General features: G+C 41.5%; 1 protein-coding gene across 2 annotated transcripts; it reads left to right on the top strand.

The window, feature by feature from the left end:
- The first annotated feature begins 27,941 nt into the window (after positions 1-27,941).
- On the top strand, positions 27,942-56,360 carry LOC111155137 (claudin 18). 2 transcript variants are annotated; one of them, XM_022515211.1, is made up of 5 exons: positions 27,942-28,161; positions 48,020-48,184; positions 48,811-48,928; positions 53,146-53,256; positions 54,180-54,593. In XM_022515211.1, the coding sequence occupies exons 1-5, from the start codon at positions 27,942-27,944 to the stop codon at positions 54,349-54,351; spliced, it is 786 nt and encodes a 261-aa protein (XP_022370919.1). In that variant the 3' UTR covers positions 54,352-54,593. The 2 variants fall into 2 exon arrangements, with proteins under 2 accessions (XP_022370919.1, XP_022370918.1); XM_022515210.1 differs by lacking the exon at positions 27,942-28,161 and adding an exon at positions 36,859-37,275 and having other exon boundaries at positions 54,180-56,360.
- Positions 56,361-61,607: the final 5,247 nt, after the last annotated feature.

The following is a 61,607-nucleotide window of genomic DNA, read 5'->3' on the forward strand; positions in this document are numbered from 1 at the left end:
TCCACGTCAGGAGAAGAGGAACCCTGCCAAGGTGTGTATCCCCAAGTGGGAGATGGTACGGGTGGCTTGCTCTCCTGCCCACTAGGCTTGCTCCCCTGCCCACCCACTAGGTGCTTGGGTACAATACCTGTGGCTCAGTTTAGGGCCTGACTTGGAGTTGGCTTTCAGAGAGTATCCCTGGAAATGAGACTAATAACCGTATCTTCCCTTGAAATCACCGTGCTGAGCACTTTGCATTACTTCATTTAATTCTCACTACACTTGGCATGGTCATCTTCCAGATATAAAAACTGAGCTTCTGAAAGGTTCAGTAACTTGTCCAAAATCAAACAGCTAGTGAGTGGGAAAGTGATTCTAAACTGATGTCCTTAATCATAGCATCTGAAATTGAGCCTGTGCTGAAAATTCCCCCTAGTTATGGTCTAGAAAAGAAATTGTCTTTCCCCAGACAGATGCCAGAAAGCCTTGAAAGTCTCAAAAGAATATCCTTACCTTACAGAGATGCATTCAGAGCATATTTCAGTAGAGATGTTTGGGAAATGAGTAAGTAGAAGATGAGGAAGTGTTTCTCTCTAGTTTCATGACTGAGAGCTCTGGTATGGAACTCAGAAATAATAGTCACAGAAGTAGGTGGTAGGAGTTAACATTGAGGACCTACTACATGCCAGGCATTTGCCTAAGATAATGAAATTAACTCCAGTATATTGGGAATCACAATACATGTAAACAAATTATATCATTACATTTACCAATTAATTGATGGAGACTATAAAATTTTCTTAAGACCAAAACAAAGTGAAACCACAAGAAAAATGAAAAATAAAGGAATCAAAAAAGATATAGCATGAAAATATTACCAAAAAGAAAACAAAGGCAAGCAATTTTAATTGCATCAAAAAATTTTTAAGATGAACAAAAGTAAGGAGGAGCAATATAATAATAAAAGAAACAGTCAAACAAAAAATATGTGATAATAAAGGCAGCAAATATGCACCTAATAAGATGGGCTCTGAGGCAGATTTTCCAAAGCTGGCTGCAAAAATACCTCCCATCCTACATGTTCTTTTGCAGTATGACCCTGCCACTCCTTATCAAGAGGTAGAGGCTGATTTTCCTGCCCTTAAATCTGAATTGGCTTTAGTCACTGAGTTGAAACCAGTAAGACCCAACAGAAGTGACTCTATGAGACTTTTGAGGGTCAGAGGAATCCTTGCAGCTTTCATCTTGGCCTCTTGGAATGTTTGCTCTTCAAAAACTCCCCCTTGGGGAACTCCCTCTCAGAACCCAACTGAAGCCCATGCTATGAGAAGGCCATGCTCCTAGAGGGGCCATGTGTAGGTGCCCAGACATTACCCACAGCCTTTGAGTCACCACCACTCAGACCCTAGACATTCAAGTCTCCAGGTGATTCCAGTACTCGGCCACTGGAGTCAACCCCGCCCCTTTGTGTCCTCACTACTGGAGCTCCACAGGTTGTGAGCAGGGACAACCCATCCCCAATGTTCCCCCTTCAGATTCCAGACACAGAACCCATGAGCATAATAAAAATGGTTCTTAATGTTATGCCACTAAGCATGCTCTGTTTTATAGTGATTGATAACCAGAATAAGCTCAAAGAACAAATCAAGTAAAAATGAACATAGCCTCAATATGTCTAAAGTAAAAAGTTATAAAATTACAAAGAAAACTAAAGAATTTATAATCACAGTAGGAAATGTTAACATGACTCTATCAAAAAACAATAGATCAAGCAAATTTTAAAAATTGTAAAAATAAAAAACAACCCAATTAGCAAGTTGCTCTAATAGATAAAAGGAAAATTCTGAATCCACAAAAGAAATAATACATTCTCTTTACAAATCCAAATGCAACATTTATTTTTAAATAATTTTTTAAAAATTGACCTTGACCTTATATTAGGTTACAAGAGAAGTCTCAAATAATCTCAAAGAATAAAACATATATAAAAGGCAACATTTCTTGATATAACACAATTAAATTAGGAATAAATAATAACAAGATGATGAAATATAAAATAAGTATTATATCTATAAAACTCATATATATACATATATATATCTGTAATTAATTCATTGTTTAAATTGTAATGGAAACTGGGAACTGTTTAGAACTAAAAACAATGAAAGTGCTACCTGGAAAACTAGTAGGAAGAAGCTGAAGTACTACTTGACAGCAAATTTAAAGTTTGAGACTTTCTTTTTCATAATGGAAAAATTAAAACACAAATAAGAGGAGTATAATGAATCCCTACTATCCAACTTTATCCATTATCCAACTTTAACCATTATTCACATTTAACAATCGAGATTATTTTGAAGCAAAATATATCATCTCATTCCATCCATAAATCCTTCAGTCTGAATCTCTAAAAGCATCTCTTCCTTTAAGCAAACCACAATTCCATCATCACACTGAAAACTAATAATTCCTTAATAATCTTTAATATTATTATATATTATATAATTAGTTAGCTAGTTAGTTCGAAACACGATTCTAAGCAAGGTCTTTATATTTTGTCCATATGTTATATTACATTTATGTGTCTCGTAGGTATCTTAATCTATAAATTCAGCTCTCTCTCTCTTGCTAACCATTTCTCAGTGAAGCCTCGTGTTTTTTATGCAGAATTTCACACAGTCTGGATTTTGATTCTTTCTCCATGGCGTCATTTACCATGTTCTTTGGTTGCCTGTCCTGCCTATAAACCATAAAATAGTTACATGTTGAGCTCTAATTCAACTGAAGTTTGGATTTGGGGCAAAAACACATCATAGATGGATATGTGTGCTCCCAGCACTTCAATTCAGGATACTCTAGAAGCCACTCAGCGTATTTGCCCTCCTCTATTTGATCATTAAGATCTGGAAAATGGTCATCTCCTTGAGATTATGTCACTCTTTATTAACTAAAATTATTCTAAAAAGAGCTTTCCTTCATCAACTATTTAGTTACACTGAGGAATAGTTTGTATAGGAAAGGCAGGATAAATACTGATACCTTCCCTTTTTAAAGGGTTTTCAGAATAATGAGTTGATATCCTAATATCAAAGATTACCATGGAAGATATTTTTAACATCATTATGAGTTCAGGGATTTTAATATACATGATGTATTTCAATCCACTGCCAATATTTTTCTTTTTGATAGCATATTGTCCCATCTTTGGCCAGTAGGAATGAACCCCTTTAATTAAGCTTCAGGGTCCTATTGTTATGACCCTGGTAGTCTTTGATAGTGTCTTTGTTATCTATTGTGACAGATGTTCCAGGCTAATTTTGTACATTTTCTGCCCCAGATCTGGACTCAGCCATTCTTCAAGAAGCCCTGATTCTTTTCAGAGGGAATGATATTTAGAGAAATGCATTTTTAATGGATGGATTAGAAATAAATTAGTTATGTGGTTATTTCAAGAAGCTAGAAGCAAAAACTGCTTTAGAAAGAAATGGGAGAAAATAGTAAAGTTAAGGGCAGAAATTAGGAATTAAAAGATGGCTCCTTGCAAAAACTTATCAAATTAGTTTAATAATACTAAAATAGATAACACTTTTAACCAGAACCTTAACCAGACTGAGCAAGAATGAAAAGGCAGAAATAAGCTGTATTGCAGAGGGGGAAAAAAGACAAATTTACATCTACAATCAGCTAAAAATTATAATTTAATATTATAAATAATTCAATTCAATATATGGGTAAACAGATATATTAGAAATTTCCTAGGAAGAATCTAAAAAGAAAAAAATTGAAGAATAGGAAGCAAGAATAGACCAAAACCCATGAAAGAAATTGAACTGGAAGATGAAAGGCTTCTCCCTACTCCCAAAGACCCAGAGCCAGAGGCATGTGGTCCAAATGTTAAGGAATGTGTGAAGCGAGACTTTAACTTGTCTGTTACCATGTCCCTAGGACTAGAAGAGGGCCTGGCATATAGTGAGTATTCAAAAATATGTACTGTGTAAACAATATTCCTCAGAAATAAACTGTCTCAGAGAATGGAAAAAAACATAGAACGATGGAAATTAAATTATGAAGCAGTGTAAGAATACTCTCAGTATGAAGGAAGGGAGGAGATTATAGATCAGTCTCATTTATAAAACCAGATGGAAAATTCTTAGGCAAAATAGCATTAAATTGAATACAACACTATATTATGATAAGATAGGGTATACCCTAGGAATGCAAGGAAATCTGTTAATACGATATACATACCCCAATACCAGATTCATGAAAAACTATGCAATCATCTCAGTAAATGCAAAAAATATTTGAAGGCACGCAATACTTATTCAGTTCTAAAAATAACTTCTAATAAAATAGAAACAGAAAATAATTCCTTTAATCTGAGACAAAGCATTTATCAAAACCTTAAAAAAAATGATATTCTTAACAGTGAAACATTAGAGGTTGTCCCTTTAAAATCAAGAACAAGGCATGAACAGTTACATCATTGAACATACCCACATTGTATTGAATATAAGTAATTCAATTCTAACATAAGCGTAAGAATTGAGATGAAGAAGCAAAGCTGTCTTGTGATGCCTGGGTGGTTCAGTTGGTTAAGCATCTGCCTTTGGCGCAGGTCAAGGTCCCAGGGTCTTAGGATTGAGCCCCACAACGGGCTCCTTGCTCAGTGGGGGTCCTCTTCTCCCTCTGCCTGCCACTCCCCCTGCTTGTGCTCTCTCTCTCTCTCTCTGACAAATAAATAAATAAAATCTTTTTTTAAAAAAAGAAACAAAACTGTCTTTATTTGCAAATAAGAGAATTCAGCAAGCTTGCTAGAGACAAGATTTATATACAAAAATCAATTGAAATCCATACAATTGTAATAATCAAATAGAAGAGATAATAGAAAAAGGTTCCATTCATGATACCAAAATATTAAACTCTGTAAGGAATCTTGGAATAAGTAGATGTACTTTATGAAAAAACAATTATAAAATATTATTGAAGTAAATGAAAGGAGGCCTGAATAAACAGAGATACTCCACATTCATAGATAGGAAGACTTAATCTCATAAAGATGTCAAATCTTCCCCAAAGTAATCTATAAATTTAATGTAATTCCAATCAATATCCCAATAGGGGCTTTATTTATGGAATGTGACAAGTCCATCCTTAAATTCACTTGGAAGAGTAAAGAGCCAAGAAAATCAATGACTCTTTTGAAGAAGAGGAGCAAGGTGTGTGGGTGGGGAGAGGGTGGGACTGTGGGCTGGTAAAGGGGCAAAAGAGTCAGGTCCTTGCCTTACCAGAGATCAGATTTTCCATAAGGCCATTATAACTAAGAAAGAATGGTACTAATGCCAAGATGGACTAGTAAATCCAACTCTGTCACTTATTAGCTGTGTGACCAGGAGCAAAATTTTTAGCCTCTCTGAACAACTTCTTTAATCTCATCTGGAAATTTAGTTTTATAACATCTACATCATAGGTATGTTATATAAACTATATATATTTTTTAAAGATTTTATTTATTTATTTGTCAGAGAGAGAGAGCACAACCAGGGAGAGTGGCAGGCAGACAGAGAAGTAGTCTCCCCACAGAACAAGGAGCTAGATGCGGGACTTAGTCCCAGGACTTTGGGATCATGACCTGAGTGGAAGACAGATACTTAACTGACTGAGGCACTCAGGCATCCCATATATATAAACTATATAAATAACTGACATGAAGTGGTCAGTTCAGTAGGAAACTGTAGGGACATATTAAAGGGTATTTAGATAAACATCTAAAACCCAAAAATAGAATTCAGCTGTAACAAAACATTAATTGGGAAAATTATACTTCCAAATCTTCTGGCTTCACCTAGTCTTCATAGTCCCTCTTTGCTCTACTGTTAACCCGTGTTAAAAAAAATAATAATAATCTTGAAGTTCCTGAGCCAGCCACTCACTTGCTATAAGGTCTTGACCACCATTTTGTTTCTGATGCTGGTCTGCACCAACCACAACTCCTCGTTCTCCCCTGAATCAAGAAGTTCTCAAAGGTTCCTTTGCCTTGGGCTCAAAAGCAGAGGGTTCAGTAAATTCCTTGTTCCTATCCCAGGACCCCAAAGATAAAGCCTTCACAGAGGGGGATCACACAGCCCATCCTCCCTGCAGCTATGGACCAATAAAATGTTCATAGGGATATTGCCATCTAACTTTAACTAGCAATAACTTTTGTAACACTAGGAAATATTGCATGAAACTCTTAACAATGGTTAGAGGTAATTTGATTTGATATGATTTTTTTTTGCCTGTATGTTTCCCAAATCTTCTATTTGTTACAATTAACATATTATTTTATAAACTTTGGAGGTATCAACAATACCAGATGATATCTTTTCAAAGGGAAAAAATATATTGCAATAGTGTGTCTCTTCCTTGCAGGAAGGGACAATCAGTTTTGTCTGAGATTCGTGGGCAGGGTCTGGTCCACAGCCCAGGCCCCAGATTTCATTACTGTTGTTGCCTTCCATTTCTTGAGACATAATTTATCTCCTCACCAGAGTCAGAATTAGGTCAGAGAAACCAAGACTTTATTACTAAGGAACAAGAATTATAAATGGTTTCTTTTAATTGTGTGAGTTGAAAACTTCTTGCATGGGGCATGCGTGCCTTTAAGAACACAGAATAAAACTGAAGTTATTAACTCAGAATATCCAATTAAAACTGGGCAACAACTAACCCTTTCCACTGCCTCTCTGGAGCCAAAAATTGCTTTTTAGAGCTCTGGTTCTCACTAAAGGTGATAAGCAGGGCTCTACCAAACCGTCTGGGTTGGAACCTCTAGACCCCAGAGGTCCTGAACCCTTTTTTCCACCACCACACACACAAGGGTCATATGCCAAGAATATGCTCTGATTCCATAATCAGAAGCAGCAGCAAGATAAAATAGGCTGAGGTTTATAGGTAATTCCTAGCAATTCCTTCTTCTCCCCCTCAAAAAAAAAAAAAAAAAAAAAGCACATTAAAGGGAAATAAGATAGGTTTTAAAGGGAAAACATTGAAACTGCTCTAATTTTTAAATGAATTAAATTGCTCAAAATGTTGCAGTTTTCTTGAAGTAATCACGACCGTCCTATGAGCAAAGGTGAGGGCTAATCTAAATTGATGGCCCCAGAAGTCACCTCTTCTAGGAATGCCACCTTCCACTGGCCAGAGCAACACTTCTCTTCCTAGCACTCCCAAATTTCCAGGAGCCTTCTCTCTCCCCCTACCCCCCTGGTCCTGCTGGCCACTGCCAGTGGGCACCACACATTTTTGTGTTGCTTGGTAACCCTCAACACGATGTCTAAATTTCACAAAACCATTCCTGAAGTCTGGAAATCAAAATCCTGTCTGGGTTGTTTAGGGTTTCCTGGTAAAAGAGGAAACAGGAATCTTTTGGTTCGGTGGCACTTTTAAAAAGAAGTTTAATTGAAGTCTGAAATGTTGCATAAATGGAAGATACAAGTTTTAATTGAAAAATAATTATAACCACTTAATCATTTTTAAATGAGGGCTGTAATTGCAGTCAGAGCACAATAGCCACATACAGACATTGAGATTTCCGCAATAAAGCAGGGATGGTACAGCTTGATTTGCTAATAGCACTTCCACTTCTCCTCCCTTTTGTCTCAAAGATTAATTCAGGCAAGGGCTATTAGTGCTGTTAATTGGTTCTGCAATTTAGACCTTGTGCCTGTGAATGAATGACTGATATGGCCGCTCAACCAATAAATGCGAGCACTTCGTCAATGCTCCCCATTGTCCGGCAGGGCGTCCGGCAGGGCACCTCCGGGCGGCCCAGCCCCCCTCCCACTAGTCCTTGGGGACAAAAGGCCCAACGCCTGCTTCTTCTAGGTCACAGCTTCGGCAGGACCAGAGATGGGTAGACAAGATGCCTTTGAAATGAGGCTGACTCACTGAAGCTAATGGATATTCAATGAGCACTCTTCCCAGCTCACCAGAAGGAAGATGGTCTGAACCCTGCTCTCACTGTGAGGCGGTGAAGGAATAGGAGGCCCAGTTGTTCTGAAGCTTGGCGAAAGAAAGCACCAACCGTACCATTAGCTTGAAGATAAATATACCCCAGAGCTCAGGGAGAAAACCTTCTTTAATTGCTGCAGCACCTTCTTGGCATGGGTACCACATCCCCAGGGAGGCTTTGGAGCGTTATCGGCCCAATGAGGGACCACACTAACTGTGCCTCCCCCTGAGGACTTCGGAGATAATTGCAAGTTGAAACACCACAGAGGAGGCATCCTAATTGACGATTCACTCAGCAGGGGTCATTTGCAAAGCCACACTGGATTTCACTATTCAGAAGAATTTCCGTGCCCTCCAAAAGAACCCCTACTCCACAGCAGCAGGCCTTCCCTCGCTGTCACAGATATTCAGATCAGTGCTTTTCAGGTAGGCAGTGGCCTACCTGCCCCTTCAGCCTCCTAGAATAATAGTCTAAGGCCAGAAGTGCCAAAGCAGATGAGAGCGTCGAACGCGTTGAATAGGGAGAGGAAAAGTGAGGATGAAAGGGTCCTCCAAGACACTTGCCATTGAGCATGGACGTCCCTTAAACTCCAGCAGGTTGTACACTGAGGGTTCACAGCTTCACTTCTGCCCCGGGGAGAACATCAGTGTTTGATGTGGATCCTATTCACAAAGTGATTCTTCTTTCCAAATTAGAAGTTTAAAATCTCTTCTATCCATGCAATAGAAAGTGTACTGTAAGGGCCTATTCAGCCAGAGCAGCCCCACCCCGGTTGAACTGCCATTTTGTTGTAAAACTTAAATTGACCCTGCCCCCCCAAGGGGAACTTATTTAAAAGCAAGTCCCGGAAACCAGTCCCAGGTAACGAAGTCCAAATACAAGGGTGAGTCAGGCCAGGTGGAGGTATTCAATCAGTGGCGATGCATACTGTCTCCTAGCTACCAAGGAGTATGAGCTCCCGCCCTTTCGGCACCTTTTGGGTGCCAATTCTGAACTAGGTGATAGGCTAAATCAAATGTCTACTAAATTGTAATTCAATTGGTCACCTAGCATCACTGTGGAGTTTCCTGTGTGTGTTACAATCTCATTGGCCGCCTGTGTGTGGCCAGGCCCAACCACATGGCCTTTGCTCTATAAAAGTTAGCCTGGAAAGCAAGGAGGGGTCGTCCTCTCTGTAGGGGCGGCCCCAACCGGTCTGTTTGATAGTCGGTTTGATTCCTGATGCTTGGCATGAAATAAAGCTTTGCTTGACCTTCACTTTGTATCAGTCTTGCTCCTTTAATCACGGACCCATTATTGGGGTACCCAATTTTGGGGGACCCAACAGTACCATATGGGAAGAAGGCACAGGGTTCTTCTGAGATGAGATGGAAGAACACCACAGCACCAAGAAGCAGTTTCTGGAATAACAAGTTACTGAGTACAAGTTTCCAGTCACACACTCAGATGTTTAAGAAAGCAAGTTTGTCAGTTCTTTAACAACTGAGTGTAAGTTCTACTTTGAGCCATATTTCACTCAATGACAGAAATTTGAATCCTCATTCCTTATGTGTTCCTGAATGTTGAAGCCAAACTTGGGAGCTTATATGGTACCAAAGCATTAGAGAAGCGCTGTCCGTAGAAAATTTAAAAGCATAATAAAACCTACTCAAAATCAGCCTGTTTTTTAGTATTATCATGTACAATTCTATATAATTTATGTCAATGAAAAAATTCTCCTCCAAAAATATCTTTTGTTGTTTTAATGTTTAAGCAATCGCTGTGGTTACCCTTAAGTATAAATAATATATACATGGGCTTCAAATCAGCACATTTTCGTTACTTCACTTTCAATAAACTCTTTTTTTTTAAGATTTTATTTATTTATTTGAGGGAGAGATAACGAGAGAGAGCACAAGACGGGGTAGGGTCAAAGGAAGAAACAGACTCCCCACTGAGGAGGGAGCCTGATGGGGGACTCGATCCCTGGATTCCAGGATCATGACCTGAGCCAAGCCAGTAGTTCAACTGACTGAGGCACCCAGGCACCTCAATAAACATTTTCTACATAGAAGTTAACTTCAGAAAGTACCTATGGATTCAGCTCCTGCACTGTATTTTGCAAAACATACTGGAGGGAAGGAAAATCCTGAGCTTTACTCTCATGATTACACTGGGCCCCTACACCAAACTGAAACATGATGGAAAGAGCTGGAAATGTCTGCCAACAGGTGCCACAATGACCCCCTCACGTAAGGATGTGCCTGAAGACAGCAAGAGATGCTGAGACACACAGAGCTGGTCTCCAGAAACCTGGTTGCTGCCAACAGACCAGAAACCGCCATTCTAGTCATCCTCCCAGGTGGAGACTTTCAACTAGCTCCTTGGTGAAGAGAAAACTGATCATAGAACCCATCTGCATATGCTTAATAATATTTCAATTTAACGGTCTTGTAAAAAAAATGAGTTCAGTCTCATTAACAACCCCCCTTTAGTCTTTCTAAACATCTCCCAAGCTTGTTTCAAATAGATCTGAATGGCTAGACTTCCAGAATCAATGAGAGAGTCCTGCGGAGAGGTGAACGAGGTAAGCAGCACCTGCCCCCACTAAAGGCCACATTCACAAACTTACTTCTTTCTAAATGAGCTTCATGCTACATTCAAACTCTTCTTTAAAAACAAAAACAGAGGGACGTCTGGGTGGCTCAGTTGGTTAAGCAGCTGCCTTCGGCTCAGGTCATGATCCCAGCGTCCTGGGATCGAGTCCCACATCGGGCTCCTTGTTCTGTGGGGAGCCTGCTTCTCCCTCTGCCTCTGTCTGCCTGTGCGCTCTCTCTCTCTCTCTCTCTCTCTCTCTCTTTAAAAAAAAAAAAAAACCACACAAAAACAGAAACACCATAAAACCTCAAGTTGCATAGAAGATAAGAATTTGAAAAGTACTCTAATCTGAAACTGTAATTGGAGGCATTAATCTTTTTTTTTTTTTTTTTTTTTTAAAGATTTTTTTTATTTTTTTGACAGAGAGAGTTCACAAGTAGACAGAGAAGCAGGCAGAGAGAGAGAGGGAAGCAGGCTCCCTGCTGAGCAGAGAGCCGGATGCGGGACTCGATCCCAGGACCCTGAGACCATGACCTGAGCCGAAGGCAGCGGCTTAACCCACTGAGCCACCCAGGCGCCCCTGGAGGCATTAATCTTATTAATTGGAGGGTAAAGACCTTTGGCTACCAATCTGACATTAATTTCACTAAAAGAAGATATTAGAAACACAACCTTATAATGGAATTATTAATCTGATAAAAATTTTACTCACCACCATGAACAAGCAAACCAAAGGAGAAGAAATAAAAATGTCCACAAATACAAGAAAATGTACTCACTGGGGGACAATAACCAAAGCATTCCAAGTTAAAATGGGACATCATGTCTGTCTATTCTTTCCTGAAAGTAATAAGGATATTGATAATCCTTAGTTTTCAAGGCTATGAAAAATTATCAACAAGCATAATGTTTTTTAGCAATGTATAAGCTGATCTAACTTTTTGAGAGAACAATATGATCAAAATTTTAAGTTCTTTTTTTTAATGTTTATACTATATATTTCACTTCGGGGAGTTTGTCCTAAGGAAATAATGAAACAAGTGGGAAAAGATTAATGTCCTAAGAGATCATTGTTCTTTCTAATAAAAGATATTGACAACTGAACATATATTGATATGGAATTGATTAAATATAGTCACACGATGGAATCCTATGCAGTCTTTTAAAAGATTGAGGAATATTTTTATGTAATGACATAAAAAATTATTCCATGATATATTAAAAATTAAAAGGTTACAGAATACTGGATATGACCAGTACACTGAATAGGCATGGCTGTGGATATAATAATAATCCAATTTTATCTTGGGGCTTTTCTCATCACTTTAAAATTTGGTCAGTGTGTGTAAATATTCTCTGAGACTAGAGGACAACACCAGCAGGCCCCTGATTTTTCTATTCACTCTTGGTTAGACAAATCTACAACCACTTTAAGTTATAATTACTGTTTCAGTCCAATGGTTGGTCCATGATATTAATCAAAACTCCAAACTTGCTTTAATATCATTTATGTGTGATACCTATTAAGATATTAGTTATTTGTCTGTTAGCTTTTCTCTTGATGTTTTACTATAAAGTAAATTTGTTTCAGGTCAGAAGCCTATTATTACAAAGGAGGATGGGATTGTCTTCTTTGCTCTTCCCCACACAGAACTTCTCCTCTCCTCACTCCTCTGGCACCCATCTTTTCCCAGGAAGAACTGTCAGCTAAGTCTGGCTCCTTGGTGTATGACAGGAGGAGTGGTAAGGGGATAGGGAAGGGCCTTATTTGAACTGGTCTAATGGTAAACTCCTTGCTCAAAGACATTGAATCAGAAACAACAGAGCAATGGGACACCAAAGAGAATCTAATCTCAAGTCCACAGGGAGTGTGGGGCTATCGGTTTAGCTGGCCCAGCTCTGATAGAGGAGGGACAGAGGAAAAAAGGAGCAGAGGAAAGCCCAAGTGGCAAGAAAGGACTGGACAGTGGTTGGGAGATGAGAAAGAATGACCCGTGCTAGAAACAGTAGGTAGCTCTGGGAATTAGGAAAGAGGGAGCATAGAGAGTGGGTGAGGAAGAGAAAGACCATAACCACCCAGCCCTTATTCTACGTTACGGGTATCACCACCTCCTGAGCAGGCTATCTTGTTTGTCCTGGAACAAATGGCACCACTGAGGCTCAGAGAAGTTGAGTCAACAACAAAGCAAGAAGTTAAGTCCAGGACTCCTGATTCCAAATCCCCTGTTCCTTCCACACGTCAATGGTTCCCAAACAACCCACAAAACCAGTATCAGACTGGCTGCTCAGAATCACCTGGAGAACTTTTTAAAACGTCATAATCCATAATCCTTGGCCTCATCTCAGACCTACAGAATCAGAATCTCTGGGAGAGAGGATCAAGAAATAGGATATATTCATAAGCTCCTTAGGTGATCCGGTGGTGCTGCCAAGTTGGGCAACTAATATATTAGGCGTATCACATTACCTCCAATATAAATCTGTAGGGCGGGGGGTGGGGAATGAACCATGATCTCCTGAGCACCTACTTCTTCACCTTATTATGAGCATCTCCTGTGTACTGCTTTAAGTATATCATCACAAGTTGTCCTTCCTTGACATGGTGATGAGATTGGTACCACCTCACACCAGTGAGGAGGCTGAGAGCAGTTATGTGACCTGTTAAAGAGCCTTTAGCCAGTAAGTAGCAGAGCTGGGGCTCAGACCTCAATCTTGCTCCCAGTCTTTGTACCTTTCCACCCTGCTGTGGTGGGGAAGACCTTATGTTGGTGGAAGGAGGATGGAGAGATACTGCAGATGAAAGAGATAATTACAGAGCAACTTAACAGACAGATCCACAGTAGTGACTCAGACTGGGGGACATCTTGGCTGGGAGAGCAAGTGGGAGGGAAACTGAAGAACCGGTCCAGGTGCTGTGCCTATGGGTTGACCCAGCATCTCCAGAGTCTCTGCCTAGTGAAGACCAGGTGGCTTGGAGAAGCCTTTATTCCGAGAAGCTGGCTCCCTCTTGTGGCAGCTGCCACTCATGGCGGAATGATCTGGGACCAAGCAATCTGGTAGAGAGCCGGTGGCGACTTGACTGTGCATTGGAATCACGGGGAAGCAATTAGAATATACCCATTCCCCAGGCCAATAAGGTAAGACTATTTGGGGAGACCTAGACCTACCGTGTCCCACATCGTACCTACTACCCACATGCAGCTATGGAGCCCTTGAAATGTGGCTAGTTCAAACGGAGATTTAAATGTAAAATATACACTGGGTTTCACACACTTAGAACAAAAAAGAGAATGTGATATAGCTCATTAATAATTTTACATTAATTGTAAGTTAAAATGGTATTTGGATATACTCGACTAGGTATGTTATTTAAATTAATTCACCTACTTCTTTTTACTTAAAAACGTAGTTACAAGAAAATGTAAAATTACATATGTGGCTCACATTTGTAGCTCAGATCATATGTAAAATTGCCAAATTTAACAAATGAAAATGCTGGATGCCCAGTTAAGTTTGAATTTCAGATAAACACAAATAAGGTTTTTAGTTTATTTAGTGAATTTTTAGTATAAATATGTCCCATGTAATATCTGGGACATATTTATACTAAAAATCAAATTCATTGTTTATCTAAACTTCAGATTAAACTGGGTATCTCATATATATGGAGCCCCCGGTACGTCTATTGGACAACACCAGCCTAGACTCCTGCTACTGAGAATGTGGGCTGAAGAGCAGCAGCATGGGTCTTACCTGGGAGTTTGTCAGAAATGCAGCATCTTCGGCCTCACCCATAGCCACTGAACAAGAATCTCCAATTTAACAGGATCGCACATGATTCATGAGGACCTCAGTGTTTTAGAAGCACTGAGATTGAGAGCCACCAGTGACGTGGAGGGGTATAGGGAAAAGAAGGTGAGTTTGCCCAGCGCCCTCTGCCAAGGCAGACAGTCCTTTATTTCAAACTCTGAAGCCACCCACCTCTCTCCTCCTCTATCCCCACCATATACAACACATCAGAGTTCTGTTGAATAAACAATGTGAATATGTGGGTAAGTGGGTGGATGAATGAATGAATGAATGAATGAATGAATAGTGAATGCATCTTTGAGATAGTGAATAAATTCCAGAGCAACTAGGATGATTGAATGGCAAAATTCATAGTGACCTATGGACTCTGGACTTTGGAGGCAGATGGCTTAGAAAGAAAAGCCACCCAAAAGGCTATCCCTTCCTGATCCAGGATGATCCCATGAAAGGAGGTGCACTCCTCCAGGCTCAAGTCTCACCATCTGTAGCCTAAGAAGGGTGGGGAGCCCTTCCTTCTCTCTCCAAGCCAGCTGACTGGGAACTTTTGTGGGACCTAAACACATAACCCCTTGCTCACCCAGGGGCCCTTCTTGGCCCCCGGTCTTATCTAAGTCACTGGTGTCCTCTCAGAGCACATCCAAAATCACAGGAAATGTTTTAGATTTCCTTTAATTTTGTAAATTGGTCAGGTTTTAATCAGTTGTTTCTTTTTCTAAAATGGTAATTTCTTTCTCAATTTTTTTCTTTCACGTTATATACTATAATATCCTAAATACCCAAAAATAAATCCCTTCCTGCTTACTTCACTTGGAATGGAATCTGTTTTCTATAACTAAAAGCCCAGACTAATACAACCTTCTAAGTGAATCTCAAATCCATTTGCTTCTCTCCACTGGCATTGCCACTCCTTGGGTACAGACCACCATAAGTTCTTACATGGCCCACTCAAAAATCTGCTAGATTTCCTGCTGTTAGTCCTCACCCACTAGTCAATTACATTCTCCATGTGCAACCAAAGTAACCCTCTAAGATGCAGATATGATCATGGCCCTTCCCTCCTTAAACCTTTCACTGGTTTGTCTTTACCCTTGGATTGGAGTCTAAAATTTCTAATGAGCCTTCAAGACTCTCCATGGCCTATAAGGCCTCCATGTCCTGGCTTCTGCCCAAGTGCCCAGCCCCTCTACCCCTGTCCACCCTGCCTCACTCTGTGCTGCAACCATTCCCAACCTCCCCTAGTTCCTGGTCCCTTCTTCACTCCCAGGTTTTGCAAGAACTTCTCTATAACTGGAATATTCTTTACCTGATTCTTCCCACCCTTTTAGGGCTCAGTTCCAATCATCATGCAAGCCTTTATTAGTTGTCAGTTTTTTCAGGAAATTTCCATAACTACGGAGGTAAAAAAAAAATTCTCTGGAGTATCACTCTATACTTCAACTACTTTTTCATTTTGGTAACTTCTTCTGTCTTTTTCCTGCCTCTAGACTGAGCTCTCTACGGACCAAGATTACATCTGTGTTATTATTCACCATTGAGTCTCTAGCACTTCACGGAATGATTAGGACACTTATTAACTTTTTTAACAAGTGAATGCTTTAATAAACATACTTGCACATAAATTGTACCTAATCTCTCAGTGCTTCAGTTTCTGCATCTGTTAAGATATTGAAGTTCCTATCTCACAGAGTTGTTACAAAGATTAGATTGGGCAATACATCTAAAGTTGTTATAATAATGCCTGGTATAGTGTATGTGCTCCATAAATGTCAGTGGTCATTATTATTTCTCCACCTAGGGATGCTCTGTGTGAGTTAGTATTGTGGAAATTGAGGAAGCAGCTGAGTTTGACATCTGGGTGTAGATGGTACAGAACAGGAACCGCTACAGGGGCACAGGATCCCAGAGGCAAGAGCAATGAGATTGTAAGACCCTCAGAAAATCACAGAACTCTTGAACAGGGCTTTGGAGACCCATGAGCTCCAGAATGAATAATAAAACCGGTCTTACTTAGATCTCAAGGAGTTGGGTGTTCTGGGTAACCATGGCATATACACAGACATATATCCATACCCAGGAGAACAAGCTTTAGGCAAAAAGCAGTTTCATTTCAAACTGAGAAAACTTTTTTTCTTTTTTTACTCTATTCACTTCTCCTTCCAAAACAAAAACAAAAACAAAAAAACCTGCAGACACAAATCTGACTCAAGCATACACCAAAACAATGTACCTTAGCCATCAGGATACTTGGATTCTCAACCTACAAACAACTCTACTATGGTGGGTGGTGACATCACATTTTCCCCAAGAAGAGTTAAGTGCGTAAGTAATTTGCATGTGTGTAACTGTAGTGTTCATTCCAGGTACAGCCTGTCATGAAGGAGCAGTAGAGCTCCTATCTCTAATGAAATAAAAAAGTGCTTACAGCTTAAATGCCAGTTGTTTCAACTTCCCTCCTCACGTTTTCAAAAATCAGAGAAGTTCTGGTTTCTCAAAACTCATATTGCACATAAAGAGTGAATCTTGTAAATAACCTAAATATTCAACGGGGGAGGAAAGGTTAAGCAGACATGATACAGCTACATATAATAAAATGTGAAAATGTATGCTTGCAGTGAATTTTGGATGAAGTAAGAAATATTTTTTGATAAAGACAAAAGAACAAAACATGATTAAAAACTGTGTGTTTAGTTTGATCTCAACTATGCAAAAAAGATACATATTCAAAGAAAGATGACTAGAAGGAAATAAAGCCAAAATGTTGGCCAAATGTTAACCAAAATAAAGCCAAATGTTAGAGGTAGAATCATAGTTTATCATTTTATTCTGTTTTTGTTTCTCAGATTTTAAAAAAAATTTACTTTTATTTTATTTTTATAAAGATTTTATTTTACTTTTTTTAGAGCAGTTATAGGTTCACAGCAAAATTGAGAGGAAAATACCAAGATTTCCTGTATGCTTCCTGCTGCCCACACATGCACAGCCTCCCCCAATGATCAGCATCTCCACAGGGGTGTACATTTGTTACAAATGATGAACCTGCATTGACACATGGTGTTGTACACTTTCTGGGTTTAGACAAATATACGACAACACGTATCCACCATTATAGTAACATACAGAGTAGTTTCCATGCCCTAAATATCCTATGTTCCACCTATTTGTCCCCCTTTGGGATCTTTAAACTTTTCTCTTTTTTTAAGATTTTATTTATTTATTTGACAGAGAGAGAGAGAGAGAGAGAGAGAGAGAGCGCACAATCAGGGGGAGCAGCAGTCAGAGGGAGAGGGAGAAGCAGGCTCTCCACGGAGCAAGGAGCTCAATGTGGGGCTTGATCCCAGGACCCTGGGATCATGAACTGAGCCAAAGGCAGATGCTTAACAACTGAGCCACCCAAGCGCCCCTAAATTTTTGATTCTTTAACATTTTCTACCATTTTATATCACTGTTATGGTAAGAGAAAAACAAATACTGTCATTTAAAGAAACCGTTTTGTGAAGGTAAATGCAAGTTGAAGCTTCCCGTTTCCCCTTGACTCAGAAACCCTTTGGGTGTCTGTTCAGCTCCCCTGAACAAAAGCACCCAAAGGTGAACCTGCAGTTTGTGTGTTGAGTTTCAGGAGAAGGCAGGGAGGCTTGAGGACCTACAATTATTCAAACAGAAACCAGCCGTCCCCACCTTGTTTGCTCTCTTGCCTCATTCTCTCCTGAGAGCATGAGACACAAAGTACCACAGCTTCCTGATCCTGAGTGGAGATTCAGATAAGGTGTGTGCTGGTGGGTAAAGGAAAACTGCAGTGATCCTCACCCCAACCATATAGGGGGTTATTGCATACATTAGCTAAAGGTGATTTAATTTTATATTTTAGTATTTTTTATTTCCAGTGATCAAAAGTCAGGAGGAAAACAATCTTCCCCAGCTCATGTACACCAACTCTTTAGGAAAACAGCATCACTGCACTCCCTTTTATTAGCCCAGGAGGACTGGCAGTGTATTTTCCTTCAGCATACCTCCACCCTCCAAAGTGAGATTTTGATTCCAAATTCTTAAATAAGATGAGTTCTTAGAGGCACTTGGGTGGCACATTAATCCACTAAGTCGGTTAGGCCTCTGCCTTCAGCTGAGGTCATGACCTAAGGGTCCTGTGAATCGAACCCTGCATTGAGCCCTGCGTTGGGCTCCCTGTTCAGCGGGAAGCCTGCTTCTTCCTCTCCCACTCCCCCTGCTTGTGTTCCCTCTCTCGCTCTCTCTCTCTCTCTCTGTCAATTAAATAAATAAATAATCTTTTTAAAAAATTTATTTCAATAATGTCTTATGGTTTTCAGAATATAAGTTTCATATTTCTTTCATTAAATTTATTACTAAGTATTTTGTTCTTTTGGATGCTATTTTGGGTGGAATTATTTTCTTAGTGTCATTTTCAGATTTTTTCATTGCAAGGATATAGAAATGCAATTAATCTTTGCATATTGACCTTGTATTCTGCAACCTGCTCAACTCATTATTAGCTCTATTAGTTTTTTCATGAATTTAATATTATTAGAATTTTCTATATTTAAGATCATGCCATCTGAAAGTAGCAATAGTTTTACCTTTTCCTTTTCAATCTGGATGCCTTTTTTTTTTTCATGTTCTTGCCTAATTGCTCTGCGTAGACCTCCAGTAAAATGTTGAAGGAATGATGATGTCTAGTTCCTGATCTTAGGGTGAAAGCATTCAGTCTTTCACTATTAGATAGTTGTTATTTGTGGGGTTTTCATGGGTGTCCCATATCAGATTTAGGACATTTGGAATCATATTTTTATTTCCAAAAAAAATCCTTTAGAATTTTCTTTGTTACACATCTGCTGATGAAGAACTCACTCATCTTTTTAAATGTTTTTTTCTTTATCTTCATTCTTGAAAGATGCGTTTGCCAAATATATGTAAAATTGGAGGTCAGCGGTTATTTCTTTATTGCACCTTGAAGGTATCATCCCTCTGTCTTCTACCTTCCATTGTTGCTGACCATCCAACTACTGCTCATTTGAAAGTCATCTCTTTTTCACTGGCTGCTATTAACAATTCTCCTAATCTTTGATTTTCAGCAATGTCATGATGTGTCTAGGAATATGTTTCTTTTTATTTATCTTGCTTGGAAATTTGGGGACCTTAAATCTGTGCATTGGTGTCTTTCATCGGTCCTGAAAATTTCTCAGAGATTATCTCTTCAAATACAGCATCTGCTGCATTCTTTCCCACTTCTCCTTTGTGGATTTCATTAAACATAAGTTTGTATCCTATCACTGTATCCTTCTATGACTCTTACAACCTTTTCTTTCTCTCTTTCTTTCTTCCTCCCTACCCCTTCCTTCCTTTCTTGGTCCCACCCCCTCTCTCATTTATCCACATATAATATTTTGCTTAATTTCTTCTGATGGATCTATCACTTCATTAATGCCTTCTGTGAATATTTGCTATTGTGTTGGGTTTTATTTTTACTGGCTTTTTCTCATGGAGTCTTATTTATGTGCATACCTGGTTATTTTTGGCTATATGTTGTATATTATATTTTTTTAATTATTTAAAGGAATAATTTGAGACCCACAATAAAGAGATAGTGCTCAAGGGAGAATTTGAATTTCCTTTATGTCAAGTGCTCTGGGTTGTTGCTAGCATGAAACTACCTTAAACCAAATCATCTGTAGTACTAGGGATTTTTTAAAGCTACAATTCTGGACTTCCGAATCATCCTTATCTTAAGCGTTTACACTTTTGGGGTCCCAGTTTAATGTGGGGTAGTGTCTTGTCTGTCCATATCTAGTTCTCATGGAATTTTGATTTTTTTCTTCTGTACGTATCCTACCAAGTTGTTAAAAACAAACGTCCTAATTTTGAAGCGTCAGCAAATGTCCTCAGTTAAAAGTGATTTGCATGCTCATTTACATCTCAGGGTTCCGCTTTCCCTTCACTTTTGGTCTGATAATTCTTTGTAATATTGTCAGTTTATTATGTTTTCAAGAAGCTTTTTATTAATTTTTTGAAATTAGAATAGTTCCTAGTAGGAGGTTTGATCAAATTAGCTTGCCCACCATTCCTAAAAATAGGTAACCTCTCCACTTGGCTGACATTTTTGCCATTTCTACTGCCCATCCTAAAGGTAATAGAACAGTTTTCCCTATACTTTTCAAAGCATACTTTCCTGAGATTCAAAGATCCAGCTTCTTCTCCTATTCAGTGAATTCTCAGTGCTACCACTTTTTTTCTCCATAGCTAGATTAGGGCAGGCTAACCAGGAAACAGTCCATATGGGATATGAAACCATCACTGAATACACTGGAAATATGATGTCAATTAGCTGAGGTTTCCTTATATAACTCCTTACCTTGTTGGTGAAAAGTTAAATAGACAACTCCCTCCAAAGCAGAATATGCCCTGTGGTAAAAAAAAATTTTAAACACATCTCTTCAGCACCTATATTTTTCGCTGAACTTCTCCAACCCAGAGCCCGCCTGCTAATGGTTGCTGAAGCTCTCTGTTATAGAGAATTGAAATTACAAAAATGAATCATGCATGGCATAGGGCCACTTCCTGAGATTTATTTTTAAATTTTTAAACTTTTTAATAAGCCTACCAAGGAAATGTCTGCTTTGGAAAATAATAAAATTATGGGGAGAATGAAAACTTCAGAAAAAAGTGAAGAATATTTTATGGAATATTTTTAGGGCAGATTTAATCAATGAAAGAGAATTTTTCATAAAAATAAGTTGTCCTTGCCACTTCTAAATAAATGTTAAACAAATATTTAAAGATTTTAGTTTGGACAGAAGGCTCTAAGTTATTAGTCTGCTTAAATGTTCCTTGATTTTGTCTACCCCTAGCTTAGGTGCTCCCCAAAAGACACTCACAAACCCACTTTCAGTGTAGCTTTTCAAAATTTTGCTGTTAATCACCCTAGGCAATGGAATAAATAAGAATAAAGAAATAAATACAAAATACAAAAAATAAAAACAAAAATCTGAAATTTTCCAAGCTTCTTATAGTATTAGTTCTGTATTACCACTCCTTACCACTTTCTGAAATAATAACCAAGTCCCACTACATATCAGTTCTCCACTTTTATACCTGCCCATTAAATTCCATGCAACTACTGATTATCTCCTTTATCTTAGGGAAGACTGTCCCCAGGCATCAAGATGCAGAAAGGTACATCTTTGAAAGATGGCTTCTGGGTAATATAACATGTATTTCTTTCTCTCTATCTGATCAGCACAAGCTGAATTTGTCAGGATTCCATCAGTTAAAGGTAAAAATACCCAATTCAAACTGGCCTGATCAAAGGGTAAAGTGAGACAGTGTGGCTGGAAGGAGACTTGGTTGTTCATATAACTGAAGAAATTTGAGAGTAAAGCTCTCTTCAGGCATTGTCTAGTACAGGGACTCAGACATCATCAAGAATTAGTATCTCTTGGGTGCCTGGGTGGCTCAGTCAGTTAAGCAACTGCCTTCGGTTCAGGTCATGATCCCAGGGTCCTAGGATCAAGCGCCGCATTGGGCTCCCTGCTCAGCAGGAGACCTGCTCCTCCCTCTCCCTCCACTGCTTCCCTGCCTGTGCTCTCCTGCTCTCTCTGTCAAATAAATAAATAAAATCTTTTAAAAAAAAAAGAATTAGTATCTTCATCTCCCCTTCCTATTTTTCTCTAAAATTGGCTTTATTCCAGATTCCAGTAGGAGGCTCCAGCATCTCCAAGCATCTCCAAGCATCTCCAGACTCAGTGCCAGAAGGCCCACCAAATAAGCCCCTCTTCCTTCCCAACAGTCCTAACAAAACATCCAGAATTGAGTCTCACTGTCCTGGTTTGCCTCATGTGCCCATCTGTGATCCAACCACAGCAACCAAGGAGGTGAAAGACGCTGGTTGGCCAGCACCCAGTCACATGTCTGCCTCCAGAGAGGAAACCAATGCCCGGAACCTAGTGGATTGAGAAGGACACAGGGCTGTTCCTCAGAAGAGCAGGCAAGGTGCAATAACTTAGGTGACAGCTATCCCAGTCTGCTTAACACTGAGGGGTTTTCCCAGGTCCTGTGACTTTCAGTGATATAAGTGGGATGGTCTCAGGCAAACCAGAATGTCTGGTCACACTAACGTTGGTATCAAATGATTCAAAAAGCTAACACTGAGCCACAGTGCCCTGTGACCTATGTATGTATCTGGAGCAGTACAAGATTCTCCATCAAAATGTATGCTTCTCCCTCTTTCGGGTCTCATGTAAGCCCTTCCTGCCCTATCCTTTGTGGCTGAGCACACACTCTCAGTCATCACTGTATTACAGTGTGGGATAGATAGGTAAACTGCAGACTCAGTCTCATGCTGTTCACTTAGCTAGATCAAAATGAGCCTGATACACTCCAACCAGAGTTTCAAGTGCCCTTTCTGTTGGTAAGCTCTGCCTTGAAGGTCACTCGTTATGTTTCTTGTTCACTGTACTCCCCCCAGGCCCATGTCCAGGTTCCTCTCTCTTCTCTTGCTTCATTCCACTTCTCTTCACTTTTTCCCTCTTTTCTCTTTGATCCTAGAGAATGAGGGCGACTCTCTCTTCAAGCCCATGTCTATTCTCAGCCTTAGAGTAATGCTCCTCCCACATCATTCATACTTGCCAGTCTCCCTCAACTTACTTACAACTGCCTTGGCCAATACTTTCTAAACAGGGAAAGTACACAGCCCAGACATGGATCAAACAATCCACTGGGGCACAGAAAGATAATTTCAGAACTTCTATTTACAATCACATTTGTATTATCTTCCTTTCATTTCCATGTTAGGCTATGTTTTACAACGTAATACTTAAAAATCGTAGCACATATAGATCATTTATGATTATGTGTATCTGGGGACCAGGATGGTACCTTATTTATTTCCATATTCCCAGTGCTTGGTGTACTGCCTGGCTCACCAATAGCTTTTTAAACAAATACATCCCTGAATGAATCAAAGCAATCAATCAATCAATGATGTTTCTTAGTCTCTGTCCCTAAAGCATTCTAGATGAGTCTCTTGCAAGGTCATAGTCACTGCACTTAGGGACTTTGCATTGCTCACTTTATCTTCCATTGTCTGAGGTAAATGATTTTTCACCAAACACACCACCCCCTCCCTCCACCCACCTTAGCCCCTGTCCTCTCAACCAGATCATCCTGAGTCCTCAAGATCTCCTGTCTTTGTCCATCGACATCTCCTCCCAAAGTCAATACCTCCCCTCAGGATCACCAAAATTCCCCCTGTGTCACCTTCAGCTCAAGAGCCATCTCTCTGCCCCTATATCCTGGCTTGCTCCCCTCCAACAATCTTAATGGCCAGCATCTCACTGGTTATAAGACATCTCCTAGAATCCTCCAACTCTGGGCTGGTCCATGGCAATGGTTTTCCCATCTGAAAATAAATGAGGGGAAAGATGAGGATAATGTGGAATATAAATATGAATATATATGTCATAGCTATCCATGACTATGCTTTATTCTCAGATTGTGGTTTTCTATATTTTTCTGTTATACAAAACATTCTTGTTCTTATAAATGAGACTGATTGTTGTAATCAGTTATTGCCTTACTAGACAAAGTCAAAACCTGGTGTCCTCTTTGGGTCCTGGAATCTTTTGTATGAAAATTTTCTCATTCATACAATTCAAAAGTCTGGGGATTACCAAACCATCAGCAAACAAGAAAGGTTTTGTTTGATTTGTTTTTAAAGTGGAGAAAAGAGAAGCTGATTTATGGGGTGAAATACAAATAGTTCAGAAGAGGTTACCAAAAAAGTCATGCCTTTCAACCATTAGGTTTTAGCACACCTCTTTCCTAATAGCAGAGTTTAGAGCTGGGAAGTCAGGGAGCATGTGGAACACTGAGCAACGGTGAGGAAGGGATGCTCTCAGAGAAAGACAGGTGAGGGCAAGGCAGTCAGGATCATCTATGATGTCATCACACTGGTGCCAAGGGCTGATTCTGTCTTAAAACACTTGCCCTAGAGGGGCCTCCTATATTTTAAGGTACTCCTTGATATTGACATATGCTGACAACAGGAAAAATCTGGACATCGTGGATTGTCCATATTCCTTCTGCATCTTTCTTTATCACCAAAGGGGGCAGTGTTTGGGTTTCCCAACTAAAACTGTTTAGCAAACAAATAGGGACCTAATTCTTCTCTTACCTGAAAGGATGCATAATGTTCAAATTCTTTTCCAAATATGCTATGCGTATTTTTATTAAAAATCCATATACTGCAGTGCCTGGGTGGCTCAGCTGTTAAGTGTCTGCCTTTGGCTCAGGTCATGATCCCAGCGTTCTGGGATCAAGCCCCGCATCCTGATCCCTGCTCAATGGGAAGCCTGCTTCTCCCTCTCACACTCCCCCTGCTTTTGTTCCCTCTCTCGCGTGTCTCTTTCTGTGAAATAAATAAATAAAATCTTTTTAAAAATCCATATATTATTAGTCACTCAAACTGAGACTCAAAAATACGGCCAGATCTAGAGAACCAACGGAACACTGGGCAGTATCAGATAGCCATACTTATAGGCTTTAGAATTAAATCTCAAGACTGAAATGGCATGGGACATTTGAACCATTTATAACCCCTGTCCACAGCCAGTTATTATCTTGTTACTCCCACAAACCAAACCAAGTGGAAATGAGTCACCAAGTGCCTGAATCCTGTCTACAGAACACCCACATTAGGCTGAAACTCGGGGTTCAGTGGTCATTTTCCTGAGTCATAGCTGACTTGGCAGCATGAGCTCATGACAAGAACATGCTGAGTTTCTTCTATAGATTCTGGAATGGACATTTTACCTGGAAAGAGCAGGTTGGTTCTCTCACTTTTGGAAATTTTAATTTGGGTTTTTGTTTTATTTTGTTTTGTTTTTTGGAGCCCACGCACAGTTCTAAGGACCTCTGGACATAGTGGTATGCAGCCTGTGTTTTCAAAATATTCCTATACAGTAGGTAAAAAACATTCCTTATTTTTCTGGAAAACAGAGCACCTGTTTTGGTGAAATGGTAAAACAATGTGAGAGTTAAGACATACACTTCTTCACATGTTATCATTCATACCAAGATAGCTTTGCCTCTGATTTCCAGATCTGGTTAAAAAAAAAAATCCTGCAAGTTTCCAAGAACCCTGGACCACCGACCATCTGGAGAGAAGGTTAGATAGAAGAAGTGTTCTCTTGACTACCATGTGAGGTGTACCTCCAGCGGCCAGAAGGGCAGAGCTATAAGGAACAAGCCTCACAGTCAACTGAAGGGCATTCTGGGTCAGAATCCTCTCTTCCCAGTTGAACCCTCTCAATTGCCCAATTACAGAGCACATCACCAAGATATGAGGCCTGTTTTTTCTGCTGGTCATGTAATGAGATTTCTCCTGCGCAGTTCCCCTCTCCCTGAAGATCTAAATGAGATTGTTTTGAGCCCTCATCCACTTTGGGAAAGTCTACTGTCCACTCCAGATTTTACATTTTCACGCCCACTGCTGATTCCAACTCCCAGGCCATACTCAAGCCTTGTTCTCTGCTCTGCCCTTCCGGAGCTGTTCTCCTCTCTGCACTCAAGTATCAACACAAATACGGAACTCAGCCCTCAGATATTACTTGTTAGAGCAGTTTCAAGTTCACAGCAATATTGAATGGAAAGCAAAGAGAGTTACACATACTCCCTGCCCCCATACATGCGTCACCTCCCCCACTATCAATGTCCAGCACCAGAGTGCCACATCCATCACAACAGATGAACCAACACTACATCATTATCACCCAAAGTCCATAGTTTACATTAGAATATACTCTTGGTGCTATATGTTTATGGATTTTGATAAGTATACAATGTCACGTGTCTACCCATCGTAGTTTCATACAAAATAACTTCACTGCCTTAAAAATTGTCTATGCTCCTTTGATTAATCTTCCCAGAGCTCTGAGCCCCTTGCAATCACTGATCTTTTATTGCCCTACAGTTTTGCCTTTTCCAGAGTGTCATATAGTTGGAATCATACAGAAGCCTTTTCAGATTGGTGCTTTCACTTAGTAATAATGCATTTAAGGTTCCTCCATGTGTTTTCAAGGCTTGATAGATTAACTTTTTTGTGCATTGGATAATATTTCATTGTCTGGATATACCAGTTTATTTATCCATTCACCTACTGAAAAATATCTTGTGACTATCAAATTTGGTCAATTATGAATAAAGCTTTTATAGACATCTGATGCAGGTTTTTGTGTGGATGTAAGTTTTCAACTCATTTGGGCAAATTCCAAGGAGCAAAACCACGGGATCTTATGCTAAGAATATGTATATCTGTAAGCAACTGCCAAACTGCCTTCTAAAGTGGCTGTACCTTTGCATTTCCACCAGCAATGAGTGAGAGTTCCTGTTGCTCCACATCCTCGTCAGAATTTGGTGTTAGTGTTTTGGATTTTAGCCATTCTAATAAATATGAAGTTATTACCTTGTTGTTTTAATTTGTAATTCCTTAATGGCATTTTTTTCCCTATGCTTATTTATCATCCGTGTATCGTCTTTGACGAGGCACTGTTCAGGTATTTTGCTAATTTTTTCATCAAGCTCTTCATTTTCTTATTGTTGAGTTTTAGGGTCCTAGTAGATTTTGGACAAGAGTCATTTATCTAGGTAGGTTTTTTGGATATAAAATATTTCTTTGAAAATATTTTCTATCCGTGGCTTGTCTTCTCATTATTCTGAGGTTGGTAGTTACTTTTAATCTCGATTTTTAGAGATATAATTCTGTCATCTTCTGGTTTCTATTGCCTCAATTGATATACTGACAATAATTTCTTTCTTTCAAGTTTTTTAAAGGTTTTTCCCTTTATCTGTTGTACTTTGCAATACTACAATGCACCCAGATGTTGAATATTTTACTAACCTTTTGTGGAACTGTTGGGCAGCCTTAATATGGGATTAATGCTTTTCATCAATTCTAGAAAATTCCTAGGCAGTCACTTACCAAATAGTGTCTTTCTCTCAGCCTCTTTACTCTCTCATTCTGGGACTCCTATTAGATATATGTTGGAGCTTCTCATTCTATACTCCAAAGCTTCTTACTGCTGGTTCATGTTTTCTATCCCTTGATTTTTGACTATGTTTTGCATCATTTACTCAGTTATATGCTTTAGTTCTATTTAATTTATTGAATTAGAGCAGCATCAATACCCTGGGAGGGTCTCACAGACAAAGCCTTTTCATCTCCAACTATTTTTGAGGCATGACAACCTGCAGGCCCTTCTACCCCTGCTTTACCCTCTACAGAGGGGAACCTGGCTAATCAGGAAAGAAACACCCTCTGAAGGTAAACAGTGAGTAGAGTGTACATATGGTAGAAAACAAATGGCTCTTGGTACCATGTTGTGGAAATTATCTCACTGGGGTAGATAAAGGAGGAGGACAAGCTCAGGTGGCACTGTTGAGCCCCTCCTCCATTGCATGGCCCATTTGTGACGTGGGCACCAACATCCCGGAGAAAACGCCATCCCTACACCCTGCACACTCAGAACCGGGCTGTCCCTCTGTCGTGTGGTGCTCTGTGTCAAGGCTGCACTCCACCATGGCCGTGACTGCCTGCCAGGGCTTGGGGTTCATCGTTTCGCTGATCGGGGTTGCGGGCATCATTGCCGCCACCTGCATGGACCAGTGGAGCACCCAGGACTTGTACAACAACCCGGTGACAGCTGTTTTCAACTACCAAGGGCTGTGGCGCTCCTGCGTCCGTGAGAGCTCAGGCTTCACCGAGTGCCGGGGCTACTTCACCCTACTGGGACTGCCAGGTAAGGGCTGGGTGCTGTGGGCCGGCAGGGAGATGGAGGCCACTGCCTGGGGCACCACAGAGGGACGGCTGAGGAATGAGGAGCAGCAGTGACCAACACCAGAGTCAGAACAGGAGTGTAGCAACCTTAGGGAGAGACTCTTCCTGAGCTGTCAGGGCTCCTGTTCCCCTCACTGGCTAGTGCCCAGTTTTCCCCAAGGGGTCCATCATTTCACAACTCCTATATGAGCAACAGCATGGAGACTCAAGCACACAGAGGAACAGGACTCAAGAGGCCCAACTTTAGGCCCCAATTCCCCCTCCCTGAAATGGGGACTGTGGATCTCCTAAACGGAGTTTCATCTCCAGGCCCTTTTATTCCTGGGTCCGGCTTCCAGGAAGCCTGAGCCCGCAACAGCAACAGAATGGGGGAAGGGGAAAGAGATTCATACAGAAAAAGAACTGAGTGCCATGGTTCTCTGAGGGGTGCTGAATGGGCCCCTTCTCTGAGCTCTCAGCTCCTGCCCTCCAGAAAATACTGGCCACATGGAGTCAGATTCTGGGTGCTCTCTCTGCACAGGGGCCTTCTGTGGTAAGGGATCTCTGCCATGGAGGCAAGATGTGTGGCTGTAATTCCCCAGATTGGTATGAACCACACAAGGATTGTGTGTTCGTTGGCTTACTAGCTTGGTCATTTTAACTTGAAGAAAAATTCAAGTCTCAAGAGTAGGTTTTAAAAGTGTTTAAAAAAAAAAAAAAGAGGAAATGTTAAAAGTGTCTTTCACTCATATAACAGAGTAAAACATTGAATAAACTTGTCATTTTTATTTTTTAGTTTTTTGTTCCTTCTGTAAATATACATCAAAGTCTTGAGAGGGACACTGATCCAAGAAGGGCATTGGAGGGAGCACCAGAAATAGAAAATGGGGCTTTCCCCTCCAGGAACTTGCCATCTGACTATAGGGTCAAGGCTTAGAAAGGCACAGAAGGTAACAAGTAAAGACTTAAGTCACACAGTGAATCATTCTTTTATACACTCCACACCTACTGATGGAGAGCTCACTGCAACCTCAAGATTCTTGGGGCTAGCACCCTTGAAATGATGAAAGTGCACCCCAGGCTGGGTATGACCGGGTGCCAAGTGAGGCCAGAGGGCCAGTGCTACAGAGATGAGAGGAGTATGGAACTGCTTAGGAAAGGCTCCACTGAGGAAGAAAAACCATAAGTGAGCCTGGAAAGGCAGGTAGGGTTTGGAAAGGGCAGGGACATGGAAGGAAAAGCAGCATGAGCAAAGGTATGAGGGTGCTACCCCTCAAGTATTACTTGGGGGAAAACTGAAGAGTGACCTTGGCTGGAGGAGAGGGTTCATGTGGGCACAGTCATAGAAGGCAGTGAATGTTCTCTTCAGAGGTGGGGACTGGGTATAAACAAGCGGACATGAGTCAGATCAGTGGGTGACCAACTGCAGATTCAGTGGGGTCTCTCTCCACGAGGGACTAGAGCAAAGATGAGATGAGCCTCTCCCACATCCTTGTATCCTGCTGACCCAGGCTTAGCTCTGAGACTCCCTCACCTCAAATGCAAACGTTCAGTCTCTCCAGAGACAAGGACCTGGGCCCATGCAGAGCTAAAGGCCTCGGTGGAGGGACTCAGCCGCACAGAGCGCCCATCTGAGGCATTCATAGGGTTCCACAAAGGGAGGATAAAAATGGTGGCTCATGTACTAGGACTTGAGTAAACAACTGGCTTGCAACATTTTGTGTAACCTCTGCAAACTGCCCTGTGGGCTTGGTGCTATTATTATCACCCTTTTAGGAACAAGGAAAATGAGTTTGAGTGACTTGCCCAAGGTCAAATACAGCTGGAGACAGGGCTCAGACCCTGTTGTGCCTTCACCTAAGCCCCAGAGGGTTGCCCTAATATGAAGACCTGAGACTTTCGGGCTCCAAACAGAAATCTCACCTCACCCAAAGCAAAAGCCCCCAGTGCAAAGGGGTCTTCCTAGCCTCACCTCTTGCCAAAGCCTGGTGCCTCAGCCCCACACAGATTTCTCCTTGGGCAGCTGTCCTGGACTAACAACAGCTATCAACACGCCCCATATATATATTTTACAGATGGAGTCTGAGAGAGGCAGAGCAACTCGCCCAAGTTCACAGAGCTAAAATTGGGCCAGACCGAAACTGCCCTTTAGGCCTTCTCTCAGAAACTTCGAGTGTGTGTGTGTGCACACGCATATATAAGTCCTGTCAGTAGATAGTTTAGAGAACCATTTTTATAAAGAATTTTATAGGAATCCCTTTTAAGGGAAAAAAAATTCTTATAGACCCTCAATGTTCACTTAAATTATACTTATTTTAATGTTACTTTAATGTATTCAAGTAGAACAATAGATTTAAATTCCCAATGCATGTAAGTCTTATACAAGTACAAAAGGCACATTTGCAAATGTAATATAAATAACACTGAAAAGCTAATCAATCCAAAGTTCAAAATTAGTTTGGTGTTAGGGATAGTGTTCATTTATTTGCATTTGGATTTTAACAAAGATACAGCCTCCAGGCCATTGTTGCATTTTATTTGTTTCAGTATTTCAACTTCAGTATCATTAACAGAGATGCTCTACTTGTGTAGGTTTGTTTTACAAAATGGTGTTAGAGAGTTTAAGGTACTCACCTCTCACACTCAAGCACAACCCTGTCATTCCTGTGGTAATGAGGTTTCTGAGGCTCAATGCAGTGGTCTTGTTCATTTGAAGTAAGGTTGTATTGAAATGTGGGTCTAAAATTATCAACCCAGTTATTTCTGGAATTGGGGAGGGAACGTTCTCTACTGTATATTTACCACCACTGATTGCGGCTATCAGGTATGTGCAAGGACCCGGCAAGGCAATGCTTGGAGGGGAAGCTGGTGTGGTGTGGACCCCAAGGCACAGGTGCCCTAGCTTGGAGCATCAGTACCACAAAGCGAGGAGAGGTTCCCCTGACTGTATTTTCTGTTTGAGCAAGAATGAACCCTTTGTTCACATAGCAGTTGAGAATACTTAATTGTCTTCTGGTATAAACGTGATAATTACCACCAACACAAACATGAACCCTAAGAGCCAACCTGAGGATCCGGAATGTACTTGTTTTAATGTCCTTTTCATTGTCACTGAGATAAAAGTACAGAATTTTTAAATTTCCACTGAGAAGCTGCACACCCCGAAATGCAAGCACAGACTCAGGCTCAGAGGGAAGAAGTCAGGCCCAACCAAAGCTTCCAGAGAAACTTGAGGCGTAGGACTGGTAGTCAACCTTCCTAGATAAAATCATTTCACTAGCCACATAACTGGAAACCAGCCTGTCCTGGGCTGATCGGGTTTGGACAAGTGCCCCTCTTGGAGTGAAAAAGAAGCTTTACTAAGAAAAAGTTAAGTCTTAATTAAATGGAAATATATACTACAGTTTCCTAGATAATAATATTATAAAGATATGAATTTTTGAAGATGGGAATTTATCCCTAATTAATGTATAATAATAAATCCTATATTATTTTATTATTATCATTAGTAATAAATTTATTGAGACCTAACTATGTATAGGTATTTGTTTAATAAATTAGCATATGTTAATGTACATAAATTACATAATTATATACATTTACATAAGTTACTTATGCATACTTAAATTTTCACAGCAACACTATGATGTTAAGTAGTAAAATTATCTCCATTTTACAGATGAAGAAACTGAAGCACAGAAAAATTAAAGAATTTGCCTGATGATACTGTAATAGTAAGTGATAGGGGAAGATTCAAACCCAGGCAGACTTCCTCCAGAACCTAGGCTACATACCAAGAATTCTAATCAAAATACTACCGAGAGTTTTCCTTCAGGAACTTGACAAAGTTGTTTATCCATAAGAAGAGGCGGAGGAAATTAACTTTTAATAGTTTTCTTACAGAATAAAATGAAAATAGTGGGCTAACTCCAGTGGATATTTAGCCAAATTTTAAAGTTGTGGTAATTAAAATTGTGTTTTGGCCAAAGATGGACAGAAAGGTAAATGGAACAAAATCTAAAATTAAAAAGACATATATGTGAATTTCATAGAGAGGATTTACAAAGCAATGGGGAGAGGAAAGCTTATTCAATAAGAAATTGCAGAAATTATTGATTAGCTTTTTTGAGGGGAAAAAAGAATTATAATAAAACCAACATAAATACCAAACTCGATTCCAGATTAAGTAATGTAAAAACAAAAAAATACTTTTAAATCTTCTAAAATTCTAAAATAATTCTAATATTGTTTGCTTCCTCTAAATAGAAAATAAACTGCTAAGCATAGAAATGATGGAGGAAACACAAAAGTAAACTCATCTAACTACATTATTCAGCAAATATTTTTTAAGCACATATTATGCACCAGGTACTATGAAGCAATAAATAGAATATGTAAAACCATGAAAAAATTTAAAAAGCAAATAATCAATGAGAAAATATCTTTTTAGTAATTATAACAGTACTATATGTTGGCTAATTGAACATAATAAAAAAATAAATAAATAAATAATGGTATTTAAGATCTTAAACAGATAATTTATTCAATAAATCAATAGGCAAAGTCCTAAAATTCCAGTAAATAAATGAGAAAGGAGTACAATCTAACAATTCAGGAAAAGGAAAAAAATAGATTTTCATAAGCATTTGTTTTTTAAAAAATTTCAAACTCATTAGTAATCAAAATAATGCAAATTAAAACAAATGATTGTGTATAACTTACCAAATTCACAAATTAGATAAGAGTGCAATGAGACAAGATCTTTCAAATACTGCTGCTAGAATAAAATTCATAGGAAAAAAATCTGGTTCTATATAAAAAAGATTTTTTAAAAACTTCACGCCCTTTGACATCTTAATTCTACTCCTAGGAATCTATTCTAACTAATCAGAAATGCTGGCAAATAGTTTTGCAAGGATGTTCATCGTAATGTTGTTTGTCACACACACACACACACACACACACACACACACACACACACACACAACTTGGGGAGGGGTATAATCCAACTACATAAGAATAGGTGTTGTTTAGGTGAATAATAGCACCTCTATGTAACAGAATATTAATCTGCTAGTACTAAAATACTAATTTGCTCATATTGAAATAAATGTTTAATATTACACATATTTAGTGATGTTTACAAAAAGCTTTAATTGTCTATGTATGCAATTAAGTTAAAAGAGCAAAACATCAAGTCATATAATCTCTTAATCATGTGAAAATACATATACAGAGAAAGGATAAAAAGGAAATAAGCCAAATATTTTCCCTAGTATTTAAAATTATGAGTGATTTGGTAAAATTTCCTTGACTTCCTAATTTTCAATTATGAGCACCAAAAGATCTATTCTAATCCCTAATCAGAAATTAGGGATATACCGTGTGGTAATATTTTTTAAAAAAGAAATTAACAGACATATCGGTGATTTGTCTTGCTAGTATATTCGTTTTACTCCTCCCGTATTCCTAGCTGTGATATTTTATATTGCTATTCAACCACCATATTTTCCTAATTACCACAGAAGGCATTTTACATATTATTATTCCTAAAATGATGTAAGGAAAGGGTGGGAGAAATTTTTTCTCCAATATCAGTAAAATAATATGAACTGCTGAACATTTACGACCTAAAATGGCACTACCAGACCACATTTAAACCTAAATATAGGGATGATTTCCCTGAAGAAATCAGCAAAAAATTTTGCTCCATTTTAAAGATTATTAAACAAAGTTATACCAACGCCATTATTGTTAAACAGAATCAGACCATGAATTATTATTATTACATGTTATTATAATCAGACCATGAGTTGTTATTATTATTAGAGATACATTTAATGTATTTTAACAAAGCCTCTCCCATGAGCGAGGAACCCAGATTTTCCTCTGTGGACCCCCATTCACTCTTGAGCAGTTAACCTTAAAGCCCTGGTCCACTCATTTTATAGCCACCAGGAAGTGACAGATTCCATCCTCCAGATGTTTTAAAATCTATCAATATTTATTTCACATTAAAAAAGTACATAGACTTACATTTTTTAAAAAAATATGGAGATGGGGTGCCTGGGTGGCTCAATGGGTTAAAGCCTCTGCTTTCAGCTCAGGTCATGATCCCAGGGTCCTAGTTTCGAGTCCCATATCAGGCTCTCTGCTCAGCAGGGAGCCTGCTTCCCCCTCTCTCTCTCTGCCTGCCTCTCTGCCTGCTTGTGATCTGTCTCTCTGTCAAATAAATAAATAAAATCTTTTTTTTTAAGATTTTATTTATTTATTTGACAGACAGAGATCATAAGTAGACAGAGAGGCAGGCAGAGAGAGAGGAGAGAGGAGGAAGCAGGCTTCCAGCTGAGAAGAGAGCCCGATGCAGGGCTCGATCCCAGGACCCTGGGATCATGACCTGAGCTGAAGGCAGAGGCTTTAATCCACTGAGCCACCCAGGCACCCCAATAAATAAAATCTTTTAAAAAAAATATGGAGACTTACATTTTCTCTATATTCGTTCAGTATTCTACTAGATAGAAGTAGCTTTAGTTTATCCTTTAAAATTAACTTTTCCTTCTTCCAAAAAATGAAGTCACTGTCACCATTTCAAACAAGAAAGAAAGCTAATTCATTATTACCTGAATAATGTTTTTCCCCAGGTCTTACAATTTTGCCTAAAGCATTTGCATAGGGAAGGGGGAGGGAAATAGCAATGAGTGAGAATAGGTAACTTATAATAACCTATTTCTTTTGTTTTTTTTTTTTCATTTTCCATCTACTATTTCAGTGGCATTAAAGTCAAGATATGGGGTGGGTGTTAGACAAAGGTCAAAAAATGAACAACTGGAAACCAAGCTCTTTATGAATAAAAATACTGCTTCTTGGTTGAAACAAGAGCAAAATGGACTTTCTCCATAGAAACAGTGGCAGAATCATTCTTGAACTATTCCAGTACTTTCCAATCGAATTGGTCAAGCCCCATCCAGCAGCAGATACTAGAGGCCCTTTTTCTAGTTGCTTCCTCCTCACCTTTTATACTTGGCCTTGTAACTCAGTTCAGGGAAAACAGACACCAATGCTGTTTCACCAAAAGGGATGTAACTCCTGCTTACTCTCTTTTTTTGAGTTTTCTGGCTCATGATTCACTCTCTACACTGATCACAGAACCTAGAGCAAGGTAAGCACTTGAGCGGAGTGTGGTGTCTGTTCAAACTAGGGGGAGACCGTCCATATTTGCTTTCTGTGTTTGCTGGGGAGAAAAAAGGAATGGGAGCAGTGGCTGGGTGCACTCAAGATAACACTGAAATGTCCAGATGCAAAGGCTTGTTTCCTGGAGAACCTGTACAGGCTAGAGATGGTATGTTGGATGTGTTTCCAGGCCTGGAAATCCAGAGCTGGGGAAGCTGTAATTACAATGGTTCTGGGGGTGCCTGGGTGGCTCAGTCAGTTAAGTGTCTGACTCTTGGTTTCAGCTCAGGTTTTGATCTCAGGGTCGTGAGTTCAAGCCCCATGTTGACTCCATGCTGGGTGTAGAACCAACTTTAAAAAAAAAAAAAAAAAAAAAAAAAAAAGATGGTTCTGAATTCAGAGGCAAGACAAACATGACCCCAAGAAAGTAGCAGGTCAGTCAATTCTCTTACAAAATCGAACTGGGTAGGCAAAATGCAATGGCTAATTTCTGGCCAGGTCTCTCTTTTTTGTGATTATGAAATTCCTGATATTTTGACCAATTGTAGTGAAAACTTTTCTGCAAAATGTTGAAGACAGTGTGTGAGATCTGAAAGGGCACTGAAGTATTCTACTTTAATATGCAAATGTTACAGACAAAGAAACCATGACCTGCAGATGTTGAGCAGTTTGCCCAAAATCATCTAGCATACAGCATGTTAGTGACAGTGTCAGGAGCAGATCCCAGGGCTCTCAGTAACCAGATCAGGCACTTGGGCCCAGCCAGCCCTGAGCCCTTCTCTGGCCTTTCTAGAACCTTCTGAATCTGCCATGTGGTCTCCATGTGGTTCTCATGGTGTGAATGAAAGTGTGACATGGAGGTCAGCTGGACATCTTGCTTCTTCTCCTATTTCCAATACCTGTAAAACAAAAGCAAATCTCTAGGATTTGCCTTCCTGTTCTCAAAAGTGGGGACACCTTGCCTGCCTCTGCCACTCCACATAGAAATGGAGAAAGAATATCAGATCAGAAGTGGGGACTGGAGCTCCATCTTTGCTGACTTTAATGCATGTGTGATCCAAGGCACTTGAACAAGTTCTTCAATCTATTCCTACTTCACTTGCCTCAAAATAGATATGAGTTGGGATAATAATACCTACTCTACCCATTTCTGTAAGAGCAAAATGGAAAAAATGTGCATGGGAAGTAGTTTATGAGCTGTGAGGAGAAAATGTGGAGTTCTGATTCAAGGCGCAGACTTCAGGGCCTTTGTTTTAAGTGAGGTCAGCCAAAGTGGTTTCCTGTGACGAGCAGAGCCTCAAGGAAAAGCTTGTAGGGGTGCTGGACTCGTCAACTTTCTCCCCAGGTGGGTGCCAGTGAGCTTAAGGGACAGAGCCAGAGCCAGGGACCCGGGAGAGGCTGGCACGGCCTTTGCGCAAGGTGTCCACTCGGACGGCTCAGCTCTCAAACCAGCTGGGCCTGCGCAGCTCGACAGGACAAGTGCCTCTTGGGGCTGCTACCCTAACAAATGAAAAAATAATGCCCTTGAACCAAGAGTGAAACTGAACTAATCTAAGGAAAACACTGTGAGCAAACACCAAGAGCTTAGGGAAACCATCTGATTAGGGCAGCCAGGCTCAGGAGCACTGCCCGCCCGCCCACACCCGGCTCAGGAGGAAGGCGCAGCTCGTCCTGAGCAGGTGGTCGGAAGGTGCGCGGGCTAAGGCCATGTCCACCACCACATGCCAAGTGGTGGGCTTCCTCCTGTCCCTCCTGGGCCTGGCCGGCTGCATCGCCGCCACGGGGATGGACATGTGGAGCACCCAGGACCTGTATGACAACCCCGTCACCTCTGTGTTCCAGTACGAGGGGCTCTGGCGGAGCTGCGTGAGGCAGAGCTCAGGGTTCACCGAGTGCCGGCCCTACTTCACCATCCTGGGCCTTCCAGGTAGGCCGGGCGGGGGACTGGCCGGTGAGGGCCGGGCAGGGACTGACCCGCGCTCCCTGCAGCACCAGGGGTGACCCTTGCAGCCTTGGCTCAGAATAAAAGGTGTGAATAAGAGAAGTCGGCCCTGTGACAGAGAGGGCTAGATCATACGGGAGAAAATCGGAGAATTCATACTCAAGTCAAAGGAAGTACAGGGCATGAAGAAAAGGGATCTGTTCTTAGGGCATGCTCGGGATACTAGCATAATGGTCTTCAAAGGAGGAAATCATGGATATGTATGTGCCTCTGACTTGCTCTTGCCTGTACATACACGGAAGCAAGGAAGTAGGATGGTGAATATTTTCTTCTAGCCAAAAATGTTGACTGAGAGCTCATTTTCTTTCATTTTCAATTCAATTCAATTTTTCTTTGAAAAGTTGGAGTCTCAGGACGCCTGGGTGGCTCAGTGGGTTAAAGTCACTGCCTTCAGCTCACGTCATGATCCCAGGGTCCTGGGGATCGAGCCCCGTGTCCGGCTCTCTGCTCAGCGGGGAGCCTGCTTCCCCCCTCTCTCTCTGCCTGCCTCTCTGCCTGCTTGTGATCTCTGTCAAATAAATAAATAAAATCTTTAAAAAAGAAAAGAAAAGAAAAGTTGGAGTCTCTGTGAGTGCCAGAAAATATATATTGCCATTCAATTATAAATACCTCTTTTCTTGCTTTGCATTGAGAAGTTCTAGTATGCACTCCTAAAAAACAACATATGCCAGAATATTATAAAGTTATAATTAAAATAATCTCACAATGTAAATACAATTATAAATGTGACATCTTTTCACCCTTGAAGATGAAGTACGTTAAACCCCTGCTTTTAATACAGATTATTATTTCAAACGTGCTCATAGGAACTTTGCATTCTAGATATCCTGGGATCTACTTGTATTTAAAGAAAGAGGGTGGGCAAAAAGAAAATAAAAGGCCATTCTAACCAGTGGCTCCAAGGAGTGGCCAAAGATATGAGTTTGGTGAGGAAGTGTTAGGTTTGCCACTCTGAAAAGAGCACCTTGTGAGCAGGTAGGTGGAAATAAATTTTCACGACACTACCTATACAGCACTTGAAATTGAATTATGAAAAGCAATTCAACTAATGTATCTTCATTTTTGGAAAGAAATAGAAGATGGGTAACAGAGTAGAATTGGAATAATTGCTGCATTTTGAAAGCCACTTTTTTAAAAGATTTTATTTATTTGACACAAACAGAGAGAGAGAGAGAGAGAGAGAGAAGAGAGAAAGTACAAGCAGGGGGAGCAACAAAGGGAGAAGGAGAAGCAGGCTCCCCGCCCAGTATGTAGCTGGAAACAGGACTCAATCCCAGGACTCTGGAATCATGACCTGGGCCGAAAGCAGACACTTAACCAACTGAGCTACCCAGGCACCTCTGAAAGTCACTTGTACTGCAGGTCCAGCAGATCACCAACTGAGACCTGCTTAGGGAAACAAGGCAGGTAGGACCTGGCCACAGGGCAGATAGCCACAGAGGAGGTATTATACTGTGGTGTGAGGGGAGAGGTCAGAAGGCAGAAGGTACAAACATGGATTACTGAGCTGCTAGCCTCACCTTATTTTAACTATTATGTGAAGGAAAAAGATTGACCTCATACTCAAAATTAAGGGATGACATCCTATGACTTCATACCGAAAAACCTCGAACCAGGACCCCACACATTACCAGTCTCTCTCTCTCTCATTCTGTTTCTTTTCCACTCATGGAGCCCCACACCATCCTCTCTCATCATCCCCTCTGATCAGCCCCTGTCCTTCTTGCCTCTTTCATCTCTCCTCCTTACTTAGGCTTATATTCTTTTCTTCTAGAAGATCTCATGATTCTGATCATTATCAAATTCTGTCTCTCCCTGGGTCACTGAAAACCAAATTAAAATAATAAATTTTACTTCCCCTCTCACTCTTTGTCTTTCTCAGTCTGCTTTCCATCCTTCCTCTCTTTGGAGTGTTTACTCCTTTGACTACGGCAGATGGTCAGGTAGACATTCCAATCACTAGCTTCCAGTTCTCAGTTCTCATCTCCCTAGATATTTTAAAACCCAGACTTTCCCATGGATTCCCCGTTCACATAAATTCGGGGCAGAAATGACAGCCTGACGCCCACAGTCCCCTACATGCCTCACCTTGCCTGACTTCTCTCTTACTATTCCTCTGCCCCAAGGCTGTGCTCCTCCCTGTCCATCTACTATACCGTGGGCTTGGTCCTGGATATCCATTGCCCCCAGTGCCAAAAGCCCCCCTCCACTGCCCCACTGCCATCTCACAAATCTTCTCACGTGCAAGGTCCAACTCAAATATGACCTCCACCGTGAGGCCTCCTCACATGCCCATACTGAATAGGATCCCACAAATCTCTGTGCCAGACCTAGGGCATGCTGATAGCATTGAGCGTATCCACCCTTGTGACACTGCTTACAATTTAGAAAAGCTGAAAAGCTCCAGGCAGCCCTCACACAGGTATATCCCAGTCCTTCCTGCCTGTATCGGGGGAAGAGGATTCCATCAAAAGCCAGGAAAGACATTTCTTGAGCCTGAATTGCCAAAAAGGAGATACCTTAAATAACTGATAATGTATGGCCATGGAGAACAGTGCAGATTTAAGAACAGCCGGGCCTCCTGCAGCAGAAGTGACCAAAATGTAAACTGGCATCCCATAATGCATATATTTGTTTGGTGACTTAAGATTTGGCCGACGGGGTGCCTGGGTGGCTCAGTCCGTTAAGTGTCTGACTCTTGATTTCAACTCAGGTCATGATCTTAGGGTCCTAAGATCGAGAGCCCAGAGATGGGCTCCATGCTGGGCTGGAGCCTCCTTAAGATTCTCTCCCTCCCTCCCTGCCCCCAACTCGCACCCTCTCTCAAAAATAAAATAAAACAAAACAAAACAAAAAATATTTGGCTGACTAAAGTAAGGGATGGGCTAGAAGACTGTCAGAAGGAAAAGGGTAAAAAGATACTCCAAAACTAAAGGCAGAAATATAAGAAGATGGAGCAGCCAGAGAGGAGTCCGGTGGGGGGCTGGTGGACATTTGTGGGGCTTCTGAGGAAGCAGAAAGGGGTAATATTAGCCACCCAGGACTTAGCACCTAGGGGGAACTTGGCCATCAAGAAGCATTTTCTTGAGCATGACAAGGTGCATAGGGAAGAGAGACTTGAAGCAGAGGATCTGAGTGAAAATGCTTTAAAACAGAAATGAAAGTTGCAGAGAGTTTAATTTTGACCTAGAACTCAGGGGAGTATCACCCTCTAGCAGAGAAGTAAACTTTAAGGTATATAAAAGCATGAGGCAGGTACCCCTGTAATACCTGAGTTAGCAATAATAATATCACTACCAATTATCCACTTCTTCCTAAGGATAAGCTCTTTTCTTGCAAAATCTCACATAACCCTTCATTCATCTGATTAAAATGTATCACATTTAGTTAGAACTTACAGCCACAGAATAATTTAATTTCATTCAACTGGCTGTATTATGTAACCAAAGATAGACCAATGACATGAGTGTTGGTGGTAACAGGACTGTTTATCTGTAAATGACCAGCTCTGTATAATGAATAGCCAAAGATTCTTTCTCATTATATTCCAAACAGTTAATGAAGCATGTAGTTCTCCAAGGACAGTGCCCAGAAATAAAAACAGTTACAATTTATTGGACTGCATATAGACCCTCCAGTTTAATCTTCATAGCAATACAGCAAAATGTGTATTAGCTTTGTTTTTATAAAAGTGGAAACTGAGGCTGAGATAGGGAGACAAAGTAAGGTGCCCAATTTCCCATGGATGGAAGATGGCAGAAGCGGGAAATGAACATGAGGCCGTAAACCTTCCAAGTCTGTATCTCTTCCCCTGCCCATGCTCAGGCCCTGCTGCTGCATTCCAGCTAGAAGAGGCTGCCTTTAGAATTGAAGAGAGTGCTCTGCACTTGTACACCAGCCCCTTGACCATTTATCATCACAAATGCACAATTAGGAGTACCAAATTTAAAGAATGGATGACTTGTGTATCATTCTCTTTCCCCCACCCTGGAGACAGTGGGGGTGGGGGAAAGGGCAGTCAAAGAGCAGGGTAGAAAGGAGGCAAAGACCATGGCCCTGGTCCCATAATGACGTCATGGTCAAGTAATGTTTTCTTTTTTTTTTTTTTAAGATTTATGTATTTATTTGAGAAAGAGGGCAAAAGGAGGGGCAGAGGGAGAAGAGAGAAACTCCCAAGCAGACTCCCCACTGAACACAGAGCCTGATATTGGCTCCATCCCACCACCCCAAGATCATGACCTGAGCCAAAATCAAGAGTCAAACGCTCAACCAACTGAGCCACCCAGCCACCCCAAGTAATGTTTTTTCTAATGTGTTTGCAAATATTTGGATTGAATATGGTGCTGTGGTAGGGCCCTGTGATAGAGGCAAGTGAGCTGGGATTAAGAGCATAGCTTGACCAGGTACATCTCCTGACCTTGCTTTCCCCATCTGTGAAATGCCTCACAATAAGGCATCTGTATGAAAGTGTTCTGCGAACCATTTACAAGATCTGGCTCTTGGTGTCAATAAATCATTACTGCCCTGTCTACAACACCCACAACAATTAGGACACTTGATCTTCCAGGGTTTTCTCTTTCTCCAAAATCAAGCATCTTTTATGAATCTTTATGCAAAGTAAAGATTATTTAGGGACCTTCTTTTTCTCCTTTCAGTCCTCCATTCCAACTATGTTCTGGGCACATCATTGGTTTCCAGCCCCTTTGCAGGCACTGAGGGTCTTTTTTTTCTTTTTTCATACAACTGGCTGCATTTGCCCCTTTCTATTGCAATGTGAAAAAACAACAGCCACTGGAAGCTAGGGAGTTTCCCATTAACCTATTGATCGTATTTACACACACAAGAATGGGGGTTTTTCACAAAACCACACTTAACCCAGAAAACAATTCCACAAAATCTAAAGCAAAAATCCACAAAGGAAAAAATATGAAACTGCTTTTCAGCATCCTTTCCAAAGGAGCCACCTGGTTTATTTCTCCTTCCTATTGGCTGACTGCTTCACATGAAGCAGTAATAATAGCATTCGTAATCCTATTAAACCAGTTGTTCTCCAATGTCTGGTGGAAGAAACTAGCCCCAAGAGGGAAAGTGGTTATGAGTTAGTTATACACTTGAAATTAAATCTGGGAGAGCCTCTTGTTTTTTGCTCAAGATGCTTTCTCTTTCTTCCCAAAAGAAACATATTTTAGCCCAAACAGGACTTTTTCAATATGTGGACAAACATCTAAACGTGTGCACACTATTGTGTGTCTGAAGGAAATCCCACAGAGAACTGAGCACACATCTACAAAGCCGGAGAGAATCTGTGCCTGCAGCATGAAGTGAGGCTGCCGGCCCTATGCAGACCCAGGAATCAGAATGCCTCCCCAGCTTGTGACTGCCAAGGCTGTTGCTTGGAGAGCAGGGGCAGCCACACAAAAAGTATCATGCTCCAGCACGGGCCAGTCAGTAGTGGGCCCATTTCTCAGTGGGGACGCACATGGCCAGAGTCACATAGTTGGACCCCACCTGAGAGATGAAAAGGAAGGGCAGTGAAGGCGGATGCCACCCCCCCCCCCACCAGCCTCACCCCTCACCTGCCCTCTCCCTCATTGCCAGTCAGATCTTGAGCCCATTTTTCCTGATCTTCCCCCACCACACCCCCCATCTTGGTCCAGGTCTTATTCTTCCTTCTCGTCTCAAATCTTCTCCCCCCCTGGCCCCTCATATTCCCTCATGCATGGCTTTCTCAAATCCTCAACCGTATTTTATCAGCATGTGACAGGATTCAGGTTTATACCATTGGTACCAGCCAAAGCCATGTGGGGCTGAAGAGAGAGAACTTTTCTCTTCTCTTCTCTTCTCTTCTCTTCTCTTCTCTTCTCTTCTTTTCTCTTCTCTTCTTTTCTCTTCTCTTTTTTTCTGATATTTGCTTAGCCTGGCTTAGTTCTGTGCTGGTGCCAAGTAGCATCTGGTGTTCACAACATCTTTTTGCAAGAGATAACTCTGTCCCACTCCAGGGCTGAGGAAACTCGGCTTCAGTGAGGTTAAAAGATTTGCCTAACAACACCTACCTGGCTTCACATTGTTCTGTAGAATTTCATGAGATACAAAAGACTTCCATATTAGTTCCCTGAGATATCAGGAGAATCTAGGCCCTTCTACCTTGTTCTGAAGGACCTTTTCTCTGAGGTCGGGCCTCAGACTTCCCTCCTCTGGGCTCCCCTCCTTTGGACTCCTCCATCAGCCCTCCGTGCCTCCAGTCTGAAGCCACTTTGTGCCTGAGGTGTGGGTCCTCTCTAACTGCCACAAACAAATGACCCAGGTCACACCTTTGTCTTATAAGCCCCACTCCCCAACACCCCAGCTAGCTCAGGGATGTCAGCCACTGGGGACTCTTTCCTCTCAACTCGTCACTCTGAGTACCTCCTCCTGAGCCCTGTGGAGGGCTGTTTTCCCAGATTACTCCTTGAAATTTTGTGTTATTGCACAATTAAATGAAAATCTCTAGGGGTGGAGGCAAACTTTAACATTTCTTTAAAATTTCCCCCAGGAGATGCTAAGGTACAACCAGGGCTGAGAACCACACCCAAAGGCACCCTGCCTGTCAGTCCATAGCAGGTTTGGGGGAATTAGATATTTTGCAACTGGGAGGGAACACTGAGTTCCCATTTTTTCTGTTTGCTTCTGTCAGACCTGAATCCTGCCCACCCTTCAAGCCTGATAATGCTTCATTGTTCCTTGGAAAGAATGCTGTAGTCACACCTTTGGTGCAGGGAATCAGTCTACAGAGCCGTTGACTCACCTGTTATCAGCTGATAAGCCTATATGCCTCTTGCTTGGAATAGCAAATAAGAGACAGAGTGGCTAAAAGAGAAACCTACCTCCTTTGGGAGCAGTTTCTCTGGTTACCTATCTATGAAGAATTAGAACTCCAGATGGTAGAATCTTCCAACTGGAAAAGAGGTCACCCCCATGCATGTCCATGGTCATTTCTAGGCTTAGGGGGTTTCTAGCAATGAGTGGTGGAGAACATTTCCTCCTACTTTCTGGAATCTGCCCCCACCACAGCTCCCACTCTCAGAAGAACCCCTCAAGGAATCTCCAAAGCAAGGCAGTCTTTGGTCCATCTATCCAGGTCCAGGGTTGGGACTTGGACAGTCGTCCCACAAGATATTAAACGCAAAACATAAAACAATGTTGTGTCTTTTCCAACCACAGAAAGGGGTAGGAATAAGCTAGAAACAGAGTCTAAGAAATAAAAAAGTGCTCAGGGTGTAGGTGGACTCCTATTTCAAAGCAGGTGCCGTTGTTCATCCAAAATCCAGAGATCAAGAGAGCAGGAAAGAAACGAGGCCTTGTCATGCAAATGTGACTCCACAGAGGAAAAAGGACCTCTGAGAGCCTGAGGCAAAGGCTGACCAGGACAGGCTGCCCAGGGCTCCTGTACCCAAGGGCTCCCGTGGCACAGCAGCAAACTCCCCACATGAGGCAAGCCCACCATGCTTTCACCTCCCACTTGCCAGTCTCACAGCCCTTCTAATCCAGCAATGTCAGGCAAAATCATGTGCCTCAGCCACGGCCACCTGGTGTTATGTTTTCCGGAACAAACATTAAAACTACTCAGTCAAAAGAGTCCATGATTCCACCCTCACCAAGAGTCCAGCAGAAATGTAGAATGAGGAAGGGACATCCTTTATCTTGCCTCATTAATATTGTTTATTTTGTTTTTATTTGTTTGGTTGGTTGGTTGATTGGGTTTTGGCTGTTGTAACCAGATGCCCTGCTAGGTGGTTCTCAAAAGGGATAAGTGATTTTGTTCTCTGAATAGCTTAAGGCTTAAAATGTCAGAATGAGAGCAGTGTTTAAAACCTCCAATCAGATTTTGGGTGGATTTGAAGCTCACGAGAGGCCCATGGGGACAAGATGAAGGGAAAGTCAACTCCCTTTCTCTTCCCATATGTCCAGTTTTCTGGTAATAACATACATATTAGTAGAGCCTGAAGGATATTTTCTCAAGTCTGGGGCTGCTGCCTGGATGTTCTCTCCATAGTTGTCCCAAACCAGGCTTGTAGTGTAATTGTATGTGTTAAAGAAAACTAGAACCATATCATGAGCAACTGTGAGAAAGTGGGTCTATTATTACTTAGCCAAGGTACTCCCAAAGTGAAAAGAAACTTGAGGTTCAGGACTTCCAGAAAATATGGATTAAGGATTTCCTTAAAAATATGACCTTCCCAAGACATACACTGCTTTAAGGCAGTGATTATTTTTTGTGAAACTTTATACCTCCTATGGCATCTGACAAAGGGTTTTGTAGAGAATTTGAGCTTTAAAATATTCGATGAATGAATGACTGAATTCATTGATGAGTTGTATGATTATGTGACTATGGCTATGAGTATATACCAACATATGCTGGATGCAAACACAAAAATGTAAATGAATACACAAGTAGTTGACACATGCTTGTATTTGTTAATAAAGGAATGAACAGGCTGTTTGTTCCCAGTCTCCCACAGGGCCAGCCAAGCCCTTGAGCAAGGCTTCAGAGAACATAGGTGACACTCTAGAGCCCTTCTGTATTAAGAGTGGATGCAAGGGCCACTCTAAAGGCCCTCCTGAGCTCTCCTTGCCCTACCAGGGTCACTGCGGCTCTGACATGAGAACTCAGCTGTAATCTCAAGATGCCAGTGTTAATCAGTCAGTTCTCCCAGGAAAGAATGGTCAGATCCTACAGGATTGACCCACACCATAACCCAACACATTTACCCTGCTAATATAGTTGCCAATGGGACCAAGACTGATGATGGTTGCATGTAGAATTCTCTTCTCAGCAGAGAAGCAAAGTTAAAATCAGAAGTTTGTTCAGGGAGAAGAGAATCAGAATCAAGTGGAGTAGAACTAGAATGGCTGGATACCATCATCTCCATACAAGGAGACACCTGGTGAGAAGGTTGCCTGGGCTTCCATTCCTCAGACAATGCAGAAGGCTCTTGAATGAGTTCCGCATGATCTACCTCTCCTTTTTCAATAGACTTCATCGATTGCCAATTCTTCCATCTGACCAGCTGCTTTGTGAGATGCACCTCAGAGTGAGTGAGCTGGCAGGTCCAGTGATAAAGGCCATATTTCAGACAGAAATCTTCCTGAAGAGATTAGAGAGAAACTGTTCCCAGGAAATTCCTTGTCTGGAGAGTCACATTTAGAAATAATCTCCTGGGACAGGTAATTCCCTGAGATGATTTTTAGAGACTATTTCCTTATACATTCTTAGCATCCATTTGAGGGGATGATATTTCACCGCTGAGTCTCCATGTTTGGAGGATACATTCTCTTAGGTGCTTACAGATTGCCTGACCTTGATGGCAGCCTGCTTTTCCAGGATTAGGTACCTCAAAGTGATGTACTGTGATGGAGAAAGTAACCATTTTGGGATGGTTCTGGGTTTGACCCCCAGGTCTTGCTTGTTCCTTGGTATGTGTCCTTGAAGCTCTCTAACCTCTGACTCTCAGTTTCTTCAGCTATAAAATGGAGGTAATCATATCACCCACATTGCAGGGTTTGTTTTGTTTTGTTTTGTTTTTACTGTGGATTAAGTTTTTTAATGTCTAAAAAGCCACTGATAGCTTTCAATCAAAATATAGTAATTGGCTATGATAACTAGGGTAGGACAGAGCTTTGCTTCCCACAATTCTCCAATTCTACTCTATCAGAAATACCCACGCTCAGGCCTTTCCCTCTAGAGAACACCAGGGACTCTTTTGTCTTTCTTTTGTAAAATGCATTATGCTTGTAGTGGGCATGTTTAATGACTGTTTTTCCCCACTTTGGCATAAGATCCATGAGTGCAGAGGCCGCGCTGACCTATTAATTAAGGTCATCCCTGTGCCTAGTCATTGGGGTTCAGAAAAAAACTGTTGGGATGAGTCACTACATATTAAGGACACACTAGAAACCAATGTGGTTATATCTGGAAGGGAGGTCACTGCTGGAGGGTCCCAGCAGAACCTACAGTTTCCATTGCTTCCTGAGAAGGGAACTGATGATAAAGTGGTTGTGTTGAAAGGCCTGTGATTGAGACATCAGGCTTTTCTTATACACCCAAAACCTATGACTCATCCTGACTGTAGTAGTTCCTTTGCAAAGAGACAAAAATACGGTGCCCTGGGTATATCACCTAGTAAACTTGCTCATCACGTGCTATAAATGAATATTGGGTTTCCCTAAAATGGACACAACAATATGAAGCTTTGAGCCCATATGAAGAGACTAGAGGAGAAAAAGGTTAGAAGTCATAGTCACTGTAAGTTTTACTGTAAGTTCTATCAATAATTTTTCATATCACCTTGGTCAAGCCATTTCCTCTAAGTAGACCACAGATTATCAAGCTTTAAAATGAGGAAACGGAATAGCACAATTCCACTGGCTGTCCCAGCTCCACAATGTCCTCATTCTACAGACAACCATGGGCAGGTCCTTCAACAATCAGAGGATTGTACATAAGGTTTTGCATCTCTCACAACTCCACGTCCCCTGGTGATGGCAAGGGTCACAGTTTATGGATTTGCTGTTTCTTGGGAATTTGGTGCTGGTCGATTGTGGTTGCTTTGTTTTACTGAGCCAAAGCCTAATCAGTCATGTGGAGGTGGCCTTATCTGCAGCTCATGTCTTGTCCATCCTTCTGCAGCCATGCTGCAAGCAGTACGAGCCCTGATGATCGTGGGCATTGTCCTGGGTGCCATCAGCCTCCTGGTGTCCATCTTTGCCCTGAAGTGCATCCGCATTGGCAGCATGGAGGACTCCGCCAAAGCCAACATGACACTGACCTCTGGGATCATGTTCATCATCTCAGGTAAACAAGGAGCTGAAGTTCCCTCTCTGAAATGGACTTCTGGGAATGTCAAAGCAAAATCATTCTGGCAGAGGAAACACGACTTCTCTCTACTGAGCATGGCTGGACCATGGATCAGAGCTTTACACACTGGGATTCAAGATCTGAGATTAGGGCCCAGTTATGCTGTACAGAATTGTCATGAGTGTTAAGGTCCCCCTTAACTGCCACCCCACTTTATTAGAAGAGATTATCAATCCTAAAGTAGTCATGTGACTCAGTCCCTAAAGGCATTATTTTGGTAAAACTCTAAAAAAATGATTTTAAGGGAAGAGCACTTAACATCATGAAAGGGCCAGGCCCAAAATATTTGTATTATTAATCCCTTGTCCTAAGATGCCTGGAAAATCTCTTCCTGCACACATACAAATCCTTCCACAATTAGCAAGATAAGAGAGTCTAAGCACCTAACACAATGTCTAGCACATAGAGGGAATTCAAGAATCAATGCTTGGATTAGCCATTCTGTTACAGGAATGGAATATTCTCCAGCCTGCTCATCTAAACTCATTTAAGCACACATTGCCTCAGAAACATTGTGATCCCTTTAAAGCTGACTCTGGAGCTTTCTCATTCTTGGCCCACAGGTCTCTGTGCAATCGTTGGAGTATCTGTATTTGCCAACATGCTTGTTACTAACTTCTGGATGTCTACAGCTAACATGTACACCGGCATGGGTGGGATGGTGCAGACCGTTCAGACCAGGTAACCTCCTAATCTAGTCTTAGTATTCTGTGGTGAGTACGGTTGTAAAAATCCTATTAAACACATATGCTTAATGTGACTGTCAGTGCCTGAAATAGCAAAAATTTATCAGAGGCAACCATGCCATATCGTAAATCAACAATGATCTGTAAATTCATAAACTTCATTTCAGTGAAATATCCTTGGTGCTATGACTTGAGGCTGAGCTGACATTTGCATTGAAATACAGCGACAGTTCACAGTATTTATCTAAGACGCTTACACAGGCCCCATTGTGGTGGCAATGAAACAGGCACTATTAGCCCAGGCATGTAAATGAACCTCAACCTGCATCTCCAGGCCATGACAGGAACCTGGCTAGGGACAGGTGAAAGCTTGAGTAGAACTGAGCAGAGTGCGGTACAGGTGTGAAGAGTAATGTTATGTTTCTTCCTTGTACAGCTGCATCTTCATTTTATTCATACATGCATTCATTCGACAAATGTATGGAGCACCTGCTGTGGGCCAGGAACTGTTCTGAGTGCTGGGGATAAGACAAGGTCCCCATCCTCATGGAGGTTGTGGTCTAGCCGAGGGAGATGAACCCCCATGATAATTTGGTGTCTAAAGGAGGGTAGAACTTCTAAATGATGGAAGAGCAATTCTGAAACCCATGTTCATTTAACAACTTCAAAGAGATGTACTTCAAGCAAGAAGCAGCAGCAAATTCTTAAAGAAGAAAGATCTTCTATTGAGAGAGTCATGTAAATATTACATCTAAGTGACCTGTCATCTCTGGAGTGGATACACTTGGTATTTCTCCAGCCACACCATCATGGGATACAAAGAGGGGATGAGGTTGGGATGAATCCATTAATCTCTGACTCCCTGCAACTCCAGTCCCCATCCTTGCTCTGCTTTCTTTCAAGAGAGGAGGAAATGATCCCCATAAGCTCTTCCCATCCTCCTATATGATTTTTCCATTATCTCTTGGTTGCAAGGACAACTTAGATGTATGCTGACCAATTCATTTTGGTTTTCTGGGAACTTTGCCAATTTAAGCGCTGAAAGTCCCACATCCTGGGCAACTCTTCCTTCGTGGGCAAATCAGGATGGTTGGTCAGCCTACTTAGAAGAGCCCACCTTATCTGGAGTATTTGGGTGCCTGGAGTCACTGTCCCTGCCTAGCGGGGTCATCCACCCAACTGGCACCTGGGACTAATGCCTCCATCATTCTCCCACACCATCTCCCTAAAACCTGCCCCATCCCTTCGGCAGCCAACTTATATCCTGAGATGGAGACTACAGTATTCTGAGAGTCCTCCTGAATGCATTCCTCCATGGATGGGCAGCAGTTTTTCCCTTTCTTCTGTCTTCTTATCCTGTCTACCCAGAAATCACCCAGGACAGTACAGCTTCCAAGAAAGGCCTTGGCAGTCAGTTGAAGGGACTTTCTGGTACCCCATTGGGCTTTCTGGTATCCCTTCCTCTGCTATTGCTGCATTGAATATACCTGAGCTACAAATTGCCTGTCTTCATGCTATACACAGCTTGCGAGATATGTTGTATTAGCCTACACATTGCATTTTATAACCTGCGTTAATCACCAACTTTTAAAAAGTAGAAGTGTGTCGTAGATTGGGTTACTCAGAAACAGATCCTGAGAAACAGATCCCAAGGCTCTGTTTAGCGATTTATTAAGGAAGGGGAGACTGGGTAGGAGAGAGGAACCCAGGATAGAGAAGGGAGTAATTGTAATGAAGTCTGGGACTCAACCCAATCCTGAGGAGCTGTGAACAAGACAACCTCCGAGTTGCCCTGACTTCAAATTGTCACACTTCAGCACTAGTAAGCCTCTGTGCTTGTGGGTAAAATGGCTCCAGGGACTGTACCAAAGCTAGAGCTCCAGGGGGGAAACATGGGGGCTGGCAAGCAAAGGCAAAGACCACAGGAGCTGAAGAAATGATTAAAGGAACATAGGGGACTGGGTGGAGCACCATTAGTGCTCTCTACAAGGATATTTCACAACACACACACACACAAAACCTGTTTTCCCAGCTTCTTGCCAAAAAAAAAAAAAAAAAAAAAAATCAGATCTGACTGTACTGGGCCCTCATCCTCTATGATGACAATCTCTACAGCTAAGAGACAGACGCCCTCTTAGCAAGGACTCACCCTCTCCAGTTTATCAAAAGTCCCAGCTCTGAGGTCATTTATCACTGGGCTTGTGGGGTTTTTTCCCCATATGAGAGAGCTAAGAAAGTGAAATATTTTCTTATACCCAACCCACTTCACTCATTTCAATTCCATAGCCAACCCAGTTAAGTATTTAAGTTTGCTGACCTTGACCAAGAGGTCTAAGTTAAAGAAGGGACCTCTTGCCCCCTACACAGAAGATAGAATTAGCTTCATGACTAACAATGAGGGCTTTGGAGGCAGAGGGATCCGCATTTGAATCCCAGCAACTCCTTCCTGGGTCTTTGAAAAGGTTGCTTAGCCTCTCTGAGCCTCTGTCTCTTCATCTATAGAATGGGAATGATAAATCCTGCCAAATGGGACTAATGGAAGAATTAAATAAAATTGTGATAAAAGAGTCCATCACAGTCTCAGTAAGGGCTCAATAACTGGAGCGATTTTTGTCATCATTAACATTGTGCAGTCACTCAAACATCCGTAGGGGTATCAAGGACAGGGTTTCTGTCAGGGCAGAGGGACCAGGACTACCCCCAGGAGATTCACCCGGGGGCTGAGGAGTCGTCCTAGGAAGAGGTCAAGAGGACTATCGAGGACAGGATTTCTGTCAGGGCAGAGGGACCAGGACTGCCCCCAGGAGATTCACCCAGGGGCTGAAGAGGAGTCCTAGGAAGAGGTCAGCTGTTAAACCCCTAGCTACAATGGGGAGGACCAAGTGGGTGGGATGGGGTTCTTCATTCCAAGCCAACAGCACTCAAACCAAATGCCTGTCTTTTCCTAGTCCAAAGGGAATAAAAATAGCCTACAAATAAATGTTCTCCCAGAACTTTTTCAAGCCCTGAGCTAAGTCTGCCAGCTCTGCCCTTTACATTACACTTGGTCATCCAGCTTATATTGCTTACTTTGATCCTGCTAAAATGTGTATACTTTTTAAGCACATCTAAAGCATCTTATTTTCTTAGGTTGCAGAGGTCTGCACACATTTTTGTCTTCCAAGTACTAGTATAATATTCTTATTTTGTGATTTTTAAACATACCAGTGATTCACAGTGTTCTACAAACATTCCCATGATCCTTAATGAGCCCAAGGGGAAAACCTCTATGGGCAGGCATCCACTTTGCTGAGCTCTCCCTTCCTGTGAGATTCTTGGAGACGAAGGGAAAGTTACCAGCTAACACTGAAATACCCACTGACTTCCTAACAGCTTTTGGTCACAGTCTCCACTACCCACAAAGGTCCATTTGGAATGAGAATTATTTTATTTTCAGGACACCTTGTTCTCAGACAATCCTGCTCAGAGGTGACAAGTCCCTCTTGTCTTGTGGAGGCATCCCTCCTAGGGGAAGTGTACCAGCTTTGGAGTCAGATGACACAGGTTAAAGTTTCAGTGTGGGCTCTAGAACAGTAGCACTGGGAAAGTAGAATCTGTGTTCCCTATGTCCCAGTGCCAAGGCCGTATCAGGCACATAGTAGGAGCTCAATAAATACGTGTTGAACAGATGCATAAACAATGAATGGAAGAATGAATGGTCCCTTCTCATTAGTTCTTTCTGAAGATAATGCTCCTACCTGCATGGGCAGTTTCCAGGGTACTTGAATTAGGTAAGATGAAAGCTTATTGGCCCACAGGAAGAACTCAAGGGGCCAAAATACTTTCAGAAATAATAACTTCAGACTGATTCCACATCTCTCAAATTCCTCTTGCCAAACCTTTAAGACACTCCCTAATGCCAATCGGGAGGGAGGTGGATTTCCAGAGATGTTTCTCTGAGATTAGAGACTTATAATTAATTCCATGCCTGAGTGATGCTAGTGGCCAGAGAATCCCACTGCCGTTTGGCTGACTAGCTTCCGTCCCAGTTCTGCTCTCTAAGGCTCCTCATTCAGTTGGCCAAGACCCAAAGGAGTGTGTGTTCAGTGGCATGGGCCAGGATGGGTGTGGAAGCCACAAGAACTGACAAGAGAGGATGGGTGTGGCCAAGTACAGTGGGTGGAGTCTGGAGGGTTGAGTCGCCCACATTCATTGCTTCATTTTCCCCCTCAGGTACACCTTTGGTTCGGCTCTGTTCGTGGGTTGGGTTGCTGGAGGCCTCACACTAATTGGGGGTGTGATGATGTGCATTGCCTGCCGGGGCCTGGCACCTGAGGAAACCAAGTGAGTCTCCCCATCCCAGTGCAATCAAACATTTAATCCAAGTCCATTTTAAAGTATAATTTGGAACCAGAATGATCAGTCTAGGTTTATGGAAGAACTTATTAAGTAAAGGATCCTGAACCCTCTCTTTTATGGGGAACCTAAAGAATGGAATAGGAACATTTCAGCTGAGTGGATTTAGGAATGATCCTGTTTGAGAGAAAAAAATATCCCCCCAGGTTCCCTCTGACTTCAGGATTCCATGGTTCTCAGCTGAAAGCAGTCCTCCCACCAGGGGATATTTGGCAACAGCTGAAGACTCCTGATTCTTGCCACAGCTTTGCAGTGGGGCAGGGGTGATACTGGGATCAAGTGCAGGGGGCGTGGAGGGGGCTGCTGCTAAACTTCCTGTGATGCACAGGAGAGGCCCTCATGACAGAGTCCTCTGTTCCAAAATGCCAAAGTTTTGCTGCAGAAAAACCCGGGCCAGATCTACTGCTAACTAGTCCTGTGACTTCTAGCAGATCGTTTGCCTTCTCTGGGCCTCTCTTAGCTCATCCATAAATTGAGCAGATGCGAGAAGAGTGGCTCCATGCATGTGCCTTCCAGCTTACAAATTCTGTGATTTTTTTTTTCTGGCATAACCATGTTCCCCCAGACATTGTTTCTGATTCAGCTTCATTTTCATTGATTAACAGAGGGAACTCACTAGTCATGAATTACCGGCTCTAATACAAAACAAGAAATTCTACTCCAGTGCAGAGACAGAAAAACCAGTGTCTCAAAGCCTAGGGTGACCAACCATCTGAGTTTGCCCAGCACTAAGGGTTTCCTGGGATGCTGGACTTTCAGTGCTAAAACCAAGATATCCTGGGGTAAATGGAGTGGGTTATCCTCTTACCAAATACATCTGTGGTCATGGAATGTTTCTTTTTTTCTTTCAGCTACAAAGCTGTGTCTTACCATGCCTCAGGCCACAACGTCGCCTATAAGCCCGGAGGCTTCAAGGCCAGCACTGCCTTTGGGCCCAATAGCAAAAACAAGAAGATATACGATGGGGGTGCCCGCACAGAGGACGAGGTACAGTCTCATCCTTCCAAGTACGACTACGTGTAGCGCTCCAAGACACCTCGGCATGGGCAAAAGAATCCCCCAGTTAGAACGTACTTGAAAAACAAGGAAATTTTACCTTGACTCCTGATTGCTTTTGACTCACAGTTGAAAGTTAGAAAAACTTTGATTTCACCCGTGAGGTGGCCAGATGGTCTGGGCCACATGTCTCTATGTCTCTAATGTTCCATCACAAAAACAGCTGAGTTATCAGATATGAATTAGAGGCTACCGTTCACGGTTTCCAATCCCCTATTTCTTTTTTTTAATTTAACCTTTCTAATCTGATGATAGAATGTGGTTTGAATTCCTATCAGACAATAGCCCATCGATGATCTATTTCCCAACTCGTCCCCCAGAACAATTCTGCAAGGAAAAAAGGAGAGTCCATCAAAAGACATCATTTCCTGCTATTTGATTTTAACCTCCCCCGCCAACTTGGCTACTAATAAACACTGATTGAAGAAGAGGTGATAGGGAAAGATATTTGTTATGTCTCCAGCTCATTATCTGAGTTTTTTTACACTGTGATCTTGACATTACCTGGACCAAAGCAATTTCAGTTTAAGGAAAGCTTTCTGCTTTTGCTGGCAACTGCTAATTCCAGTATGATGCCCCCAGGGGTCTCCTGGGCTCCCCACTGCAGGTCCTTTTTCTGTCACAGGCCAGAAAGTGTCCCTAGAAGAATGAGAAAAGGATATTTGTGGGTAATCTGAATATATATGGTATTCTCAATATAGTTAGAATAAATATTAGTGAAACAATACAATGTCTCTGAATTAGCCTCACCCCTGCACATGAATAGAAGAAAATGAAAAAATAATTGCTTTGGTATTGTCTATGTTGACTTTGTAAAATCATCCTTAAGTTTGAATTCCATGAAATGTTCACTGATCCTAATTATTTCCCTTTGAGCTCTCCAGGACTATGACTACACAGGATAGATACAGTGTAACCCTGTAAAAACCAAAGGATGAAGCTGAGGGAATGAGTTGAAACCAATTCTTTCAAACGACAAGCACAACTACAAAGTGATGAGCCTGGGTGTAATGTGATGGCAAGTGACCCCTGTGCACATTTGCATGGCTAGAGGTCACTGTCAGTTGACAGGAACACTTACTAGGCACTGTGGTCAGCTTTCATACTCAGAGAGCTCTTCCCTTCACTAACTTTACCTACAGTGGTTGGACCATGATGTTCAAGAACTGAAAGCTCTTGACAGCCACACACCTTCCCTGTGTTCACATGCCTGCTGCAGAAAGCCTGAATTCCTTCCAGGCCACCAGAATTCCATCTTAGCACCAGAGCCAGAATAGGTCCCCAGGGAAGTAAAATAAGAGCAGTCTCTCAAAACTACCCAATCAGGGAGCAGCACTGGCACTGGGGGAATCTCACCATTGGATTATTATTTGGGGAAAAAAGTCCCTACACCAATAGTGCATGTGAAAGTGGCCTCCAGGGATTTGGGTGACTATTCATAGGGGTCTTCAGACACAACAGAGTATGTCTGGGGAAAACCAGATCACAGCCCATTAAACAGAGAGGAATTTTGTTCACCAACATCCAAAGCAAACTCAGAGACCCTTCTCACTGAGACCGCAATGGTTCTAAGCTACATCAGATACGGTATTCATGGAACTCATTGTCTGAGATGGGATAAAGGGTGGATAGATAATTCAAGAAAAACAACAACAACCAAAAAAAGGCAGAGATGGGGGAAAACAAAACTGAGCAACCAAGGGCATGGAGATTGTGAGGGTTCTCAGGATTTGACTTGAAGGCCATGGGCACAATGAACCTTCTTTGCTACCACCAGAAAGTCCCTGGTCCGGTCTGAGGCACTGAGGTGTGGCTCAGCTGGGTTTTTAATCAGCACATTCTCTACCCAACCCTGTGTTGTATGAAAGCCTCCGTGAGTTAGACTGTGCTTTGTAATTTTGTTATTGTTGCTCTAGCCTATTGTATATGCATTGACTATTGACCTGCATGTTTTGTGAACTAAATATTAAAATTACTATTATCTCACATTTGAATAGCTCCTGCTTTTTTGTCCTAAGCTTCAGGACGTGGAGGGGGGTGTCTCAGCACCTCAAAGATGAGGGCATCTTCTGGAATGTTTCTGCTTGCAGAATCTCCCTGCTCAGCAGTAGCCTGGCTGACTAGAGGCCAATGAGGTCTGATTCCACCCACTTAGTGGTTCCTGCAAGTTGAGAAGACTGAATCAAAAAGACTTTCCAGAGTAGGCAGGCATGCGGCATGCGATCCAGGGACCACATTTAGCCTGTCTGACCCTCAGTGCACCAGCCTGAAGTGTCTAATGTCATTGGCCTGCCCACGAGTTAGTAAAACAGGAGAGCCAATGCCTATCTTAATGCTGTCAAGGGCTGGCTTCACCAGCTCCTATACTCACTGAGGCTGAATCAAGCTAAGAAACATGACCTGTAGAGTCAGAACAACCCAACCACAAACCCAGACCACCCCACTTCCCAGCTGTGTTAGCTTGAGCAAAGCAGTTAGTTGTTCTGAGTCCTGGTTTCTATAGAATGAAGATAATAACCATAATGGTATAATGCAAGTAAAGGACATATTTAAGTGACAAACACTCAACTTGCATAACTTTAAGACAAAGAGGGCATTGACTTAGGTAACTAGGATATCTGAGGCCAGCATTGGTTTCAGGCATAGATGGATAAGGGATGTGACCAAGATTCTACTTTTTTTCTGTCCGTACCTCAGTTCTCCTTTCCTCTCTGTTGGTTTGCTTCTCAGGCAGGATGTCCCCACAGGATAGCAATGATGGCTGCTCATATCTCTAGGCATATGCCATCTTTCAGCTGGAATACCTTGCCAAAAGGAAGTATCTCTTTCCTGATATCTGTAGGAGAAAAAAATTCTGATAAAACTTATTGCACTATTTGTGTCATAGCCACCCCTAAACATCTTCATATAACCAGAGTAGTCATATTTAGCTTAGCCGAGCCTGGGTCCCACAGTCAAAATATGGAGATTTCTCGTATCCCACAAAGGACCCAGAGTCCTTAGAAATCAGGCAAATTCATTGCTTTGCCTCATTGTTACCCCTTTGGTTGAACCTGATCTCCGGGAAAAGCTTCAGAGGCACAACCTCTAAACCTCCCTGACCAATTACCAAACAGCATAGTATTTATAGTACAGAGAGGGAGGATCTGAGCGATCACTCTGGTTCTCCCAGAAAATGGATAATTAAAACCTAAAACTGACCAAGACATTACATTCCATTTTAAACTAATACTCAATAGTAAAAGCAGTACTACTACCTAATGACGAGATAAGATGATATCCATTAGCCACCACTACCACAGGGTTGCTGAAAGAAATCAAACTTCTTCCTTAGAGAGCCTTCCAGGGACAGCTGAATCCTGTGTGGAGACAAGGAACACACAACTCCCTTCATAGAAAACATCATATTTTGTTCTGTCGACTTAGATTTTTGGAGGAATGTAAATATAATGTTATATCTAATATAAAAGAAGGCTAAAAATATTTGTCCTTTAATTGAGCAAACCCCCGTTTTTTAATTTCCCCTAAAGAAATAATCAAAAATATTTACGCCCAAAGATATATATCAATTGTTTAGACTAGTAAACCTGAATCCAAAGTATTTTTAAAGTGGTTGCTTCAGGTTAGGGATATGATAATAATACTTTTTCTTTATACTTTTTAGTATAAAGAATATCTTCATTTTATACCCGTACCCAGAATAAATTCCCCTTTCCTGAAGAGACATTAGAAATGAAGAAAAAAGCATTGAATGATGGTGAAAGATCACTTTGAGCCTTAAAAAGGGAGACAATTATGAGTGTTAATATTGCCTCATTATTGTCTGTTTAGATCTAGGAGATCTCCGATATAACTTCACATACTTTTTGAATACTAACTCAAATCGTCAAAATAACCCAGGAGACAGGTACTATTATGCCCATTTCATAGATAAAGAAAGAAACCAAGGCTCAGTAAGGTTCTGTCTTGCCCAAGTAAGGTCATAACTGTCCTGGTTTCTTCAAGATGGTCCTGGATTTAGACTCAAAGTCCTGCATTCCAGGAAACCTCTAGCCCCCAGCAAACCAGGACAGCTGGTCATCTTATGCCAAGGTTACATAGCTTATAGACAATCATGGTTCCAACCAAGATCTGTCTGGCTCCACATCTCACTCTCTTTCTAGTATGCCAGAGTGAATCCCGCTAAACAGGCAAAATACATACATACGTAGGAAGGAAGGAGGGAAGGAAGGGAAGAAGTGAGGGAGGAAGAGAAGAGAGGAGAGAGGTAGGGAGGAAGGAACAAATCTACTTTAAAGATAAGGGTATTTGCCTATGAATCCAAGTAGTGTAATACTTAACATACTGTAAATTCAACTTTTAATTCTCAAGTTTAAAAAAATGTTGAACAATAGCAAATGTATTGTAAATGGTGGATAGATGGTGGGAATAGAGGAGACCATCAGGCCAACTGGTCCCTTCCGAGCTGACACATTCACCTCAGCAAAGTTCTCAGGGCGCTATGCAACATGTGTGCACTTTTAAGGGCTCCTGGGCTAGAGAGTACTGTGGTGTGATGCTATGCGAAGGGTATGGAAACCCCGGGGCCCCCAAACTGCACTGTCTGCAGGTGAACTCCTCCACTGATGACAGCTAAGCCACCCAAAGGTCCTTGAGGATGGGTTTGAGCCAAGACCCATGTCATCTCAGCACTACTCTTAACTTGAAGCCCCAACACTGGGTCTGAGTCAGTCTCCCCCAACCTTCTAAAGACTTCCCATTCCTCTCTTGTCTCAAGTGGAGCTGGATGTGACTGGCTTGAGATTTCTGGTCTTTCCCTGTTATCAAAGCGGCCACCCTTAGTCCTTGTTGACTATGAAAAGCTTATTTGTTCTATTCGACAAGCCAACTTGAATTTTTTGGAAGATGAAATACCAAATATGTTAAGCATGTAAGACTTAGCCACCCATACTTAATGGCCAAAGGTGGACAGTTGCCATGGAAATGGCTCTGATAAGGACAATGGAGTGAGGCTGAAGGGTGAATAAAATTCCATAATGGGGCAGAGGCCGCCCAGCCAGCCAGTCCCTTATGATACTGGGAGTGTTTGCCCAAGTCTTAGGAGTTAAGTCATAATTTGGAGAGAGAGAAACAAAAATATCCAGCTGCAAACAAACATGTTGAGGGGTGGGAGTGGGAGGTTCAGAATATGGATGGAGATATTTTTAATGTCAGTGGTGAGTGCACGGCTTCTCACAAGGACTGGCAGAGCCCTCCCACCAGTAGCTTTCATGAAGACAGACCATCCCATCCAGCTGCAGAGGAGCACAGCCAAGAGAACAGAGAAAACCCAATGAAGACTTGTGGAGAGTTGGCATCAGAATGACCCTCACAGCCTCTCTGGCAACATACACACAAGACTCAGGCTGGCTCAGTCTCCTGGATCCAGTAGTTCCATCCCCAGGAATCTTCTCAAAGGAAGTCAGCCTGACTGTGGCAGAAGGCTGGGTGCAGAGAATATAAAAAGAAAGATGATACCACTATCTTTCCAGACACATCTTTCCAGTCTTTGCATGTCCAAGGAGTACCAAAGAAAGTGGTAGAAGAAAGTTGAACAAAAATAAAGACTTGACTTCAAAAAAGCAGGAATTGATCCACATGGAAATAATAAGTTCCCCACTTGGAGAATGTAAAAGTTATGTGCACTACCTGAGTTCTCATTCCTGCCAGGGCTATGCCTACAAAAGGGACATCAGTATGATGTTGCAGGGGAAAGGTTTCAGATACCAAAAACAATCACAAATACCTGTCTGAATGTATTTGTGAAGTTTCTGGCTTTCTATATGATTTTACTTTCTTCTTGGACTTTTGAAGGCATAACATAGTGGTTCAAGTCACAAAATAACATGTTTTAAAACACATAGTTAATGTTAACTTCAGGGACACCTGGCTTGCTCAGTCTTGAGTGTCTGCCTTCAGCTCAGGTCATGATCCCAGGGTCCCGGGACCAAGTTCTGCATTGGGCTCCCTGCTCAGCAGAGAGTCTGCTTCTCCCTCTCCCTCTGCCCCTTCCTGCTGCTTGTGCTCTTTTTCTCTCTGACAGATAAATGAATAAAAATATTTTAATAAGTAAATAAATAAAGTTAAGTTTAAACCAGGGAAGTTGATCAATATTCATTCTTTTGCTCTAGAGAAGTTCTGATCAGCAGCAATACAGTCTTATGCATTAAATTGTTATTCTGCTTACAAGCATTTTATTGAAGTGGAATGAATGACAGATTAAGTGGAAAAAACATTTCCCCTGTTTTATATGTACTTATTACTTAACTTTATTCAAATAATTCTTATTATCCTCTCCCTCCACTTTATTTATAGATATTGCAGACGTGAGTGGGAAGTTATTGTCGTTTGGCTCTGAACTTGGTGTCCAGACTTAAAATTCTTCCCTCAGTCCCTGTTGGTTGCCTCATTCTTCAAGCCAACAGTCATTCAATTCATTGCTGCTTCACAAGTATTTAAAATATTTGAGACTAATATTGCCGAATGCTCCCTTAGTAATTAGTCTAGACCCAAATCAAAATCAGGTTGTATTTGTGATATTTTTTTATTTGTCCTTGGAACCAAAATCCCAATATCTTTCATCTGAGAACAAGAACACAAGGAACACGCTTCATAGGTGCAAATGAATACAGCGGATTTCAGAAAAACACATATTACACACACTATCTTGAATTCAAACTGTTATGAAAGCCTGGGGTACAGTGTTCATCCACAGTGAGGTGTAATATAAATGAATCACTACTGTTTGGGAAAGCTCTTTGAAGCAAACACCAAACTTTTTGTTTAACCTTTTCTCCTCCCCAACCAAAAAAAAAAAAAAAAAAAAAAAAGATATACATAGGACAAAAGCGACAAAATGCTAAAGACACAAAGAAGTTCATTGCAAGGTTGTTTTTAATAATGTAAAACAAGGAAAAGGAAAAAAAAATAAAAAACAATCCTAACAGCAGGAGAGAAGTTAAACTGTAGCACACTAGCATAATGAAATATAAATGCAGAAGATAAAATTGTGTTTAAAAAATTATAACAGGGCGAGGGAGTCAAGATGGCGGAGAAGTAGCAGGCTGAGACTACTTCAGGTAGCAGGAGATCAGCTAGATAGCTTATCTAAAGATTGCAAACACCTACAAATCCAACGGGAGATCGAAGAGAAGAAGAACAGCAACTCTAGAAACAGAAAATCA

This window comes from Enhydra lutris, unplaced genomic scaffold (assembly GCF_002288905.1).
Source record: "Enhydra lutris kenyoni isolate GAN:26980312 unplaced genomic scaffold, ASM228890v2 scaffoldscaffold39, whole genome shotgun sequence".
Classification (NCBI taxonomy): domain Eukaryota; kingdom Metazoa; phylum Chordata; class Mammalia; order Carnivora; family Mustelidae; genus Enhydra; species Enhydra lutris.

Excerpts from the sequence above, each read along its gene's own strand:
- LOC111155137 (XM_022515211.1), top strand. The coding sequence starts at position 27,942 with ATGGCCGTGACTGCCTGCCAGGGCTTGGGGTTCATCGTTTCGCTGATC. Across the intron at positions 48,185-48,810 it reads GATCATGTTCATCATCTCAG|GTCTCTGTGCAATCGTTGGA; the intron begins GTAAACAAGGAG and ends CTTGGCCCACAG. Across the intron at positions 53,257-54,179 it reads CTGGCACCTGAGGAAACCAA|CTACAAAGCTGTGTCTTACC; the intron begins GTGAGTCTCCCC and ends TTTTTCTTTCAG.